This window comes from Pezoporus wallicus, unplaced genomic scaffold (genome assembly GCF_028554395.1).
Source record: "Pezoporus wallicus isolate ANWC-B61680 ecotype Strahan unplaced genomic scaffold, APGP_CSIRO_Pwel_v1 contig_7722, whole genome shotgun sequence".
Lineage (NCBI taxonomy): Eukaryota > Metazoa > Chordata > Aves > Psittaciformes > Psittacidae > Pezoporus > Pezoporus wallicus.
Window position 1 is genome coordinate 1,425,798 of NW_026635420.1, and position 72,089 is coordinate 1,497,886.

At 39.5% G+C, this 72,089-nt stretch overlaps 1 protein-coding gene across 2 annotated transcripts; it reads left to right on the forward strand.

Annotated features, from left to right (window-relative positions):
- The first annotated feature begins 4,548 nt into the window (after positions 1 to 4,548).
- Positions 4,549 to 60,399, forward strand: KITLG (KIT ligand). Of its 2 annotated transcripts, XM_057423836.1 has the most exons (10): positions 4,555 to 4,919; positions 33,120 to 33,233; positions 41,701 to 41,763; positions 46,189 to 46,368; positions 48,251 to 48,413; positions 49,349 to 49,444; positions 56,042 to 56,151; positions 56,639 to 56,715; positions 57,919 to 58,002; positions 59,238 to 60,399. In XM_057423836.1, the coding sequence occupies exons 1-9, from the start codon at positions 4,905 to 4,907 to the stop codon at positions 57,956 to 57,958; spliced, it is 858 nt and encodes a 285-aa protein (XP_057279819.1). In that variant the 5' UTR covers positions 4,555 to 4,904; the 3' UTR covers positions 57,959 to 58,002; positions 59,238 to 60,399. The 2 variants fall into 2 exon arrangements, with proteins under 2 accessions (XP_057279829.1, XP_057279819.1); XM_057423846.1 differs by lacking the exon at positions 49,349 to 49,444 and having other exon boundaries at positions 4,549 to 4,919.
- Positions 60,400 to 72,089: the final 11,690 nt, after the last annotated feature.

Genomic DNA, 72,089 nt, shown 5'->3' on the forward strand with positions numbered 1-72,089 from the left:
TGAAACCACCTGGCTCCGCTCTTAGGCTGCACTGCTTGCTTCTTCTTTTTCCTGCATCTAGATGGCTTCTGTTTTTTTTAAGGAAGCTTCATAATGTGGTAAGGAGCTACTTATGCTGTCATTTCAATAAACAATCACATTTCAATTCAAATTTTCTTTTTTTTTTTTTTAGATACTTCCATTCATCCAGAATATTGCATTTACCCCCAGCTGGTCTGCCAATCTGTCCACAAATGAACTGGCCAGGTAGTGATTTTACCATGTAATAACATCATTATCCCTAAAAATCTCAGTCTATGCTGTTATTATGGAGAATCAAACATTTATACAGAAACTGCTTTTTGTGAATTAAACTTTACAGCCTGTTCATCTGAGTGAAAATAATGCACCTAAATCCTTTTATGCACCTAATGCATAAAATGCATAAATGCACCTAAGTCCTCTTCTTTTATGGTGCTCAATGAAAGTGGCTCCATAGTGGTGTAGGTGTCCCTGTGGTCCTAAGTCCATGACTGAGTCATTCACTTGTTAATCAGTAATATTGAATAATCACAAAAGTTCTCCCCGTCATTTGTATAAAGCACAAAGGGTGTATAAGACTTACAAGGAACCAACAGTCACTTTAGTAACTGTTAAGCATAAGAAGGCTCAATCATAAATTCAAAATATGTACTTTGATCCAATATTAAAGTATTAATACTCCCTTGTGATTATGCTCTGAGATTAGAATATATTAGTTCTCAACCACAAAGTAACACCTAGTATATTTTGTGGTATCAAAGATAGGGATAGTCTCTTAAGGAGATAGTTATCTCAATGTACTTCTTTAATATCAAAGTAATTCATATGATATTCTGCACATCTTGCACATTTGCAAGATTTTTCTTTTCTGTAGAGAACTGATTCCTCTATAATCAAATAATTCTGTAAATAAAACCTAAAGAATCTTGAGGCTATTTTTTGAGTTTCTTGGCTCTAAATACCTCAGTTTTAACTTTCATTTGATTTCTATGTGCCTGAAGTAGGTTAAAAAAGCTTGTACTTCTTACTGTATGTTCTTAAAAAAAGTCAGGGGGAAGAGGAGTTAACTGAGCTAACGCTACAGACTGGCCCTCTGTGCCAGAAAGGCCTACACATGCTCAGAGTCTGTAACAGATTAGACGGGATTAGTCTGTTATCTTTCTAATATGTACACACCGGTGTTTGCCTTCACAGTTTAGATGGCCTCACAAGAAAATTCTTCAGTTTTCCGAGCTGGTGAAGCAAACTCAGTGGCTTGGGCTGGGTCTGATTCTCCATATTCCCAAATTCCGGCTGTACCAGCCAGCTGCCAAGCTATTGGCATGCTGAGTGGGGTCATTCCTCTCACGGCTGTAGCTACAGAAAGCACAGCAGATACTCCATAAAATTCCAGAGCAAAGAGCTATTTCTTATTTGCAGAAGATGGTGAGACTCTTCCATTCACACTAGACTGGAAAAGCGTCATTTATACTTCAGCTGTTACTATTTCCATATACGCAGAACAGTATTCCCGGTGAAGGACAATCCTGCTGAGCATGTGGAACCAAATCCTGTGAAGAGCTAGGATGACCAACACTGCTTTCTATAGCTTCCCCGTGAATAAATTCCTGTCACAGAACCATGACAGGAGCCTGGGTTCACCCTCAAGCATTTAGAAATGCAACTGAGGTAGGCCACAAAAAACTGAATGCAGTTTGCAGTTGAGCTCTGGAAACCCACCATTCAATGTGCTGCTTGGTTTAACCCCAGATAGCAACTAAGCCCCACACAGTCACTCATTCACCTTCCCTCACGAGATGTGGGAGAGATTAGGAAGGGTGAAAATGAGGGTGAAAATGAGAAAACCCATGGGTTGAGATAAAGACAGTTTAATAGGTAAAGCAAAAGCTGCACATGTCAGCAAAGCAAATCAAGGAATTAATTCACCACTTCCCATCGGCAGGAAGGTGTTCAGCCATCCCCAGGAAAGCTGGGCTCTCTCGCACATTACAGTGACTGAGGAAGACAGACAGTGTAACTTTGAATGACCCCTCTTCCTTCTTCCCCCAGCTTTATCTGCTGAGCATGATGTCATAAGGTAAGGAATATTCCTTTGGTCAGTTGGGGTCAGCTGTCCTGGCTGTGTACCCTCTCATCTTCTTGTGTACCCCCAGACTACTCATTGGTGTGAGAAGCAGAAAAGGCCTTGACTCTATGTGAGCATTGCTCAGCAATAGCTAAAACATCTTTGTATTATCAACACTGTTTTCAATGTTGATAATTCAAAGCAGAGCCCAATGCCAGCTACTATGAAGAAAATTAACTTCATCCCAGCCAGAACCAGCACATGCTAATCATCCATGGCTAACCAGTTCTCACCAGTTAATCAAAAGTCAGAACTACGTTGGAAATGGGCAAGACAAAAACATGCTTTCTTTTGGCTTATGGACACAAGTCATTAATAAGTTTAAGCCACTAAAGTCTGAATTTCACAGAAAAAAAACTTCCCAAACCATACTGAGGTCAATGTCAGCAGCAATGCACCTGCAAATTGCCAGTGCAAATGAAGAGATGAAAAGGGGGCTATATAATTCCACTACAGCCAGGCTTGGTTAAACACAAGGGCAGGTTCAAGAACTCAGGTCAGGGATGGAGAGAAAAGGCACATAATGCCAGGGTGGTAAAAAAAGTTAATTAGACCCAAGAATGCTACCCTGTCTGCACAGCTACGAGTAAGGTTACTGGACGCAGCTTTCCTGTCATGACTAACAGTGGACTGTGACGGAGCTCAAAGCGGAGAAAAAACAGAGTGTTTTCCATAAGGTAGGTAACTGCTACAACAGACTGCTCTTTCACACTTTCCAGGGCTTCTCCCCAGGAGACTAAACCTGTCATCTGTTCTAAGGAGGAAAGATGCCATAACATTTTAATTCCCTGGCCCTGCTTGATAAATGCATAGACTGTGGAAGCAGCTTTGGTTGATCACTGCTAGGTGATACATGAACTATCCTTTCAGTGAGTGGGGGCCTCGATTTTTTTTGTTGTTGCAGGCTTCCTCCTTTTCACTGCTTGTCTATTGTTCGAATCATAACCTTTCAGAGGAAGAGATTATTACTGTAAGCATATAAAACAGTCTGACAAACCTCAGAGGGCAATACAAGAGCTCCAAGGTAATGCAGCACAGTAATAACTAAGAAATGCAAAAAACTGTAATGAATTCATCAACAGTGTCATGTTGTAAAATATCAACCCATTTTTCTGGATTGGATGCAGAGGCACACAGAGATTAGACATTTATCTGCTCTACAATGAAACAGAAATACACAGTGGAGTTGGGGATGGGTTCAAAAATCTTTCTGTAGCTGAAGAGCTCACCTTTACTTTGGCAGAAACCTAGTCTTTTGAAAAATTACCACTAACTGAAGGCTAAATCTAGACAAACTTTCATAATGAAATACCTCACTGTGTACTCCAAGTATTTCTAATCTCCCTTAGGAAATAACTACTGACTTGGGCACACTCTTCTTCTTTCAGTCCGTGTTAATGTGTTTCTCAATTTTCACCAAAGATTGATGTCTCAGGAAATGCTAGTTCCAGAAACTACTCTTCTTCACACTTAATGCATGCTCGGGAATGCATGCCTGTGTTCACCTGACAGCTGTCTTATCTGAAGAGGTCTCAAATTCTGTTGCTTCTGCTGGGATGGATTTGCCAGCAGGACTCCACGTAGCAGAAATCAATCGTCATTTTTCCACACCCAGGACTAATATATTATTTACATAGGACGCAAATTGTAGCAGCATGTTTGAAGATCCGCAGGATCACCTCTATGCAAGCATTAGGAGGCACTGCTCAACAACTTTTCTACCGCAGGAGCAGGTAAAGGGAGTTTTCAGGCTGCAGGTGAAATGCTCGTTCCAGCGCCCGACTTGTATTCCGACTTTCCGATTATGGAAAGGCAGCCCTGAAATGGAAATCGCAAATCCGGAATTGCCTCTTGGGTGTGCGCGCCGCTGCCGCAGCTACGTGCTGCGCTGAAAATACCGGCCAGCGCCTGGGAGCCCAGCCAGCGCGCCTAGCCCGCTGCATCCCCTCCGCGGGACGACACGGCCCCCCGGCGGCGGGAGGGGCCCCCACAAGGCCCCCCCCCCCTTCTCAACGGCGTGGGTGGGGGGACCCAACCCAAGGGCTTGGCTCCCCGCCGGCAGCCTGATTGTTCTCGAGTGCCGCGGCCGCTACCGGCGCCCCCCGCGGAGGAGGCTGGAGACCCCCGCCCCGATCCGCCCTACTCGGCTGGGGTCAACTCTCCAGGTCACTGCCGACACCCCGGGCACCGAGCGGGAGAAGCCTTCTGCTCTCACCCCACCTTGCCAGGGCCGGGATAACGAGCCCCCCCACTTCCCGCACCTCCTGCGACCCCCCCTGCCGCTCCCCCTCTAGCCCAGCGGCGGACGCGCTTCCCTCTGTGCAGGGATAAGGGCAGGGCGGGCTTGCTCCTGCCTCTAACTTCCCCTAAGTTAACTCGGGTTTCCCCCTCTCTGCGGGGTCTGTCTGGGCTCTCGCTCCTCCAGGAGGGCGGGAGGGAGGGAAAAGGCGTGTCTTGCCTGCGCTGCCGCTGCCGCCGCCGCTGCTGGAGGCAGATCGGAGATATAAAAGACCTGGCCAGGCGCCGGGGGTGCCTCCAGTCAGTGCGGACTCTCACGCCGCAGAGAGCGGGGCGCAGCGGAGCGCGCAGGGCGGCGGCGGCGGCGGGGGGCAGCAGCGCAGGCGGAGGCAGCGTGGGGCTCGCCGTGGGCAACCCCAATGCGTGGACTATCCGCTGCTGCGTTATGCTGGAGCTACAGTTCCGCTGAAGGGAGTTTGGGCACTGCCGGCTGGGCTGGACTGCAGCGCTGCTGTTCCTTATGAAGAAGGCACAAGTAAGTGAGGCCGGGGGGCGAGGGGCTGCCAGGGGGCAACGGCAGGACCGACCTGCAGAGCACGGCTGGACCGCCAGTCCCCGGCGGATGAAGGTCCGCCGCTCACAGGGGCGCTGCTGGAGCGGAGAGCGGTGCGCGGGTCGGGCAGCCTCCGGGCGAGGAGTGCGCACCCGTGTCCGTGGGGGTGTCCGTGGGGGTGTCCGCGGGGAGCCGGAAGGTGAGGGGCGCCGGGGATGGCGACCGCTGCCCTTGGTGAGTGGTTTGGGAAAGCGGGGTGGGAAGAAAAGATACCGCCCGTCTTGCCGTCGTCGCCCGTGGAAAAGTTGCAGGAAGCGGCCTGATCGGCGGCTGAGCCGTGGGAGATCTGAGAAGGCGCTTGGAAAAATTGCCTTAATAAATCAGTGGTCTGTGTTACACTGACAAGCTGAGCGCGAAAACGGGCAATAATCGGAGGCGGCGGTGGCGCGGCTGCTGCCGTGCGCGGGGCTCCATCCGAACCGCTCCGTCTTGCGGAGCCGAGCCGGTGTGGCGGGCAGCTCCACATACCGCCCCGTGCCCTCCCGCACCCGCTGCCAAGAGCCGCTCTGCACCGTGGCGGACGTCGCTGCCGCTATTTCTCCAAGTTCTGTAGAAATATAGAACAGTGGTTGAACTGTGAATTGTTTTCTTGAAAGGATGGATGGGGACAGACGTGAGTGGAAAAGTCACCTTGTAACAATACACAGCACAGGGAAACTCCAAGAAGTTAAAGGCTTGACTTTGCGGGGTGCCGCCACCCTCCATCCTGGCTGACCTAGGGACTCGGTGCCAGACTGAGCTCTGAGAATTAGCAGTGCAGCGGGTGCTGTGCTGGGGGTTTTGCCTTCACCTCCACTTCTTGGTCAGGAAGGAGATACTACCTGCTTTTATCTATTTCTTGGCAGCTGCTGGGTCCCCTGCAGGCCTGCAGCCTGTAGGCACTTCAGCATACAGTCATTGGAAAAATCACAATATATATATATCAATTTTTTAAATGGAGAAGACCTTACTGAAGTCTTTGGGGCAGTTAAACAGTTTTTCAAGATGTGACAGGAATTATAAATATTTGCTTTCTGAAATATCCAAATTTCAGCTGGCCCAAGCACTGGAGAATGTACCATGGTTAAGAAGTTATAACTTGGAGACTTAATTTTTGTGATGCTGAGGTACAGTTAAATGATCAGCTCCGAATTCTAGCAGCATATATCCATTGCTGTTACTTATTCCCTATAGATGACTCAAGATGCCTTACACTGCAGAGCTGTTGTTTTAGGCCTTATATACAAACTTGGTCAAATATGCTGAGTACATTATGAGATTGGAATGGTCTCTTAAAGTGTAAGAGACATATTTATGTGTGCTTAGGTATATGCGTTCATTTAATACTGGAGCGGACAGTAACAAAGTCACAGGATGTTATTCTAGCCCATGGAAGCATATACATAGGGCTCGCTCCCCAGAGAAGAAAAAACTGTTCAGCAAACAAATGATGATATATGAATGCAAGCAGTCAAGCGTTTTATTTCACATGTTCTGTAAACTTCTAAAGCCAACAGAGTACTTTTGCAAATTCAGAACCAAGCAGGAGCAATCTCTCTTTCCCTGTAAACTGGGAAAGACAGGCAGTCTTGGCATTCAGGACCATATGTCTTGACTCAGGCGCTCACAAGCTGTATGTAGCCTGTGGAACAGCTTCTTGTCATGGTGGTAAAGCATCTGTCAGCCTTCAAGCAGTTACGCTTCCTGCTTCCTGGAGGCAGTGACAAGACTCCTAGCTCTCCAAAGGATCGTTTCCTATATTTTAAGGATTAGCAAACAAATGTGATACCAGACAATTAGTCATTCCAAGGGGTTCAGAGCAGGAGATACTTCAAGAACGCCTTTCCACTAAAGCCACAAAGACCCTTGTGCAAAGAGAGAGCAAGTGAAGTGGATACATGAAGGAGGACACTCAGCACATTAAAAGCACATTTTAACCTATATGCTTTTCCTGTGGCTACTTTTGCTGTTGTTTAGACTGGTAAGTGGCATAGTGAAAAGGACTGGGGAGCCAGGAAAGAAGTTTCCATTTGTTATAATAAAATATTCTGCCATAGTAGAGAAAGTGAGAACCACTTGGTAGAACCTGGATAGTACTTCAAATAAATCAGGGATTTTGATATTTGTGGTAATGTTACATAGGGATAATATATAACTAGTGCAGCTGAAGGAGTAGCTGAGTCATACGTCAGCGCAACGCAAGTGCTGAAAGACAAGTCATGCTGAACGCCAGGCTCCAGGTTGGTCAGTTTATTTAAATCAGCCCTAACCTGAGAAACCACAGGAACTGCAGAAGCATGTTTCCCAGCAGTGTCAGCCCCAGAAGGATGGTTTCTGAAACTAAACAGTTTGATAAATATATAACCCCTTGTTCTGAGCATACCAACACCTCCTGGATTTTTTATATTTTTTTAAGTAATAATGCCTTTAAAAATCTGATTAAGCATTTGGGATCCAGTCATACAAATCCTTCTTCAATGGGACTATTTCCATGAATTAATCTTATTGAAGGATTACTTGTACGAGAGGATTTGCAGGCTTATATACTTAGTAATTAAAACTATTATCAGAAGTGAGTTTATGCTCATTTGCATGCATGCTAGTATTTTACAAGTAAAATATCACTGATGTGATATTTTGAATAAAACAGAATGAGTGGTGCTAGTGTGATACAATCTTGCAATAATATGGTAGATTTATGATTTGCTTTTTCTTTGTACGATTTGAAGGCAGTCTAAATAGGATTAAGTTACTAAGAAATATGCTGCAAGGAGGAGTCACCCATGGCGCTAGCTCAAGGCTGCTAATGGTAAGGTATCACAAATACTTGGTTCAGCAGTGGATTAGATGCACAACCTCTTAGAAACCTCAGTATTAGAAGTGTCTTAGATCTCAGCTTGGCTTTTTACCTCTGAACATGTGCATTATTAATGGTAGTTAAATGACCTTAGGTTGTTCTATCCGTGGTATGTTTGTGTCACTGAAGTGGGAGACTGTAGAAATAACTATGGAATAGTACCTGGAAGAAGAATTAGTACACAAGATGCCTCCTCCAGTTCTCGTATCAGCAGGCTAAATCAGAAGAGCAAAGCAGGTATCTGATACCTTTGTGCGAGCTTGCAGAGTGACTGTTATAGGTGAAATAGTGAGCTCTGATCTCCCATCTTCCTTGCTCATTTTGCGAAAAAATGAACACTAGCTGCTCTAAGACATTTGGCGCTCACGGTAGGTATAGATCTGCTACTTACCAGAGAGAAAAAGAGAACTTGCTGGAGCCAGAAAGATGTGCTGTTCACATTGAGCAGTGGACTAAGGTCTCTTTTCTTCTTTCCCCTGGTTTTGACCCTGCTTAGGGGAGGGGAGGACAGTTTGTGAGTACTGCAGCTGGAAAGAACATCCTGGAGTAAAGTGTCATATGGAGAATAAGCAGAAGGTGACCTGGAAGGATTAAGGGTGGGGGGAGTGTTTTGTAAGGCTTGTTTATGATCTTTTAGTTTTATTTTCTTGGCATGCTTGTATTGTGCTCCTGTAGGTCTTTATTTCTGTGAACTATGCAGCACTTGGCTTTGTAGTTTAAACTGAGGCAGCTAACCCAGTCTGCTTCTGACCCAGTTCTGCCATCACACTGAAATCTAGTTTCTCCCTTTGTACTCTGCATGTCAGTCGTTCAGGTGCAGTTCTGCAAGCTGGCAGTGCCATTCTCCAAGTTTTGTTATGTGACTTAATGGTATGCTGGCTCATGTTATCGCCATATTGTACGAAAGTTAAGAGTTGGCAAGATGCAGCCCTTGGCTTAGGGTGGGCAATGCTCAGTATGCAGTATGTAAACACAACACCCATTTATTTGAAGCAAGGCAGGAAAAATCTCCCTACGCAATTCCATTTGAGCGGTGTGGGAGCTGACAGATGAAAACGAAAGCATTTGTTCGCACTGGTCTTTGGTATGCCAAACCTGAGGTTAGCCAGCCTTTTAACTGGATTTGCAGTGTCCAAATCCACTTGGGTTTGTTTGTTTTGTTGTTCTTTTACCCTGTGCACTTGCAGAAAAGGGAAATGGACAAATGCAAGGTGAGTGGAGAGGGGTAGCGCTCCTCTTTATTCTTGTGGGTTGGCCCATGTTTACATTGCGTACTGAGTCATACGTAAACCTGCAAAAAAGTTGTTCGTAAATATTACTGATGCCGAAATAACTGATGGTGGGAAGCATGTAAAATACCAGTTTCATTGCTGGATGGTTATAGTTATTGGCAAATGTAAATAGTATCAGACATTTATTAGTATGAGAATGAAAATGTGTTACAATTAAACATAGAAAACAAAAATATTTTTTTTATTTGATTAAAGCTGGTACCATGCATATATCTGAAGTCTGTGAAAGTAGATACACTAATGGACACGTTATTTCTACTGTATGTCTAAATAAAAGCCAATTTAGGAGTTCAGATTAATGAACACTTGGGATCATAGTAATGTCAGCAGTAAATTATTGTCTAATTTCCTGTTGTTATCTGATAGCCACCAGGTGAATGGTTGCTGTTTCTTGTTTTAAATGTTTTAAATTATACAAGGTAGATGGATGCGATAACCATTTTAAATCCAATTAGGAATTTCTACTTTATACATATTTTTGTGTTTTCATGGCTGCATGGAGCACACGTAAGTAAGAATGCATGGTGAAAATAGCGTCAGATCTAAGAGGTATCTGCAGGTATTGCCTCAAGGAGGCCCTTGTGGAACTCCCTGCTTTGCAGCCATGCCATGCTTTGGAACACACTGTTCTGCAGAAAGTGGGTAAGTAAGTCAGTCGTGAGCTTCCAGCCGTTCATCAGCCCTTGAAGCGACACTAGAAGTGAGACCAGTTGGTGCAGGCTTGGGGGTGTGAGTGCAGGTTTCCCCCTGGCAAGGCCATTAGCTGACCACTGCTTGACAGTTGTCAATGCTCCTGGAAGGATCTCTCAAGCAAGTCTGCCTTCTAGCCCCAAACCTTCACTGCTGTGAAAGAGCACTTGTAAGCATGCAGGAACTGTAGTATTTGTTTGTTATTCTTTTTCTTCATTTTTGCTGCAAAACGTACTGGATCAGGTTCAGGAATGATCCTCAAGATCATATTAGCCTCAAGAGCTACCTCTTCTCCCATTTGGCACCTGTATAGCTGCCATTCAAATGATATCTCTTAATGTCTCAGTGAAGAGTTACTAGGAGTCAGGCTAGGTATCTCACTTGTGCATCTTCACTGGCTTGTCTCCAGTTTTGGGCAGCAGAGCTGGGAGGTCAGAGGGGTGTGTGCTGGCAGCATTGGACTCGGGGCAGAGGTGGGCTGCACCCTTCCGCTCAGACTGATGTTCAGCAAAGCCTTGTTTAGATTGGGCTGTCGCAAACGGATGAGTGTATGGTCTACAAAGATTACCTCTGGGTTGGTGAACAGCCTTGTTTCAATCCAGAGAAAAAGGCTAACCCAAAAGAATTCACCTTAGCATACTCACTGGAGTGGGACTATCTGTCTAATCTGTCTTGTTGATACTGTTCTGTTGAAGGTTTATTTGTTTAACCTTGAGGGTGGCTGACACATGAACTAGGAAGGGGGGGGGGGGAGGGGGGGAATTGTATTTCAGGCCACAAATCCAAATTCACAGATTGCAAATCATGCCAGCCTCTGAACCTGCATTCAGAAAGATTTAGGTATCTGCAAAACAATCTGAAAACATTGGTCTGCCAGTCCTATCTGTGTGGTTTGGCCAGGCCTACATGACAGAGCCTGGCTTCAATGCAATCATGTTAACAGTCTCAGTGACAATAAACCCTCATCCAGTGTCTTATTCATCTGGCCTTTCATTTGTTCTTCTGTCGTCAGCTCCAGGGACATCAGTTCAGTGACAGTTAAGGCCAAAGATTAGTCCAGTTAGCTCAACCATTTCTTCTTTAGGTGTACCATAAGAAGTTTTTAGAAGCACCCTATATACAGCTTTGGAGATACGTTAAGTATATGCAATCTATTTATAGTATAATAAGGCCTACATTCTACATTTGCTTTGGCTGGCATCTCTCTACTTGATGTAGGCAGGATCACTTGTGCTGATAGCCTTCCAGTATCTTTCCTCCCAAGTACATGACATGATTTTAATTTTTACCTTGCAACTACAGAAGTTGGGAAGGAATCCAAATGTCTCACCCCATTGAACCAGTGCCCACATACATACAGGGGAGCACACACCATGCAAAACCAGCTGTATATATCTGGTATTCTCTAAGTGCATGCAGGCATATGTTTGTGCACAAACTTACATGCAGAGAAGTTTCTAAGCGTGGTGTGCAAACCGTGGCACAACTGACTTACCAGAATGTCCAGTTTCAGCCTAGAATAACACATGCACAGAAATATGTGCCAGGGGTGTGTATTTCCTTTACAGTAGCAACATAAGCTGTGGGTGAATTCACACCGTGCTTTATCGTCAAAGAAGTAAGGCAGAGGATAGCACAATAGAACCTTCTTGGAAATAAAGGCTTACCTGAGTCCTATACAGGATAATCTTAAACCATTCTTGTTGAGTGGATCTATAGGTTTTTCTTTGTGCATTTTTGTTCTTTATGTGTAACTCAGAACTCAGTGACAGGTAGAGTTAATTTCTCCTTAATAGTGCTCAATTATGTTTTTGAAATGAGTTTTATGATGCTATGTGATACGTATATGCATTTTATATAAATTTGGAAGTATGAGGAAAAAAAAATGCAGATTTTTCCTTGCTACCTTGTGGTTGCTTGGTAGCAGTTAAGTATTTAGTAAAGTAAATGTCTTCTATTTATGTTTGTAGTATGATACATCATTGCTAGATGGATTTTTCGGTCTGTCTAGTAACACGTGACCTCTAATTACTTTTAGAAGAAAATTATTCGGGCAATATAAGTCAGACTAAAACTAAATTGTGCATGTCCTGACAATCTGTTTCTGCTTAGAATGGAAAATGAACTTTGTGCAAATCATGCAACTCTCTATAAGAGTTGCTCCTGGACAGAAGAATGAACTTACTTATGTCTAAGCAGATACTGAAAACGTGGAGTAATACACTGATGTGCAAGGTTCATTATGCTAAAGTGTGATTGTTTTGAACAGTGTCTGTTAATGTGGAGATTTTTAAGTGTGTAAGAAAGTTTCTTCCTCCATTTCATGTTGATCAAAAAAAAGTCCTGCTTATGCAGATTTCATAATTGTGTAAAAAATGGGGGTAGGATACCAAGGTGCTGACTTTTGTGGTCTATCTGAAGTAATGGACTGATGTAAAGAGTCAGGCATGATGCATTTAAATTAATAATATGCTGCATATATGCAAAACAATTCACTACATGAAAAGTCAAGTGCTTAGAAATTTGGGGAAGTTGAAATTTAAACATGCTAATGGTTTATTGTAAAGAATTGTAAGTTCCAGCCCTCTAATTTCCAGCCTCCATTTGCTCATTATTAAGCGAACTCAGCAAAATTTGTCTTTTGAATTAAATGGCAAGCAGACAATATTATGCATTATGTCTTTAAACTGATATAGATCTAAATGTCAGCTCTTCCTGAGATTTGTTTTTCTTTTACTGCTATGAAGCATGCAGGAATAGGAACATTAGTCAGCCAAATGAATTTAGGAAGCTTGTATAACTGCTTGGCACCCTCTTTCATTCAGATTAAAAAATATGTTCCTGAATAAACAGAGCTTTTTGGTGGTTATTTTAAAAGGAGGAGAAAAGAAGTATCTTCAGTGTTCATAATTGCTATCCTTTTCAAATTACTGTGATTCTGCAGTGTGTGGACTACGTTTCTATTCTAATAACAAAACCTATCAGTACTGTATTTAACATGAGTTAAAATGGTTCTGATGGGTATTGCTTTATTTTCAGGGAAATAAGAACCTTATTTATAAATTGTGAGTTTAAATGCTGTCACTGAAGCTGCTTTGATCTGTATTATGATCTCTGGCAAATAATGTACCCTAGATTTGCCATGCAGTCTCCAAATCCACATCCTTTAAAAATTCTGGCTATAACCATAGTCTGTTCCAAACTATTTAGATAAATTTATTCAGTAATTGTTCCTTTAATAGCATAATGCTATGTGAAAGCCCTTTTATTGAGGCTACTAAAATCAGTGAAAATCTTGCTATTTTTAAAAATTGAACTACATTCTCAAGATGGGAGGTGTTCATAAACTCGATCAGTTTTCTTCTGCTGCAAATACAGGTGGTCATCATTCAAGTTTCTCTCTCCTCTCCCCTTTCAGACACAAAATGGCCCTCATTTCTGTGTGCATCTTTCCTGGCTGTGTTTAAGTCAGCATCCTCACCTCTGATAATAAAACTTCAGCACTTTTAGCATCCTAAATGCTCAGGGTGTCTCTGTCACCATCCTGTTTCCTTCCACACAGTCTAAGCTTCATCTCTGGTAAATGTTTTCTAGATTATTTGTAGTAGTCTGTCCAGTGGGCGTTTTTATTTCCCATTATCTTCTTGAGACCCACTTCAAATACTAATCCTTTGAATAACCTGGGTTTAGTGTGCTTTATCTCATACGTAGAAACTAACCATCTCATGGTTAGAATGAATCTACTGTTCCTGTGGAATATGTTATTTATATGATGACACTCATTAGTTATTATCACAGTTTCAAAGTGCCCTCTGGAGTATTTGTCTGCTCTTTCTATAGGCAAAATACCCTTTCTTCTGTAGTGTCATTAATTTTCTTAATATATTAGGAAAATCATTGTGCTTCTTTTCCCCCTTTTTTTTATTTTTTAAGGGTCAGATACTTATTGAGACTTAATGAAACCCTTTTAGAATTAACTGTTATTGCCTTTTCCCCTATCTCTCAGCTTTTTTACCTAAGGTAGAAGTACCTGATTAGGTGTTTTCATTTGCCCTTTAAAAAAATCTGGCCTGAAATGTTTTGTAAATCAACTGGAGTGAATTTCCTGTCTTTCTTCTCTTTCTCCTCAGCAAATTTAAAAAAGATTCTTCTCACACACAGGTTTTAGTGATCAAGTAGACATTTGCCACTAATAGTCAGATTGCCTACAATACTTTTGGTTATTTACCACTGTAACAGAATGTTGTTGACACAAATGGTTTGAGACATATGTGAAGTTAATCTGATATTAGCCTACTGGTTTATTCCTATTGAAACAAGTTCCTCTTGCTTTGCATCCAAGAGCATTATTTCAGTTACTGTTGAATTTGTGCCTGTTTAAAGTGCTAATTGTCAAACTATGATGTGCTTTTTGGCTTTATTGTCATAGATTCTTCTTAACATACATATTCCATTACTTATTTCAGAGTAAATGGCACAATTCCTACAAAACTGGGAAGAATTTTTCTCCTGTACAAGTATTACTTAAGTAAACTTGGAAGAAACTGCATCACTTATGAAAATACCAAACTAGTCTTACTGGAATTTTAGAGAGTAGGCATTGAGAAGTATACACTCTGAGGGGATGTGCACTATTCTTCTTAATGATGGGTTATATTTTCTGTGAGATTCATTACAGAAGCCAAACAAATATTATGATAGGCCAGACAACTTAATGTCTTCTTTAAGTGCAATTATAGAAAACTTTTGAGAACTAGGTGTAAAAATAATCAAAGAAATCATACTATATTATGTCAGTATTTCTGTGAGTTTATCAGTACATCTGAAACAAGGATGCTACTGAACACGTACCAGAATAGTTTCACTACAGACAACTGAAGTTCTTTAATTCACATGAGTACTTTTGACCAGATGTAAATTTCTACAGGATGTAAATACAGTTTACAGCCGTAATTTTTATAAGTAACCCTTGTGAAAATTATCAGTTTGAGGAAAAAAGGATTTGGGGACTAAAAGCAAAGTGTAGGAATGAATCTAATTTGTAACATGGCAAAAACCTAAGAGGTAATGTTCTCTAATTGTCAGCAACCTCATATAGTTCAATCTGGTGAGAGAGTTCACAGACTGATGACAACATGTGCAAGCTACATAAATTACTCAGGTTAATTGAAACTAAAGGAGATTCTGAGGAACTTTGTAAAGGTTTAGAGAAGATAGGAGAACAGATGGCATGATGGCAAGCAGAGTTCATTGTGTTGAAGAGCAAGGGGGATGCATTTTGGAAGGAATGTTTTGAACTAATTGTATCTGCATTAATAACAAGTTTTAATTATATAAATATAATTATATAATTATATATAAATTATATACATATAAATTATATAATTATGTAAAACTACTTACAAGCTGGTTTTTAATGTTCTTATAGCAATACTTGGTCAAGAAAAATGGATGAAAAATCTCTGTATTTTACTTGCAGTAAAACAAATCAACATACTCGGATGCAGTAGGAGCAGAAAGACAAATGTAAAAGGGGGATGCTTTTATGATGGTAATAATTAGCCATCTTGAAAAAAAACTTCTGATTACCCTATTGGAAAAAAGAATGTAAGAGAAAAAGTGGTCCTAAAATAGGCAAAAGCATTGTATGGAAACAATGTGCATATGAAGGAGGGCTGAAAGCTGAGGGCAAGAAATTACTAAGTGATAGGCAAGAATTAGTCTAGAGAGCAATTACTGGACATTACTGATATTTCTTGGTACAAAAGTGAAGAAATATTTAACACAGTTGAAGTCAGAAGGTGCTAAAACAGGCAATGCTACCTTCACACACAATTACAAGTCTGGAAAGGTTTTTGACACTAGATATAATATTACTTCAGTTGCAGCTTGATATATGTTAGAGTGAGTCCAAGAGGTCATTTCCATCAAAAACAGTAGTCCTAGTCTTCTCATCCTTGCACATCTCTTCTCCTCCACTCCTTCCTTAGGGATTAGTTTTCTGTCTCTGAGTTGAATTAGCTAAGTCACTGTGAATTTACTGATTTGCTGAGGGGTCGGGTGAATGTCAGAAGGAAGGAAACTACAGAGAAGGAGATGTTGAGAGCCCTCTCTCAGCAGCAGGGAGCTGTTAGATTGCTTCAGACCATCTCATTAACCTTGACTGAAGGAAAAAGGATTATACACTTAAGTAGGTAAAAAGCCATCGTTACTTTAGTGTACACTCTGAGCACGAAAGGTTGTTTATCTTCTACTTCATGCAAGATATCTTCCCCTAGACAATACATTCTGTAAGTGTGAATGAACAGGTTTCTTCACTTTTCTGTGGCCACCAGACTGATCATGTGATGATCTGACACTTCTTATTTTCCAAATCTTCATTGCCTTAATTGCACAAGTCAGATTTGGCCTAATTATAAACTTAGTTTCATATACAACCATCTGCCAAAATTACCATCTGTAACAATTCAGCCTTTACTTTTGAGAAAGGGAAAGCACTTTGAAATATATTGTAGCTGAGCTCAATTACATGTGAGAGTAATGACAGTTGAAACGTTTATGAAAGATCTTTCTTTGAAGATGTATGAATGGTTAGAACTCATAAAATTTTATGCAATGTTGACACATTGCATGGCTCTAGCCATAGAAAGACAGCAGAGTTTCCATGGACCATGCCTAAAAGATATTCTCATACAGGACTTCAGTATCAACAGGAAAAGGCATTTAAAAGTATGTCTTCCCCTTGGAGGGGTGCATTGGAATTCAAAATATACTTGAGTTTCTGATGCAGTAATGCAGTCACTGGCTTTTTATGTTACAGGAAGCATTTTGATCTACCCCAGCCCATTTTTGCCATCTTCAACTTACATTGTCCTGGAACAACCTTATACATTGCTTCAAATTCCCAAAATGACCATTCTGGCAATTTGTGTTCTTTAAAAAAGAAAAAAAAATGCATACATCTCAGGAAAATAATTTCAGGAAGAACTTTTAAAATTAACAATGGCATGATATATTTTAGTAAATCTTGAAAAAAAAATTGATGTTCATTTTCTGTGTTTATCGATGTGAAGCTGGAATGGTAATAATCACTAAGGTATTTTTTGATGACGGAAATGTTTTCATTTTAGAACAAAAACTTGAAAAAATATAGTTGATTTTTCCATGCTAATATACGAATTTGAGACAAGGCATAATGTATTTGGAATTCCACCTTGCAAAGGTAAATGGCTTATTGGCTGCCCAGTGCTTACGTTGTCTTGCAAGCATTCTTAAATGATTTGAAGATTAGTTGCTAATTTGATATGTCGTTTACCTGATTTGTCTGCAGTCCCACAAGCTGTAACTTCAAGGCATTTGAGATTAATCTCATCCATTAGCCTATCACTTTAGGCAAATATTATTTTCACAAAAAAATATAGATCCATTCTTACTGTACTTGTATTCCAATAAGAGTGTGAATGTAAGACTGTAATTCTTTCACAGGTCATTACTTTAAACCTAAATTGTTCACTCTGGTTTTGAGCATGTATAGGAAAGCATATGATTCCAATTATGTAGGAGATAAAATAATGTCTAAGAGCTTAGAGCATTTTTGGAAGTAAAATTATTTACTGCTAGCTTTCATAAATAAATATGAGAAAACTGAGTTTAAATCAGGATCTGGAAAAAGTTGTGGGTTTTTTTCCAGTCAGAAAATGGATTTCAATCTGGTTTTGCTTTACTCTGTGTTATTTGGAAACAGCTGAGATGAACTTGCATGATTTTCACACGTTTGTTTGTGCACCATTAAAATGTACAGTTCAGCTTGTCAGGTACAGTGAGAAGAAATACAAAATCAAGATCTACTGAAATCTTGAAAGTTAATAGGTTTAAATAGGTTTAGAGAGAACATAAACCTAGTAATATTGTTTCTGATGGGCTCATTGAAACTTCATTTGGTTATTGACAAATGTGCAGTCATACCTCGAAGTGTTTAAATGGTAAGGTTTAAACTTACACATTTCCCAGGGAAATATCCCAACAGACCTTTTGGTTATCGAACTGCTGTATCAAGAAATGCTATGTAAACGAACAAAGAACAATAGGAATTTTACTGTGACAAGTAAGTTCAATATGCTGAAAGTCCTCAAGGTTTTTTCTGCATCTTCTGATAAAGGAAGATGAAATCTTAGCACCAAAGCCAGCAGATGCAGATTTCATTTTACACTTTTGTTGGTTTTTTTTAGTATGCTGGCTTTTAAATGGCTTGTCTGTAGGTGCTTTTGATCATTTCCCCTGAAAAACTGTCTTCGAGAAACCTCCTGGAGTTTTTGTGAAAATTGACTACAGATTATTGTTAAAATGTCTGCAGTGGCTGTTATGAGACCAGAAGCTGACTTCATTGCCTAACAACATGTGTTTTGTTGGAAACAGAACATGATGTAGAAAGGGTTATGTATTTGTTTTAAAACTCGAACAACTTCTAACAAACGAGGTGCTGTTACGTTATATTTTCCCCTGAATATTCACTTATGGCACATGCTAGGTCTTCTGTTGACTTTAGTATAGTGTTTTGTATACAAGATGCTTGTGAAACACTGCATTAAATCTGTAAATCCACATTTCTAAATCATGAATACAATACAGGCACATCATTAATAGACATTATGTCCAATGTAGTAAATTTCTCAATGAAATGACAGTGAGAAGGAGCAGAAACTCAAGCTTCATGACCTGGCTCTCTTCCTGCAGCCAAGTTGTGTAATGGCACTCTTGCATCCTACAGTAGAGCAGTGTGTGAAGAATACTTTTGATCTTTATTACGTGCCTCAAGGTAATAATGTAGATTTAGGTTAGTGCCAGAGGCTTGGCTAAATACCTCATTGGTTTGGGTTTTTTTAATCCCTCTCCTGTTTTTGGCTGGGATAGAGTTAATTTTCTTCTTATAGCTGGTTTAGTGTTTTTGATTTAGTATCAGAATAATTTTGATAACTCACTGTTTTTTTAATTGTTGCTAAATAGTATTTATACCAAGTGAAGGATTTTTCAGCTCCTCATGCACTGCCAGTGAGAAGGTTGGAGGGGCGCAAGAATTCAACAGGGGACACAGCCAGGACAGAGGACCCCAGCTGACCAAAGGGATATTCCACACCAAATAATGTCACAGTCAATATATACACTTGGAGGAAGGCTGGCCAGGGGAAGCTGCTGCTTGGGAACTGGCTGAGCATCAGTTAACAAGTGGTGAGCAATTGCATTGTGCATCACTTGTTCTGTATATTCTAATTCTTTTATTATCATTATCTCCCTTTTCTGTTCCATTAAACTGTCTTTATGTAAACCCAGTAGTTCTCTCACTTTTACCTTTCTGATTCTCTCCTCCATGTCACAGGGGGCAGTGAGTGAGCGAGTGAGTGAGCAGCTGTGTGGGGCTTCCTTACCAGCTGGGTACACCACAAAACTTTTCAAGATGCAAAATCACATTCCTCACCAACATTGTACAAGAGAAAAGTACATGTTACATCACAATTTGAAATGTTATCAACTAAGGTTTTGGGGATCAAAGTGAAAACTTCTCATTTCTGGTGCACTGAAATTTCTTGTTCCAAGCCTTTTAAGTTAATGTGGGTGCTGCTGTCTGGAGTATATCCAGAGAAGCCAGTTTTTGTGTGAGTAAATTTGGAATACCTTTTGTGTCAGCTGTTACTTATCAATGGGAGAAACTACTTTGACTAATGAAGAATGATCCCTTTTAAAGGTTGCATGACATAATGTTGATTTTAAGTTTTTTGCTCCTCTTCATTTCAGAAGCAACCACCTGGCTGTATACTGCATCCATTGTAATAGCTCCAACAATGCTCAGTAAGAGGTAGGGTAATCCTCTATTTGCATTTGCTGGAGAGCAGAGCCTGTGTGAAACTAAAGTACTATAGAGAGTAAATAAATAGGATTTGTACTCTGAGAAGAGGTAAGAGAAAGCGAATGCTTTGCTTATTTCCCGTGAGGTTTTGGGTTTTTTTTGTTGTTTTTGTGTCATGAAGCACTGGAAGTCAGATGGACTTTTTAATTAGTGTAGCAAAAGACTCAAATAGTAGTGTTGGTCTCCATAAATACACGAAAAGTACTGCCACAAAGATGGCAGTACAACTACACAAGCAAAGGAGCAGTGTTGCCATGAGAACACATTGATATAAATTGCTGTCATTACACTTAAACTGGACAGTACAAGATGGCTTTTAACCATCAGAACAGGGAAGATCTGGAACAATTTCTGAAGGTTCATCTCCAATACTGTGTTTAATTTTGGGCCCCTCACTACAAGACATGAAATGTGTCCAAAGAAGACAAACGAAGCTGGTGAAGGGTCTGGAGCACAAGTCTTATGAGGAGTGGCTGAGGGAACTGGGGTTATTTAGCCTGGAGAAAAGAGAGGTCAGGGTGTCCTCACTGTTGTCTACCACTACCTGAAAGGAGGCTGTAGTAAGATCAGTGTAGGTCTCTTCTCCCAAGTAGCAAATGGCCTCAAGTTGTGCCAGAGGAGGTTTAGGTTTGATATTAGGATAAAATTCTTCACCAGAAGGGTTGTCAAGCATTGAGAGAGGCTGCCCAGGGAGGTGGTTGAGTAATCATCCCTGGAGGTATTTAAAAGACATGTACACTTACGGACATGGTTTAGGAGTGGATTTGGCAGTACTAGGTTTACGGTTGGAATTCACGATCTTGAAGGCCTTTTCCAGTCTAAACAATTCGATGACACTGTGATGTTATTCCCTTCACTCCCACTTATTCCCTCCACTTCTGCTTTACTCCTCCAGTCTTTGTTTTTATCCAGTTCCATTACAAATCTAAGTTGTTTGTGGCATCAAAGGAGTGGAATATAAAAGAACTCTTATCTGGAGCCTACCTATCCCAGGAGTTAACCACAATGACTTTGAAAACTGATATCTGCTGTGGAATGGGGCAGATAATGTCAGTCAAGAGATTTATGCTCCAGGAAAATCATTTGTTTGGTTTTTTTTATTGCCTGTTGATGAGGACTGGCTAAATCCATCCCTGTATGTTGGAATTCAGGTTACCGATATCATTTGCCTTATTAGTAGATCATGCCAGAGCTTTTCTGGGTGGACTGCAGATTACCACATTTGCTTGATGTTGGTCATGAGATCTTCACAATGGCAGAGGGACTGAGGAAAGCTGATGGAGCTCAATCCCATGATCTTTTTGTCATGGTGCCCACCACATTACTTACGTAACCTCAGTTTCTCACCTTATCCTGAGTGCTCTTGCAGACAGACCATCAATGTATCTGTAAAAAGTCAGGAAGTTAATAGTCTCACTAATCTCACGATACATAGTACATACTGATGTGAATAAATACCATCCTTCAGCACTGTCAAAGCTTATACTGGTGCTGACGTATCCAAGAGATCCAAACGGTGTTCTTTAATTACATGTAAGCTTGTAATTGCAAGGATTACAATTAAGTTAGGTGGATGAAACACGCTTAATATTGACTATACTGGCATCTAGTTTTAGTCTGTGTTCTGCAATTATACTTCTGTAAATGAGGTGTCTCATATCAAGCCAGTCAGTGAAATTAGGTCTGAATTTATGCCCCTATGAAGATACAGGGCCTATCAGGGATGTTATCAAAGACATTCAGACTTCAGAAATGGAACAGGGTCTTTATAAGGACATGTCTTTGGTTTAAGACCAAGTTGACCAGTCTGTGATTCATATTTCAAAAATCATCCTCTGCTTATACAAGAAAGTATAAAAGGATTGGAAAGAAGAAAATGAAAGAAAAAAATGCCTAAAAACTTTTAATTTTGTATCAGAATATTTTTCCTGATGTTCTCTTCCCATAGGTTCAACCATGAACTGAAAAATCTTCAGATTTATAATATAGTTTAATTTCTAGAAAAGTTCATGTGCATGAAAGAGTAAGAGTACACTTAATCTGTTTTATTTCATACTAAAATGAAATACTAGGGAAGACAGAGACGTTTTCATCATGTACTTGAGTTTCATCGTATCCCAGGTATCAAAACAGCTGATATTTTCACTGTTTGTGGTTTATATAATTTTTTTTTTTATTTCAGCATTGTAACAGTTCTCCCAGCCCAAATTCCATGTACGTTTTAGTGGATGGTTAGAAATAAAAATCCATTATGGAATTTCTGTAACAACTCTTATTCCATTTCCTGTACTGGTGTTTGAACGTCTAAGATTAAAAAGGGTGACAATGCATACATTTCCATTATAATTCAAAAGAATATTCAACATAGTAGATTTTTTTTTTAGCACAGACTTGGCAAACAAGCAAGACACCTGAAATAGATCTTTAAAAACAATCTTTAATTAAATATTTTGTGTAAGAAAATGTCTTCCCTGAGGAAATCAGATCATCCACCTCCATACAGTGTGAGAATCTTGTCCTCCCTGCCAAGATAATCTTGTATCTTACTTTGCCTTCCCATTTCAATTACTTAAAATTACTTTGGATTTATGCAAGAAAACTCTTTTGTAATTTCCCAGGAGCAAAGAGAAAAAAAAAACAAAAATGTTTGGAGTTTGAGGGAGGTTTTGTTGAGTCAACTGAAGTTTGGTGTTCTGCTTTTTTCGATTTTGATTGCGTAGGGATTCTGGATCTCAGTGTCTCTGCTAACGAAACAAGTAAATATTGGTCTTCATCACTTTAAAGTGGGATAGAAAAATATCATGGAATGGTTTGGGTTGGAAAGTACCTTAAGATCATCTGGTTCCAACCCCTCTGACATGGGAAGAGTCTCCTCACTCTGGACCAGGTTGCTCAAAGCCCTGTCCAACCTGTCCTTGAACACTGCCAGGATTGGAGCATTCACAAATTTTTAGGGCAACCCATTCCAGTGCTTCACCACCTTTACAGTAAAGAACTTCCTTCTTATATCTAAACTGAACTCCACCTGTTTAAGTTTAAACATATTGGCCCTTGTCCTATTCACTGGAGTCCCTAATAAAGAGACCCTCTCCGGCACCCTTGTAGGCCCCCTTCAGATACTGGAAGGCTGCTGTCAGGTCTCCACATAGCCTTCTCCAGGCTGAACCCCAACTTTCTCAGCCTATCTTCATATGGGAGTGGGAGGTGCTTCAGACCCTGATCATCCTCATGGCCCTCCTCTGGACTTGTTCCAACAGTTCCATGTCCATTTTATGTTGAGGACATCAGAACTGCACACAGTGCTCCAAGTGAGGTCTCATGAGAGCAGAGTAGAGGGGCAGGATCATCTCCTTTGACCTGCTGGTCACGCTCCTTCTGATGCAGCCCAGGATACGGTTGGCTTTCTGAGCTGCGATTGCACACTGAAGCCAGCTCATGTTCATTTTCTCACCAACCAACACCCCCAAGTCCTTCTCCTCAGGGCTGCTCTGAATCTCTTCTCTGCCCAACCTGTAGCTGTGCCTGGGATTGCTCCGGCCCAGGTGTAGGACCTTGCATTTTTCATGGTTAAACTTCATAAAGCTGACATCAGCCCACCTCACAAGCGTGTCAAGGTCCCTCTGGATGGCATTCCTTCCCTCCAGTGTATCAACCGAACCACACAGCTTGGTGTCATGGGCAAACTTGCTGAGGGCGCACTCAATCCCACAGTCCGTGTCACCAACAAAGATGTTGAACAAGACCTGTCCCAACACTGATCCCTGAGGGACTCCACTCGTTACCGGCCTCCAGGTGGACATTGGTCACATCTCTCTCCATGCAGCCATCCAGCCAGTTCTTTACCCACGAGGTGATCAGTTTAGAGACAAGGATGTTAAAAGGGACGGTGTCAAACGTTTTACACAAGTCCAGGTAGAGAATGTCAATTGCTCTGCCCCTACCCATCAGTTCTGTAAATAATGGAATACTCAGTACCATACCAATACCATATGAGTACCATATGAAATTTTAGTACCAATCCTCGATGATCATAATAGACCTTACAAGGAGGGGGAGGGTGGAAATATCTTTTGCCAGTGTATATTTCCTAAAAAGACTGTGCTAAATTCAGGATCTCTGAAGGTCCTCATAGTCTTTAATTATGACTTAACAGGAAGATTTCTTTCAAAATATCTGTTTTTTTTGTTTCTTCCTTGAAATGTTTTGTCCATAAAATTCCTGGTTCTTCACAGAACTAGAATTCTACCTGATGGATGGATGATTATCAGTTAATATTTATTTGGACACCATTAACAGAAGCTCAGTAGGCAACATCCATATATAATTACCTGTCTCTTGGTAACTTCACTTCCCAGTGTTTGGGAGCTAAACAAACTGGCTGTTATCCAAGAAATGGATAAATTGTCCTGGATTCATATTTAGGATGCATGGAAACTGCCTGAATCCCTGATTGTGAAGTGAGACTAAAGAGTGGTCATAATTTATTATGGATCAAGTAACATTTTTAAAGAGCAAAGGCCAACATTACAACATTGTCATAGCAAATATTTTACATTAGTAGTCTTAGAGGAGTGGAAAATAAATACAATGGTTTACAAATTAAAACCACTGTTTTGTGCTTTACTGAATGTAATTACAAAATACCTGGATTGCCTTGATTTGCAAGGCAAACTCTATGTCAGTTTGCACTTCTTCTTGCTTATCATGTTCATCTTGGCTCCACCTGAAACACAGAAGCTAAATACAGCAGGAGTTTGGTTGCACCTTACTAAGTGCTATAGTACCACATTGGCTGGAGCAGCCTGCTGCTTCTGCATCTGTCAAGGAGAGCTGGAGGGAGTAGATGATGGTAGCAATTGGCCTGAGATATCATGAAATGAAATTGTCATACAGTCTAATAAGTGTCCTAGTTTTCCCAAGATCTGGATGGTGTGATTCCTCATTTTCTCAGCACAGTAAGACCGTGTATCTTTAATTTGTCTATCTCAGGAAATAGATATGTGTAACTTAGCAGAACTACTAAGAAGGAGAAAAATGACTGCTCCTGCTGAACCCAGGACAGTATCCACCCCTTATTCCGTACCATTCACGTCATGCTCAGATCCCACATTTTCAATATACCATCACTCTTATCTCAGTGCACTCTTACCCTAGTGCATGGACCAGTCCCTGTAAAGCTGCTGCGTCCATCTGGTCCGTGATGTCAGGCTCCGTCTCTTGTAACAGTCTTCCAGAGCAGGAGAAGCTGTGTGCAGTGTTCACACTCGTGAATAATCTGGGCAGTGGTGTCCATTGCTAAGTCCACCCCTCGATCATGAGTCCATCTCTATGTTGCATCTCTGCCCTGATGGCCTGAAGTGTCATGGGCCCACCAGGCTCAAAATAATTCACTGTCCCCTTCAGCAGTTTCTGCAGCTTGTTGCTGGGGACTCCATACAGCTGCCTTCCATCTCCGACGCTTCCAAAGCACTGGAGGGGCCCAGTGGACTAGATACTTGCCCATACTGTCCCACATGCCCTGCCACTCATGGCTGTCCAGCCTTGGAGAAAATCTCTTGGTCCTCCTATATCTTCGTCTAACCCTAGACAAGACCCAAACCCGACCCCGCTTAACTTTTGAGATCAGACAAAATGGTTGTGGTTAAAACACTGTGTGTCCCCCAACATGTTGATCCCCATCACAATCAGCAGGCAGGTCCCAAGGCCATTCAAAACCTTCAGAACTCTCAGTTGATGCTGCTGTACTTGTCACTGGGGCTGGTGTAGCTGCTGTGCTTGCCGGCTCTCCCACCACCAGCTTCTCTGAGTCCAGCTCTTCCTCCTCTGCCTTGCTGGGAAATGCTGCGTGGTCTCCTGCATCCTCCTGGGGCTCGGCGGGCGGCTTCCGGGGGATGCTCTCGGCCGTCGCGGGGCTCGGCTCCTCCGCGGGGCTCGGCTTCTCCGCCGCCTTCTCCCGCTGCTCTGCAGCCGCGTCCTTCCTCTCCTCGACCGCCCCGACCTCCTCCACCGGCAGCCGTCCCCTCGCGGCCTCCGGCCCGCTCCCGCTTGGTCCCCGGGGCCGCTCTCCCGGGCCGCTTCTGCTGCTGCCGGCTCCCGGGGCCGCTCCCGCTCGGCTCCCCGCGGCCTCACCAAGGCGGAGGCGAGGGCGAGGGCCAGGACGGTGAGGAGCAGGCGAACTGCCAGGTACAAGTCCACGGCCACGTCCATCCCGCCCTGCTGCTGGAGCCCGCCCGTATTACAAGCCATTGCCATAAAGCACAGTGAGACAAGAACCTTAGCCCAAGCCCCACACTTGATAAACACCAACACAGCAAATACCGGCTCTAAGTAAGTTACAACATTCTGAAACTGTGAGATCAAGAGGAACAACTCTGAGAGCCAATAAATCAGCATTGTGACGAGTGACTATTAATCTGGTCAGATCTGTCGTTATCTCAACCCCTCATGCTCCACTGGGCACCAAAAAGAACTGTCAAGGTTTAAACACAGCCAGACAGCTCGTTCACTCACTCCCCCCCTTCTTTCCCTCCCCCTACTCCCAGAGGGATGGAGAGGAGAATCGAAAAGAATGCAACTCCCATGGGTTGAGATAAGAACAGTTTAGTAACTAATGCACAACACAAATCACTGCTGCTACCACCAGTGATAATAATGATAAAGGAAATAACAAGGGAAGAGAACACAACACCTCAGCACAGCTGACCGATAACTCCCCCCGCCCCCCCCCCCCCCCCCCCCAGCCCGACCAAGCACCAACCGATACCTCCTCCAACCCCGCAGTGTACTAGTCCTTCTGGGTAACTCCCAGTTACCTCCTGGGCATGACGTGCTGTGGTATGGAATACCTCTTTGGTCAGTTTGGGTCAGGTGTCCTGTCCTGTCTCTGCTTCCTCTCAGCTTCCCCTCCTCCCTGGCAGAGCATGAGGCTCAGAAAGTCCTTGGTCAGACTAAAACATCGGTGTTATCAGCTCTGTTCTCAGGCCAAAAGTCAAAACACAGCGCTGCACCAGCTACTAAGAAGGAGAAAAATGACTGCTCCTGCTGAACCCAGGACAATCCATTAACCTGAACAGAGTTATTTCTGATTCACTAAGAGTGTGCCTTAGAAGGGAACATGTGTAAGCATCTGGATACTGGGCTTTTTCTTTGCAACATACGACTTGTGGAGTCCAGCAAGTACCACTTTGCTTTAGCATTCTGACATGAAATGAGCAATTACCTGAAAAATCTTGGTCTTGTCAGTCATCATTAGTCATTCCAGAGGTTCCCCATGGGAAAGCAAGTTGTGTGTGTAAAGGTTAGGAGGAAGAAATTCTTATGGTTGGGAACAACATGGAAAGGCAAACACAGAACTGTCACAAAAAGATGAAGCAGCCATGAAAGCAGGTTGCCCATTGAACTCATTTGAATGCAGGGGGGCAATGGCAACTTTCCCTGCTTATGTTTGCAACAGTACCTCATTAACTTCCTTCTCCCTTAGCCCAAGAATTACCCTCATGTTATGTATGTATATCTGTTAGATGCAGAACTGTGTAGAAGAATATACCACATTTTGTAAGTAACTGAGTATATGTCAAATATTTCATGTCTGAAGTACTCCAAAACTTACTCTGAAGAAGAGTGACCAGAATTCCTGTAGTCTGTTTAAATCAGAATGCAAACAAATCACTCTGATACTCCCTGATAAATTTTGTTTACTTTTATCATCATTCTCCCTACTACACATCATTGTTAAAAAAAAAAAAGAATAGTATCAGTCACTAGAAAGGTATGCATTTGCTTTTTGTAATCGTAACAAAGCTTATAGGGTGTGATCCAGAGACTTTTAGGTGTCTCAGCCTGGCAGGGTGACTCACTGAGCTGGAGTTAGGCTCCATTTTATTCAATGGACTGCCAAAAGGTTGTTCAAGAAAACTCACATGTTGACTGGGGAGCTTCACAGAAGTTAGGGTGCCCAGATAGAGGAGTATGTGTGAGACGAGGATACACATAAACGTTTTGATGCCTGTGCAGTGAGCAGGCCTTTTTTTTCTATGTAATGGCTTGCCAGTGTAAAATGTAAAAATGTTCTGAAAAATAAGGGTCAGGAATACCCGTGTACCCCTGTTTTGCTCTTTCTGTCCAGGAAGGCATCATTGGTGGAAAGTACCTCTGGTGGTACAGAAGTAGGTGGTACAAGGTAGATAACAGAGGAACAGATCCCTATGAGTTGGAATTAGAGTTGGAATTGGTCAGACGAAATTTAACCCACTTGTTAGTGAGCACCCTAGCTGATAGGCTATTATCTTCAGTGGGATTAGTGCCAGTCTTTTGAAGGACATTGATGAATGTACACTGGACTTACTACTTTAACTACAAGCTATTCAGGGTTCACACAGTGGTTCCTCCAACTGTACTAAAGTTATCTCCCAGGGACCTGAGAGCACCTAGGGACCTTTCCAATTCCATATAAACTTGCAAAAATACTTTACTGGCTTCCAGAACTAGGTGTTCATGGATGGGTGACTTTTTCCACACTTAACTCATGTTGGACTTGATCAATATTTAGCATTTCGGCAGTATTTAGGCTTTTAGAGTACAAAACTTAGCGGTGTCATTTGTATGGGTGAAGATGTTGCTGAATACCATGAAAATAGGAATTAGATTACATTCTGTATAAATGCTTTTCTTTCATTTTAAATTTTTTCCACACTGACAGTAAATTACTTAAGTGGTAAAAGACAATTCTTACATTATTTTAATAACTAAATAAATTGACAGACATATGAAGGAATTATTGTGCTTCTATTCTTCTTTATGGTTAAAAAAGTAAAGGCAATAAATATCTTTTATTGCTATTCTCGTTTTCTTTGAACCTTCTTTCAAAAGGCTTTTTAAGGCGTAAGTATGAATGTTAAGTTAGCTATCCGTGACTGACCAACCAGTGTTGTTTATGGCAGAATTTCACAAGCTGCACCTCTGTAAAGCAGCATGCAGGCACTGCCTGAGGAGCCCTCACTGAGAGATGTTCCTACTCCAGCATTAGCAGAAGTGAAAACTAAACTTTGGAAGCCTGGCCTAGGGTGAATATTGTTCCACATTGTCAGCTACTGCAGCTGTGGCTTGGCTGTGGTTAACTGAATGGTTTGCTCAAGAAACTGGGGTGAAAAATTCTTTGGCTAACATGATTTGAATGCAAGAAATTTTATAATGAAGAAGCCATTCATCTGTGTAGTTGCTACCTCTCCCTGCACTTAATGTTTTTTTTTTGTGTGTTTTATTATTTGCCCCCCTCCTTTTTTTTTTCTTTTGTATTATTTCTTCCTACTTATGATTAGAATTTTTATCAGTAACTAGATATATGGAAATGCCCAGAGTTTCCAGTGTTTGGTTTATTTAGCAATGCGGTATTCCCCTTGCTGCTTTCTTTTAAGGAATTAGCTGAGCATTAACCAGCATCATTGAATATCTTTGATAATATACTGTGAAAAAAGAAGCTAAAGCACTCATTCATAAGCCTTTGCCAACACTTGAGATCGTAAGTGAAGAACATAAATGAAAAACACACTAGATCAGTAGCTAAGCCTCTAAAATGCTGTTAACTGAAATTATAGATTGTGACTTATACGCAATAGTAAAAATCATTTACAGAATGATCAAAAATTGTATACTTGAAATCTTTAATTTGGAATATCTTTTCCAGTCTATTCATTATTTTTTCCCTTTCACAAAAGCAACTTTCAAATTCAGTACTTAAGAGATTTCAGAAGGCAAAAACAACTGAGTAATTTTTGAGCTCAAGGTGGGAAGAGGCCCCTTGGTGTACAGGTCTGCCTCCTGTCTGCTATATATCTTCAGTTTAATGCTGGTAGATGATGTGTGATTAAATCCTGTGGCCAGCTTTGAAAATCCCATTTTAGCTTAAAAGTAATTATATATGGAAATAAGTGAGGAGTGCTGTGTGGGTAGCATTTATGCTTAGTAAAGTATAAAACTGGGATCTGTATTTACAAAGCTGTTGTTTAAGGTTTGCTTTTGTTCTGTCCATGATTTAATTCAGTCCATTCAAGTTCTGCTCAAACAGCAGGTTTGGTCATTAGTAAATAACACAAAAATTGCTTAGCTCTTTGATCTATACAGTCCTGACATAAAATGTGCCTGTAGGCATGTGTAATATAAATATTTTGTAAGTGCAAATAATTAAAAGATTTTAGATAATAGGCGTGTTGAAACTAGCAGTATTTTGCAGATTTTCAGTTCCTGTTGGATGACATACAGAACAAATAAGCAAAAAGAACCTCAAATAATCTCAAAATTTACAAAGCATTTGTTTTTAATAGCAGTTATAAAAATTACTGTGCTTTTAAATCACTATCTACATAGGGGAAAAAAAGTGTATTCTTACTGATTTGGATAATTACAAAATGTGTAGTGATTTCAAGCTTCATGATTTTAAGTTTCATGGGTTTTCTTTAGATCCAGAACTGTGAAGACTGACAAGATGTGTCTTAGTTCTGGTTTTATTTGGAGTGTAGTGCTGGTTTTATTCATATTATTCAGTTGATCTGGCAAAAAAAAAAAACACATTTTTCCAGCTCTGTTAGTTTTTTGATTATTAGGCTTTTAGGTTGAATATCATTCTATGACAGTGACACAAGTCAGTGAACAAATCCATATTCCGTTATTATTCAATATTGAGGAACCCAACAAAGAAATTGGGGATTTCTGTCATGGGCTCCATCTCCAAAGAACATATCAGGGAAACATCCTGTTAGTGAGTGTAACTGCTAGTGTACTGTGTAACATTGAAGGTAGAACTACTCTTTTTTCAGTTCTTGAAAGCATTATAGTTAGTCTATTTTGGAGCTGGTTGTCATTAACTTCTTGCCTTTTTTTAAATAACAATTTCATTTAAAAAATTGCAATGAGGAAGTAGTCTGTTAACTTGAGGTCCCCTTTGGTTTTGGAACTTATGTGAGGCAAGGGAGATGTGTCTCTGACCACCTAAAGCTAGTTCTTTGAGCTCAACTTTGAGCACTTATATACTGCAAGGAGCTCTCAAAAATCTTTTCAGAGACTAGTAGCATCTTTATTGTGTCTCCCCAGAGCTTGAATTGTTCATATAACTGCAGAGCTTTGTAAAGCATAAGACACAGAGGTTTTGTAAGGAAAACTAAGTACCTAACTTCAAGTTAAGTACTTATTCTCAATTCTTCACAATGATTATTTGTACAGATATTAAAAGTATTTCTAAATGCTACTTATGTTGAAGCAAGAGGCATTTTAAGAAGATATCCTGTGTATTAAATGTCTACCTTGCTTGGAATGTTTTCAGTTTCTTTGCATGAAAGAAATCTATCCATCTGCATGATCCTGTGGTGTCTGAGGGTACAGTTCAAGGAAAGCTGAGCTCAGGCTCCTCTGAAATAAGCAGTCCTGTCTTGTCCCATCTGTAATGTTTCTGCTGTCTCAGTTACCTAGATCAGAAAATTAGCCTGATCAAAAAGCCTGAAAAAATGGCACAGGGAAAAAAAAAAAGGAAGTTGCCCGCCTGCAACAGCTGGTTAAACGATCTCACCAGTGCCGTTGCAAGAGGTAGCAGGGGAGGCTGAATTGTTTCTTCCAGCAAAAGCCCACACTGGTTCTACCTAAATCATAGAATCATAGACTGGCTTGTGTTGGGAAGGAGCTTAAAGATCAACACACCCTACCACAGGCAGGGACAACTTCCACTAGACCAAGCTGCCTGAAGCCCCATCCAACCTGGCCTTGAACACTGCCAGGGATGGGGCAGCCACAGCTTCTCTGGGAAACCTGTGCAGTGCCTCATGAGCCCAATAGTGAAGAATTTCTTCATAATATCCAACATAAATCCACCCTCTCTCAGTTCAAAGCCATTAGCCCTTGTCCTGTAACTACATGTCCTTGTAAAAAGTCCCTCTCTGTGGGCGACATGAGTCAGAAAGCCATATTCTAAGAAAGCAAATGACCAGTTTTACTTGAGATATAAAATGAATGGGTTTTAAGAGCTACAAGAGGTTTACTTGTCATGTAACAGCTCTAGGTAAAGTGCCTGGCACTGTTCCATCATGTTTATGCAACTCGTGAGCAATCTTTATCATCATACTTCCTTAGCCCCTCTAGGTTAGTGTAATGGTAATCTTTTAAATCTGTGATTTTCTCTCTCTGCTTTCCTAGAGAGCTTTATGTTTGATGCACTTTGGTGCTAAGTTGAAAGGCTGGGTAGCGTTTGAAGGTAAGGCTGGAGAAAGGAGCTCTCTACCTGTAGATGGGGCTGAGATGCATCTGGATTTGTGCAAAAACAAATTCTGGTCTCAGTCCTGCCCTCATGGAAGCTCAGGAGCCTGCACAGGCAAATTCCATACTTGCAGTTAAGTGTACACCATCATCAGCTCTTCCTGACAGCTTCATTCAGCTGGCACAAAAAGCTTCACAACCCGAGGCAACTTTTGATTATCCATAACTTAAATGCTTTAACATTCTGGAAATTAAGATCTGCAGCTTAAACTTGGCATGGGGCTCTGTGGGAAACCAGTGAAGCACAAGGAACAACAGAAGGCGAGGAAGTTCAGGCAGCGTAGCCAAGTAGACACCCAGGTGCATCATGGCTAGTTATCTGGTGCTCTTCTGGCAGAGTCTTACAAGCCTGTGTGAGTACAGTGCATTGCAGTTCCAAATAGGTTTTAGGAGGGGAATATAATGCCAAAGCTAAGCTGCCACTCCTAAGAGGCCAAGGCACGTCACTTAGAGAAAATATATCGTATTGCTGCTTGAGATGTCAGTATTTGGGCAGAGTCCAGTTGTGGTTTTGCTTGCAGTTTAAGTACCAAAATGTAATGGCTGCGATTATGAACTGTGTCTTTTTATCTTGCTATGGTCAGGTATCATTTTGTTCCTTATCAACCATTATCACATTAGAAGCACAAGTTTATCAAATACCTTATCAGGTGGATGGCAAGTGTTTAATTAGCTTTATGGTGATGATGAAGAGTATTGGAAAGTTGGTCTCTTCCTCTTCTTTGGTATCTGTAGATGTCACAGAAACTCACCTAAGTAGGATCCTGCACGAGTAATCTCATACCTCAATACCAGGTTTTCCATTATTACTCTAAGGGTACCCATTTCAGGTTTTCCATTATTACTCTAAAGGTATTTGCTTCCAGAAAAGATCAGATAAGTGCATTTCTGTGGATTCCTGCCAAGAAGATTATATAATAGTGGTACAAGTACATTCTCATGAAAGATGAAGAGTATTGTTGCACCTAGAGTTCCTATATGAAAAGCATTACTGCTATCTGTTGTTACTTCACATTGGAGATTGCTTACTTGGGGTTTCTTGTTTCTCTTTGTGTTTGTTTGTTGGTTTGATTTTGTTATTTGTTTGGTTTTTTTTTACTAAATAGACTTGGATTATCACTTGCTTTTGTCTTCAACTGCTCCTACTTAATCCTCTTGTCAAAGCCCAGAGTTCCTGCGGGAATCCAGTGACAGATGATGTGAATGACATTACAAAATTGGTAAGTAGCTTTTATTTAAAATTATTCTTTATGTTAAATAATAATTAGTGACTAATGTTACTTGTATTTTTAAGCAAAGTTAGAAAATCTGTATTAGAACCAGGGCAATATTAAAAAAAAAAATCGATGTCTATCCCATGATCAAAATCAAAACCTTTATTGCAGAGACTGGCGAATAGTGTCAGAGTTCATTAAAGAGATGATCTTCTTGACCAAGGTAGAGTCTATATACGTATGTGTTTTCCTCCCTCCAAACTTCCATACAAATTGTCAAAAGTCTTGATTTCATCAAACGTTGTCTGGGATTAGATTGATTCCCATGCAGATGAAAGATTATTGTCTTTGTGTTACTGATTTGCACGGAGCAGACTGGCGGCAAACGCATCTGAAATGAACCAGAAGTTTTTACCTTTGGTATATAGGAAATTTGTGCCTTATATCAAAATAGAAAGATACTAGACATCATAGTAGCAATCAAGGGAATAACAATTGAACAGCACTTATAGTCTTTAGGTGTGAGTGGGCTACACTCATTATGTGTTTCTTTCTCTACTTGCTGTACCTAGAAGTTTAAGTCTGAAGGACTCATATAGGCTTCATATAGGAAGAACTGAATTCATTTAAGTACATTTTAATTTTTACTTAATTGAAAACTGCTTTAACCTGAAAAACTGTATCTCCTTGTGTGAAGTCGTTATTTACCTCCACTGAAGTCAGTGATTATGCTAACTTGCAGCAGCAAAGGATCTAACACAAAAGTTTTTAAGAAATAATATATACTGAACACTTAAAAAGTATACCTTCATCTAAAAGTATATACAGGTATATTCAATATGTGCAAGTATATCTGCATCTACTTCAGCTGAGAAGTGTGGTTTCTTTATGGAAAAACAGTTGCAATACCAGAATTCATACTACCAAATACATAATTTGAAGTTTCTTGCATTTGCTGCCAGTGCAGTGTTCTCAACTTGTTTTCTTTGGGCATGGTTATACACATTGCTGTATAGTATAAATCTCCGGGGGTTCTCTATATTCCTACTCAAATACTTAGTGCTTTACATTAGTCCCCGGAGGCAGAATTCTGAACTATTGGCATGTTTATTCAAGATAATATTTAATTTCTTGAAAGAGTATTAAGCTTTGATTTAAACCTGTTGAAAGCATGACAGAACAAAAGAACTCTTGTGAGGGCTGATGGAATTGTTTAATATAACACTAGCAATAAGTTTTTGTCAGTTATGTGTCCTTAGAACAAATGCTTTACCTTTCCCTTTAGTACAGTTTAAACTTCAAGAATGTGTAAATACAGATGACAAAAATTTGCAGTTTGAGTAATCACACTTTGCTTTTGAGATAAATTAGGAAAGAAACCTTTCAATATTATGTTCCTTCATCTTCCTCCAGACTGGTCCAGCAACTGCAGTTCTTGCACATAGTCCTTGCAGCACTATGTTTCCATACCCACACTCTCCTCCACATCCCCTCTTAGTTCCCTCCCATGCTCCCTAGCATGATGCCTACCTACCGAAGCAATTTTTTGAGCGCTTGCTGGATTTATATCCCCTTTTGCTTGGGCTGCTGACTTGGCCGGAAGGACTTTGTGTGGCAACTGCTTGGTGTATGTGCTGCTTTTCCTCATAAAAAAAAACCTCTGCCAAGTGTCCAGGTTGTACTGTGTTTCTGCTGCCAAACCTGAGCAGAGTGGTGTAGGGCTGAGCTCCTCCAGCCACTGCTCAGTATGGATGCTGTACAGTCTTTCTCCTGATTTGCACTCATACCTTTCAGATCTCTCTACCAAATGCAAAATTTGGATAAAGTCAACTAGCAAGTTCAAAAATATTTTGAGTTGGAGAAATAGCAGAGAGGTGCAGATAATATAAAGCCCATATACCTGGATTCTCTCTGCTTTGAGCTGTGCATCTGAGAATGTTTTTAGGAAAGTCTGTATCCCTGTCTTGCCTGTGTGTTATTATTTGCAGAAATAATTTCTATAAAACCACTTGAGAATTAAAAAGAATACCATGGAAATAAGTTTAGTGCCTTCCATTTACTGTGAGAACCCTCGGGTTATATTAAACTGACTGTATTGCAAATTGGTCTTTCTCTTTTGAAATGCTGTACCATTACAAAAACTAATAATAAAAAAGGTTCAAAGTACTTTTAAAACAAAGTATCATCAGCTGACTGAATACAAGGGTGAAATTCACAGAGAATATTGACTGATCACATTGCTAAAAAGTATATTTTTTAATGCTATAGGGAGCAGTAGTACATATAGGGACTCCAGTATGATACTACTTGAAAATATAGCTCAACTCTCTTAAATTACTATAGAAGTTTTTCTGCTACTTTTGCTTTTTGGAAACAAAATATGCTAATTGAATTAAGGAATGACATTCTGATGACATGCAATGTCAGAATTAAATACAACACACATAAGTGGTTGGGTTCTTTATTGATCCTACTGGCCTTCAAAAATTTTATTTCTCTGCTGATCCAAACAGTTTGTGCCAGTAGGACATAATGTCTTTAATAAATGTCCTCCCCTTTCACACTGAGAACAAATTGTAATGTTGAGGGTTTTGCAGAAGTCAGTGTTACTCATACAGTTATTGCCTATAGTTTTTGTGATGTTACCCACAAGCTCTGTTGTGCTACCTGAGAGTAGTATGACAGTTATTTCTAAAGGCTTTATTCTTGGCCACACTGTCATGTTCTTTTAAACCCTTTTGTTCACAGTCATGAGTATAGTCCCTTATCTGTGTGCAATAACTAGCTGTTCAGCTGTACTACACAACCCATCATTTAACTTAGGATATTGGCACCTCTTCCTCCTGTCTCATCACAAATGCTCAGACATCAGTTTAGATTCAGTATGGCCTGAATCCTCCACTGAGGCAAATTATGATCTCTTTATCTCCCCAAAATGTTAGTCTTCCCTGGGCCTTTTCTCCCTGTAAAGTTATGTCACTATCTGTCTTCAGCCATTAAGGTCTATAACAAAGGTGTCCATTTTGGCTCTTGATGCTTAACAGACCCTTGTAAGCTCACTCTTAAAACCTCCATTGTTTTTCCTGTCATGACAGGAAAAATCACTTTTATATCTGTCTATATAAATTCACTTTTCTTCCAAATTCTTGGTAGTTAAAATCCAGTCCACTGAAAAAATTTTTTTCTGGCTTCAACTTCTAGAATTTTGTCCTTCTGTCTGTTAATTTGTTGCTCTGACCCTGTATCTTCTACTTACTTCCTTCAAGCTCTTCCTCCTTTGTTTCATTATCAATGACAAGCTTCTTGGTTTTGTCTTCAAAGGCACTATTATCACTGTCTGTGATGTCTTAACACATAGTGAGTTTGCCCTCTTGTCCTAACTTCTCCTCATTGTTTCCATAGTATCTGTTAATGCTGTTTGTGGCTGCAGGAAGGATGCTCCTTGATGAACTCCAGGCAGATTTTAATGCTCTTACTATCTCATGCTAAAATTCTTTGCAGCATGAATCCATGTCCCTACTCTTTCTTTTTCCTACTCGTTCTTCCCTACCTCTGCTGAAGTTCACCTACCGCTTGCAAAACAGTGCTAGAATTACCTACCAAACTCTTTTGCATGTAGCTTGATTCAACCTAGCCTTCACTTATTTGTTCCTGGGCTTCTTCTTCCAAGTACTGTGAACTCCCTATATCACTGGTAAAAAAACCCTGAGCATTGCTGTGGCTGTGTTCTGCTGGACTGTATTGTATTCGAGGAAGATGAGAAAAAAATGCGTCAGTCAACACTTTCTGTGAAGACAGATCATAGATGTCAACTTAAGCCTAAACTATCAGTGAATAAATAAGGCATGCTGTGCAGTGCTTGAAAATGTGGGTCATTTGCCTAATCAACTTTGTGTTGAATAGTAAATTGAGGACAGATGTACAAGCGTAACTTGTTTTCAGTGGTGTTAATCTGGATTTTCACTAGCATCATCCTAGTCTCATACCAGAAGCCAGAATTGGAAAGAAAGAGCAGATTCAATAACAATAAGGTTTGTGAGCCCTCAGACCTAAGTACACTGGACTGTTCATACAGAAAAATAACTTTTTTGTATTATCTGTAAGATTAAAATTTATTCAAGTCTTTATAATTTAATTTTGTCATGTGAAGAATGTGTCCTAAATAAAATGATTTGAAGAAGCAAAGAACAATTGAACAATCTTTTTTTTTTTTTTGGGGGGGGGGTGTTTTTTAATAGTGAGAACTTTAAAAGAGCAAAATTCCATGCCAATAGAGAATGAAAGTATTTAGAGATTATTCACCCTGCATTACTAATCACTTGAACTCCTGCTTCTTTTTTTAATGAAGATATCTGGAGGGAAGCACATTACTTGATGAAAAAATGTTCTGTATTATGAAACTGTAATTGCAGCACCTGTCAATAAAACCTGTCCCCATTGTTCTTTTCAGCACAGTAAATCAGCAGAAAGCTGCATTACTGTAATTATGACTGATTTTGCATAAGAATTAGGAATCTATTGTATATACATTTGTTAAATATGATCAAACCCACATATAAGTAGAATTTTCACTGAACATAGAAGTAGAATATTCACTGAGCTGTTCAGTATGTATCTACATATTTCAGTTTCATCCATTAACAAAATCTAAGATACCTCTTCTCCCATGATCTACTTCTCTAAAGCCATTTTTTTTCTTCTGGATGTTGGATGCCCAAACAATTGTCAGTATTTACCAACCAGGTTGCTTGCTCAAGACATGCAGTTTCAAACACTTTGCCTTCACTTTGCATCTTTGCTGTAAATGTGTAGTTTACACTCTCTGCAACATTTTATTTTTATTTTTTAATGGATCTAACTCTCAAAACTGAAGGGTTTATAAAAAACAGTCCAGTGTTGTTATCCTGCAAATGATCTGCCACTATGGCTGTAAGAAGTGTGAACGGAAATTGTTAACATGTTGTCTTAAGCCAAACGATGAGGATTTTATTAACTGCTTCATTAGCAAATGAGATGAGAGTGGATTGTGAGATGATGGACAGAAAGTGGAAGCTCCTGAGGAAAAGCCAAGGATGCAAAGAAGGGAGATGCAGAGGTATTAAAGAGTAAGAAAATAAGAATCACAAAGAGAGAAGTGGGAGGTGGAAATGGTAGCCAAAATGAAAGTGTGGGTTTTCCCATCATATGCCTAAGAGTAAATAAGATATCACTGATTTTTACTTTTAGCAACTTACTTTATCCTTGATCTGTTTAAAAAAAATAATATCTGTGCTTGTTTCCTTAAAATTTTTATAATAGTCACAATAAAGAGAATTCCCAAGAGTGGTTGCTCTCGTTTCAAAGTGCTTGACTGCAGAGATAGGTCATCTCTTTTATGTTTTGCTCTTCCAATGAAAGACTACCCTACAGAATCCAAATAGCTTTTACAACATCCCTCTTCTTTCCTTATGTGACCATGAACATACTTCGAAAGTATATTTGGGTTATGCAATGTTAACAGTGCTGTATTAAATATTCAGACCTCTGTATATATGTTGTATTTCCCAGTCTAAGATTTTGTTACAACTGGAAATACAGCACTTAATGTTAGTTTTATATGGATTTAAAAACATTCCCTGTTCTTCACCTCTTCTCAGAGCCTGGTATGCTTTCTACAACCACACCTCCCCCCCCCCCATTAAATCAGAGAAACTTTTTGTGGCATTTTAATTGCAATGCAGGGTTCTTTTAGCTCTATACATTACTTTCCAAGATTATCAGTTGACATTCTCTATAATCATCAGAACTGTTACTTTTGTCTAAACCAAGGCAAGACCTGCAAGTAGGTGTTTCGTTGCCCCCAGATTTGTCACTGTACTTAAGATGTTGATTACAGGAATCAAAAAGGCCATTCCAGGACTCAGGGAGTTTCACAGGATGGTCCCTTTCCATTCCACTTCACTCAGGCAACTCAGAGCCCTCTTCTCATCTGCTTCTTGCTGGGAGCTGCAGCAGTCAGGCCCCCACGCTGAGTGTGAGGATGCAGTCTTTTCATTCCTTTCAGGATCTTTTCAGCAGTTGAAAATCAAGTGGTTAGTTTTGGATCATAGTCTTAGGAGGTTGGAGCTAGATGATCTTAAAGTCCTTTCCAACCCTAACTATTCTGTGATTCTATGAAATTTCAAGATTAATTTCAGGAAAGCAAGAGAATATAAAATGCAGAGATTTAGTACAAACATATCCTTAAGCCTTACTCTACCCTGTTTTCTTTGTGTGAGTTGGGAAGTCCAACTGGGAGACAAATATAACTCCCTCTCTTTGACTGAGCTCCATCGTTTACCATCAGCAAAGCATCTGGCATGTGGAGCTTAATCAATAAAACTTTAACAAGTTGTTTCATCTTGAGGCAGGACATATATTTTTTGTTTGACACCCTCCCCCCCAGTGGTCTTCATTTTTAGTAGTAAATTCAAAAATATCTTTTCTGATTCACAGTCTGTCAAGGAGAAAAATGACTGGGGCTGAGATGTATTCTCTGGCTTTGTCTGAGAAGCTGTAAGTGCTCTTGGACAGTTACGTTTTTTTAACTGTGCGTGAAAAGTGCTTGACAGGCTCTGATGCTGGTAAAGTAGATTGTATACATAATGCATATCAGTTCTTGTAGTGTTCATTGATTTGGAACAAATTTAATCTTCCAGTGGCCTTTCTTAAAGAACAGTACTTTTTGCTGACATTGCTAAATATTGAATTCCTATAGAGTATGGGAATCTTTGCACATAAAGTACCATCTTCACTATCTTTGCTGCTTGAAGTGCTGCTAATCCTACCTCTCCGGGCACGCAAAGGTAGCTGGAAAAGAATGATTACTTATTAATGTGTCGTGATGTCAAGATGCTCTTTAGAAGAAGGAAAAATACATAAAAACCTGTGGATGAGAATTTAGAATGGATCAGGTGCTCTAAAGAAAGAACAAATGCAATACTGCAACATTTTCCAGTATTTATAGCATCTTGAATCAACTCCCCCGAATTCCAGGTAAATGGAAATTGATACAAAGAATTTTAATGGCACCTGTGCTACTGCTGCTTTGGGAATACGTAGGTCTAAAAATAAAAAATAAATTTGATCCATGAAAAGGAATTTACCAGGGTCAGTTGTATAAAATTGCTTTTTAAAGCTGGAGGAGAAAGCTAGATGTCATTGAACTGAAAGATTGTGGCTCAGCCCGTGGTGTAAACAAAAAAATGTTTGGAATTCACTAGTGACTGTACATAAGTATTGTCCTTGATCATTTCCAGAACCATAGCATTTTGAAATTGCTGTATTAATTTTTAATTGAAACTAATTTTCAATTGACAAATAAAACATTCTGTTGTGACAAACAAAATGCTACCTAAAAAAATGCACAGGAAAAAAGAAATTCATGTGCTGGTTGCTATAGCAGCAGAATCAAAAGCAGCCATGACAGGATGATCTTTAACCTGAAGAAGTAGAAATGCTTTGCTGAACAAAGTATAGATTCTGGTTCACCAAAGGAATTATTTATGTGCTTATTGTCTTTTGACTAAATGGATTACAAACCAGGATGAAAATATCAATTGTAGTTTTCACTGATACAGAAGAAAATAGATTTGCTGTATCACTGGGCATCATAGTATTGGTAAACCTTCTGAAAAAAGTACTTCAAGAGATTGCAGATTGTGGCAGCATCTCTCTCTTCATCTCCCTGCTCAGCACATTCACCAGGCTAATAAACACATCTCATGGTAGTGTTGGATTCCATTTGTAGCATTTTGTGCTGTATAATTCAGTGAGAGCCCTTCCACTCCTTATCCTTGCTTCAGCACACCCCATACTCACCCACATCTGCAAAGCTGCACTCATCTTACGTGTGTAGAAGCCCTCCTTTGCCCCAGCACATTGCTATGATATAATTGTATTGCTCATCATTAGTAAGAAGCACAGCTTCAAAGTTAAAGTTGTGCTCAAGTGTTTTCTGACCTGGTACATAACCGAGCACAAAGCAGGTAAGTATTTCTTTAGATGCAAGTGCTTGCTGAAGTTGGAAATTATTTGAAGGAAAAAGGCTTAGAGACTATCCGGCCCTTTACAGTTTGGAGTGGTTGAAGTTATGTAGAAATTGTCATGTAAACATTCAAGACACGCCATTAAAAGATGAAAATGCAGTGGAGTTTCTGCAGTAGTGAATAACCTCAGATCACTTCTCCTCACCACCTTACTGACTTTTATTTTGCTGGGAATTCTTAGCATTGAACATGATCAGATAGCTTTTGGGAATGTTACAGAGGTGTGGAAAGATGCTTCACTTGTGAGCAAATAAGTCAGTAGCATTTTGAAAGGAAATTGAGTATGTAAGCTTTTGCACCTGGTAGGTTCTGGAAATGTGTGTCGCATATTTCATTGAATACTGTGATGAAATTAAGACTTACTTCGTGTAGTCAGTAATAACTTTTTTATTAACTGTTTATTGTAGGTTGGAAATCTCCCAAATGATTATATGATAACCCTTAAATATGTCCCGAAGATGGATAGTCTGGTATGTACAACCACTCTAAGTTAATGCCAATAAAATAGCCCACTGGAACCAGTGATAGCTGTAATATTTTGTACGTAGTCCTATGGCTTAGTAGGTTACAGTTAAATAATGGTTATTTCACTTTACATACACTTCACAAATACTCATTTAAAAGAAATGTAGAGAGATTCCTGCAGTCGCTTAAAACCTTTTTAATTACAGGTATCTTAGAAAAATATTTCTTCATGCTGAATTTTTTAACACTTTTTTTTTCCTGGAAAATTTCAAGTTATGATGTCACTTCATCGTGTCAACTGAAAATTGTTTTCCTAAAGAAGTAGTTTCTTTCTAAGTGTGCTTTTGAACACGCTGCAGTGGAACATTCAGCCACTGGAAGTGCCATTAAAGAATAACAAATACTGAGTAGCCAATAAAGAGAACCCGAAATTCAGCAAATGGTAGTCTCGATAACTAAAGACTGGTAGAAACTAAGGACATTTCATTCAAACATGCTTTGTGTTATTCTTTCTATATAATCCCATATACATAGTGATACTTTCAAATAAGCATTATATACTCTCTTTAAAAAATTGTAATGTTTTGTATTAAAAACATTTTCGTATCATCTTGTTGCCTATTCTGCTAAAACTTTTCATGCTATATTGTACTATAGTACTAAGGAAGGAAAAAAAAAAGTAGGAAAAGGACTAGTTTGTCAAACTGAACAATATTGTGCCTGTCTTCTTGAGAATGAATCATTGTACACATGCATCAGTGATTGGAAATTATCTGGTAGATGTAAGAAGCTGGGTTTGTGTATGCACAAAGTTTTCGTTATGAAAATCCAATTTGTGTGTGATATGCATAAAACCGCATTCTATCCTCCAACATTGTAGCAAATCTAGCAAAAGTCCTTATTGATACTGGAGAACAATACTAGAAGAAGCATTCTCTCAGTCCTGAATAAAGATGGCTGGAGGAAAAGAAGGCTGTGAGATTGTCAGGGCCCTGAGCTATGATGTTACAAAGTATTATGACAGATCTGGCAGTGTTTTTGAGTTTTATTGGAAGCTTGAGGCTTTTACTAAAACTAGAGTACTTTAGAAAACCCAGTTTAAACTTGATTACTTAGACATAAAAACTGCAGAACAAATGCCATGGAAGTCAGATACTAGAGCCTATGTAATATAATTAAAGCTAATGGAAAAAAATTCAGTTCCTGAAAATAGCCAATATCCGGAGAATAGGGAAGTAAGACTGGCTGCCACCATCCACTGGCTGTGGTGCTTTTTAAAATTCAGTGGTTTTGGTGCCTGATGCGATGAGATTTATGGCTGTGGAGGACACCTGTATCCTGAGTGCTGGTCCCTATCCTCCAGGATGAGCTTGGCAGCTAATGGGTGAGAGCTGGGCTGGATTGGGGCTGTTCCCTCTGGTGCACTTCTAGGGAGGCTGGTGCTGAAGATGAATACGGCCAAGGAGCCTGCTTCAGCGATGATTCCTAGTCATTCTCACTGCTTAACTCTTACTTTGCTCCATGGCTCAGTTTTGGCTGCCAGCACACAGTTTCTCTTCTATAGTTTATATGCCATGTCATCTCGCTGCATCATATCCAGAAATTTAGATCCAGTTTATGTTTACAATGAGCAGCCAAGAAATAAATAGGAAGAAGTTCAGAGCTGGGATTTCCATATTGCCTTTGTTCAAATGCCACTTTCAGTGATGGTGATGGAAGGTGTAGCTCTTGGCCACATGCCTTCACATGAGGCAGTATTCAGTGGTATTCACATCCCACTTTGCCAAATTCCTCTCTGGGGATTTCAGGTGGTTTTACACATAACAGAGCAAAGGCTGGCTCTGGGTTCTGCAAGATGGGAAACACGGCTCTGCATAAGGTGAATGCCCTTTGTTCATCTCTGAAAAGATTGAAACAGCGTTCTGCAGTTTTTTTCAATAGATCTTCAGTGCGTGAATAAAGTGGAAAAGGTACCCAAGGTAGCAAGTCTCAAACGTAGATGACTAAAGGTAGGAAGGCAGGGTGAATGGAAAGCGGATGGGAAGCCAGTGTAGTGCATGTAACAGGAACAGACTGACCCAATCCATTAAACAGAAGGGTTGTTATATTATGCACTAGATCAAGGCAGCTGAGTGGCTTTAAAAGTATTTTAGCACAGAGTTAACTGTGTAGTCCAACCTGAAGGGTAAAAAGGAAAAGATGACAGCATCAGGGGCTGAACGCAAAAGAGGAGATAAACTTTAAAGTTTTAGATAGGTGTAGAAAGAAAAAGCTAAATGAGGTCTACCTGCAAGCCCTAAAATGTGAATCTTAGTCAAGGTTTACACAAGAAAGCAGATTTTAAACCTCCATTTCTCCTTGCAAGCAACATCACATTTCTCAGTTTCAGCAGTTTCATTCCTGTGTTTGGTATGTATGGAGCTAGCAAGTGATTGCGCAGCTTGATACTACTGAAAAGAAAATTTCAAGCTCTTGTTAAATGCAGCTTTGTAGGTCAGAATGGTTCAGTCAGAGGAGACTCCTACACACATGCTAAACCATGGGAGTAACAAAATAGACTCCCTGCTGAAATCACCAAATGCTCACTAAAGAAGCAGTAAGCTTTTGCTAGTCCCTGCCAGAGGAGAATGCACACCCACAAAACCTCAGAGGAAATGGGTTTCCTATTTTGCAGCTCAGTGAAGCACAGGAGCTCTGTGTCCGTGTTCCTACACCAAAGCAGAAGAAACTGTGTTGTCTGTCTCATGAGGGCAGTGGGACATGGCACAATGTGTGCTGCTGGAATGGAGTGTTTTTCAAGAAGCTTTCTCTGATTTATTTGCTTCTGCCTCTCCTCTCCAGTTGTTGTGCTTGAAGGGAAAAAGGGGGGCAGGATCAAGCCAAACACCATCCATTTCACAATTACAGAAGGTGATGATAACTGACTTACAACTTGTCTGTGTGTGAAAGAGTTGTACACAAAAGTGAAAAGTCAGGTGAAAATGAGCAATGCATTTACGTATGGTTCTTTAGGCCTGGGAGCCTAATTGTCTGGTTAGTCTTCAAAAGCATGAAGTGTGTTTTTCCTCATCGAAAACATTATACATCCAGGCAGAGCACCACCTCTGTCACCAAAAGAGTAATTTGTTGTGGTGATATTGGTACTAGTAGGGACAAAAAAATAATTGAAGAAATTATCTGTATGAAGGTTTATTGCATAAAATTAGTAAAATGAGATTAAATCTAGAAGCAGATAGATCGGCCAAACATTTATTGTGTTTTTGGGAAGATGAAGTGGGTGGATTCAGTGGATGCTGCCCATCCACTGGCAGCAACTGGTAACTGGTTTAAGTGATACTGAGAGAGTACTTAGGAGGTGTTTGGCCAAGATCTTTGTGTCTAGCAGGGTTTAGTGATCCCGAGATTTTTTTAGCCATTGAAAAAAATAGCTTCACATGTGGAATAAGTTCCCATAACATTTAACATTAAAAATTCAGCTTTTATTAGGGACTGACTTCCAGGTACGTGTTGCAGTATGACTAATGCATTACCTGTACTTTTGCTGATTGTATTACATTAGGGGGTTTTCTGGGCTGGGTGGCTTTTTTTCTTTACGTGACTACTGTGTGTAAATCTGAGTAAAAGAAGTTAACGCCCTTTAAGGAAGCAAGATGAATGACCAAGTTTCAATTACATGAACAGCTGCACAAACTTTGTCTGCAAACTAATTGCATAGGTGTCAGTGAGAGGATTTGAACTCTCTTCCAGTGGCACAGATGTGGCAGGTACCACCATGACCTGTGCAGAACCCTCTTGTTGGCAAAAACTCAGGAAAAGAAAGACTTTCAGATCTGGAATCTGTTCTGAGGAATGGCATCAGGTGGAAAAGCTGAAGAGAAGAAGTTAACCAAGCTAACTCTTTCAAAGGTGGATAACAGCATACATGGATTTCATGCAAAACGTTTACAGAAACCTTCCTCAGAAGAGATTTAAATCAAAGATCTTTGAGGTTAACTGAGTCATGTATGGTAACAATAATAAAATGAAAACTGAGATTGGTTTAAAGAAAGTCTGGATAAAATTGTTAAAGCAGTAGTTATTTTTTAAAAATAAATAGGTTAATGAAAGCATGGACTAGAGTTAGTAGTAGCATGTCCCAAGGCTCAAATTCTCAACAGACTGATGCTTAGTATTCATTAAGAATTTAATGAAGGGATGGCTTTTAAAAGACAAGCATAAATATGCCAGTATCAGTGAGAATAGAAAATTTACCAAAAGGACTGAAGAGAAAGTTGGCCACACTAAAGAAGACAAATTTTAATTCAGACTTTCAAGATAATTTGAATTGGAAAGAACATTCTAATCTACTTTTGCACATTGAGCTGCTTAACCAGTTTTTGTAAAAGTCTGATATTTAATCTGCCTCTTTGTTTCTTTTTATCCCCTGACAGCCTAGTCACTGTTGGTTGCATTTGATGGTGCCTGAATTTTCAAGGAGTCTACATAGTCTTCTCCAGAAATTTTCAGATATTTCAGATATGTCTGATGTTTTAAGCAACTATTTAATCATCAATAATCTCACAAGGATAATTAATGATCTTATGGCATGCCTGGCTTTTGATAAAAATAAGGTAATCATATATAGAGTTTCTGCTTTTTTGCTGGATTTTTTTTACTTGAACATTCTGTTGCATAGTACTCAGTAATTGCTTAAAAATGTCCAAAGCTTCATCAGATTTGTTCTTATTTATGTTCCTGTACCTCTGAAATCCTACTTTGTTTAGAAATGCATTGAGTACACTGTGCTTAGAGTTGGCTAGTCATTATCTCCTGTGTCAAAGGAAAATGTCTTACAAGAAATTACAGTATATACAATGACTTGTATACAGTCAAAAATGTAACCTTCATCTTTAAGATAATTCATTCTGTCCTGTTTGAAACTGGCAGAAATCTTCCTTGTGCATCCAGCTTAAATTACTCATTTTGCTAGTGATCCTAATGTAAATTTAAAGATGACGTAGTCAAAACTATTAATATACTTTTAGTATGTATCCCACTGTGTGAAGCTCCAAAAGCTTCATCATGGTGTAATGATGATTTTTATACAAATACACAGCAAAGAGTAGGGAATATCAGTGCATTTCCATGTGTTTCTGGTTTCCAACAGCAGCTGGAAGGATTCCAGGAGTCTCATTCAAGACACATATGATTCTCTTGTGTGAAAATTATGGGGTGAAAAAAGTAACTTTCTAATCCCTTATCCAGCTCTAACCAGTTCTGTTGTTAAACACGTTGTCCCACTGAACAAAATAGGCAAAATCTGCCATGTTCTTTAGGGCAAGGATTTCATCTTCCATGTACGTTGACTTCTATTAAGTAAGTCCTTAGCTGTTGTCATTGAAACTTTTTAACATCCAGAATGAATTAAATGGACCAAACCACTCAATCTCATTTAGAGTAGCATAACCTTGTAACCTTGTTGCATTGGTAGTACATTGCTGAGGGTATTTACACATTCCCTACCTTTCCATTTCAAACTGAATTCTGTCCAGTCTTCAATGTATATCTTTTTTTTTCTTTTCTATTTTTGTCCTGATGACTCACAGCACTCAGCTGGGAAGTGGTTGGGGAAGAGTAATTTTGTTTTGTAGAATGAAGAATTCAATATCCTGTAATTCAGGGAAACAACCAGCTATTGATTTCCTCAGAGAAGAATGATCTTAGGTCTAGTACTTTCAGCGTTAAAATAATTTTGGAGCCAAAAGTGGGAAGTTTTCCTTAGTACATATTTACACCATTCTTAGGACTGTCATCCTTCTTGGGGGTACAGAGTAACACCAGGCCAAATTTGACCTGCTGGCATAGGAAACAGTGGTTATGAAAGCCAGAATCAGGTGAAAAGAGAAAAATAAGATAACTATCAATGATCTTAATGTGGACCTCAATCTTGTTGTTTAGTCTGGCATAACACACTTGTCTTTTAGACCTCAGAGACTAAGTGGGCTTCCTTGTTTATAGTCCTGCTCTTATTTTTAGATACATTATCAGGAATCTCAGACTGCTTCTATGCAGTAGTGTGTCCCAACTATTGTATTCTTTTCCTTGTACTTTTATGACAATAGCTATAATTGTGTTGTGTTCCTGTGTTCAGATTAAAAGGATCACGGGGAACATTGCAAAATAACATTAAATGGGGATAATTTTTTTAATGATGGAAATAAAAAAAAAAAAGTCTCTTCATTTTCAGTGTAGGATGGGAAGCTGCCTTTCATTCCTTGGCGATTTTCCAGCACTATATTAATAATTTATTTCTATTTGCAAAGCTAATTTGAAATCTTCAGATCAGAGGGCTTGTATGATTTATGAAGATTGTAGACAGAAAATTTGGTCTTCTGCAGGTTAAAATTTTAAACTATCTTGTGTTACCTTTGGATATTTTTATCATCTGTTGAGGTTTTGAAGTGAGTGTCTCTCTTGACCTTCTTTCAAGCTAAACTCTGTATTTTACTCTAGGATTTTGTAAAAGAAAATGGTCACCTTTATGAAGAAGGTCACTTCATTCCTGAGGATTTTTTTAGGCACTTTAATAATACCATTGAGGTCTACAAGGAGTTTGCAGATATATTGGATAAGAATGACTGCATTCTACCTTCAACAGTAGGAACACCAGAGAATGGTAAGATGGCCCTTATTTTGGGGAACAGAATCTAAGTAGATATAAATGGGTGATTTTTCATTTGATTTCAGAGATGCTAATGATCTGATGCTGTACCTCCATGTCTCCTTTTTACTGCCAGTTAAAATTGCTACCAGCTACCAGATTGTATTTCATTTCCAAGTTGAGTTCTATCTGGCAGTAAAACTAGTGCCATCATACCTATTGACATCATTCCTTAATAAAATTCAAATAACCTCACAATAATCTGCTCTGTTTCTTTTCATCCCAAATATATCCTGGATCACCTTTTTACGTTGTTCTTCTTATCTTCTATTAATGCTCTTAAATTTTATAAGGCAGTAGCAGAGCCTAACATTGCACTACTGAAAAAATAGGAAGCTAGGACAAGTTGTAAATTCCAGCAGCCTCAAGTTACCTCCATATTTGAAAAGGCCCATGTTTACTTCATTTAAAAATTTTAACAAGCTCAAGTCAAGATCCTGCAGTTCATTCTTACCCTTGCATTAAATGGAGGTATTTCACTCTTTCTAGCGACAGCTACTAGCTTTGTAATTAGTGCAACGCATCTAGTTGCACAGTTATACCAGTAGTATAACTAGAAGTATATAGTGTACTAGTAGTATAACTAGAAGTAGAGTAGTTCCATAATCTAAGAACTTGTTCAAGGCAATTGCTTTTCCACAGTACCTGTTCAGTGTGTTCCACAGTGTGTTCCACTGCTTTTCCACAGTACCTGTTCAGCAGCTCAGTGTGTCTAGACACATCTGCTCCTTAATAAGACTGCCTTTTCTGGCTTAATCAACTTTGTAAACAGCCCTGTACCCAGGTTTTTAAAACAGCCCCACATCAGAGTAGCCCTACAGCCCATCATCTTATATAGGGGGAACTGTATTTTGCGTTACGCAATGCTGACACACTCATTTTCTATTTAGATTCCAGAGTCGCTGTCACAAAAACATTTTTGTTTCCTCCTGTTGCTGCCAGCTCCCTTAGGAATGACAGCATTGGCAGTAACACTAGCAGTAACAGTAAGTACAAGTGATTGAATTAATATGTGTCTCCATCTTGTTCTGGTAGCTGGTTGTTATGAGAGTTCAGAGGAAAAGAATGTCGTTAATTGTGCAAATTAATGGGAAGTTACTTGTGCCTGATGGTGTACCATGTGTTCTCAGCTGTCATACCGAAATGCAATGAACTTATCTAATCAAAATTTACAGATGCTATCAAGTTGCAATAATGTGACAGCTCTCTAAAATTTGGAGAGGGCAAGTCTCTTCGTTTTGACTGTCATGAGGTCTCACTAGTCATATGGCCTCAGCAAACTTGGCTCTCCCAGATGCCTCATTTTAACTCATAAAAGGAAGTTGCTCCAAACAAACAGAATAGGTGAAGTAAATTGGGCCCAGGGTACCCACATGGACAAAGAGCTTGCCGGTACATTGCATTTTGAGAGTACTGTCAATCCTAAACTTGACACCAAACCCAAAGACAGTCCCTTGTTTGCTTGCTCTAGTCACAACAGGGCCAGCTCCACAGTCAGCATGCTTTTGGCTGAGGTCAAGGACAAAGTCACTACACTTTTGGCAGGCTCTAATCTTCTCTGTCACAGCCATCTCTGTGTTTCTTGTCTGATTGGTCAGTGTACTACATGACAGATTACTGACTGGTAAGAGAGCACAGAACTGCTGCTATAAGAGCCTCTACGTTACATTATTCCTCATGAAGTCAGAAGGGGTATAGGAATCTGAGGCGAAGACAAGCAGCTAAGTTTCAGGGGCTTTTACTGACATCATAAATACTCTTTTACTGACAAACGAAATACTCTTGTGAGCAAAAGAAGGGGATTTTCCATGGAGGTTCCTGCTTAACCAAGTTGTTGTTTTCCTTGTTCCCGTTTCCTGGACACATCAGGATGACAAATATATCTCTTTTATAATTTCACCCTTTCAATTCACAAGCATCCATGCTAACTGAAAGTGTGATGAAGTCTGTGGCTAGTACTCCTTGTGTTTAAGAAAACATGGACAAGGAAGCAGCCTAACATTGAGTTTCTTCTCATGCTTCTTGGGAATGTGTAATCTAGTTATTCTCTGGGTTTTTAGCACCATGCATGCTACCTCTTAGTTGACAAACAGTTGCTGTCAGATTTGTAGCCCTTCCTGATTGCTTTCTAATTAAGAGAAGGTCTTGAGTCATCATTTCCCAGAACCCTCTGAGTACGTGGCTGGAACAAAAACTGCTTTCAACTCCTGGCTGCCAGCCGGCCTCTCTGGAAAAGGGAAGTCTCACTGCCATAAATTCCTCACCAAGAGGTCAAGGAGCTGACTACAAATAACCTGATGATACTGGGGCCAATTATGAGGTACCAGGAGGGGGCTACAGAGTGCATATCTGTCTCTCAGGTCTGAACGTGATAATTTTTGCTGTCACTGCTAGAGGCAGAATCGTTAGCTGCAGCCTGAAGCAATGGGAATGGATCAAGGAGCCAAAAAAAACAGATAGATTACAGAAGCAGTTCAGATGAAAGGAGTTTTACCTGGTAAAGTAAAAAGAGAGATGCCAGGGAGCACAGCTGAGTGTGGCACCTGTGTCTGTACTGTGTAAGGGAGTACAGAAGCGAGTCTATCAGTCCTATTTTATAACTGGAACTGATAATGAAGTAGGAAAAAAAGACTAATTAAAATAATGCAGTAAGCCAAGGCAATTGCTTGGCTGGCCATATGCTGTACAGGTGTGCTTTAACTGATTATCATTCTCTTAAGCAATTTATTGGAAAATTGGATATCAGTTAACAGCCTTATGTAGCAATGACATGAGGACTGCATGTCTGAGGCTGGGAACAGTTTGAACTCCTAATCAGATTAAATTACGTTTGTTTGGAGATTGAATGCTGACTGGGTACTCTTTAGGTATCTGTTTGGAGGTTTTTACAGGGAGTGACCTGTGGCATCTTTATTGGCATCTCTGTTTTACACCCTGAAAATGGCCTTCAATACTGGTTTTACTTTTGTCTTGGCTTTATTGCTAAGTTTTCTCTTTTACTTAATCCCTACCTTCTTGAAAGCAACAATAATGAATAAATCTCATTGCTTGCCATGTGAAAACTCCCCAGCACAGGGGACCTCTCTGCTGGCTTCAGTACTGTTCTCAGAACAGCACCACTGTTCAGCACAGTTGCAAAAATGAAAGCATTTGGAGAAGAGAGGAAACATGAAAAAAGCATTTTCTGGCACAAACTACTGCAGTATGTTTTATTAAATGAACCTCTTTAATTTTAAACAGATTTAAATTGAGCAATTTAAAATTAATGGTTTCTAGACCATTTAGGAGCATTCGCTGTTTGCAAAAGAACCCTTCCAGATTAATAATGAATTTTTAATCTATTAATTATGTCTGTGAAGTCAGATGACTTGAACTGCTCCTAATTCTAAACTCAACTTAGACAAACCTGAAGTGCATCATCTAATAAAAATCATTTGTGAAATAATTATAATAGAAATTGTATATAATATAAATTAGCTAAATTACATTTTTTCATGTTGTTGCTACATTTGTGGAAAGAGTCATATTTCTTGACTCCATTGTTATTACACAACAAAATTAAACTACTATAGTACAGTAGAATCTTGACCAAATCTACAACAAAATTCTTAACCCAATTAAGTGTAAAATGGAACAATTATCCTGTTTAGGGTTCGTTTGTTCACTTGTTTGAATGGCAGTAGTCCTGTTTTCGTCCTAGTAATATTGAATGTAGATCTGGGGCATGTTCCCACTCCATCTTTTCCCCCCACAAAATTATCAAAACACCACCACCAGCGCTGCCAATTTATTAAGGCTGGTTTATTTTCTTCCCTTTATATTACATGGTTGTAGTCCAATTTAAATTGCAAGTAACTGCTTAAGTACCAGTCTTACTGATATTTCTTTGAATCATTATACTATGATTCGTCTAGAGAATTCAGATGAGATTGTTCCTATGTAAAGGACAAGTGTCAGAATAAGAAGTCTTGAGTTCTAATCTCCAGCTAAACAATAAATAATAGTCTCTTTTTTCCCCATCAGTTGAATCTCATGTTGCTGTAATTAAAGCTTGAATTTACAAGCTGTTACTAACAGTTCTCAATTTAGTACCATGGGATTATTTATATTTTCATAACAAGTTCTTTGTTTTACTTTCTTCCGTTTTTTGCATATGATTTCATCACAATAATTTAGCTTTATTATTCAGTACTTAACAGTTTAAACTAAAACTTTCTAGGAGGAAGGTCTCCTTTTTTAATTAAGTAAAGAATAATGTAGTTTAATTCAGTAATTGCACAACAATTCACCCATAACAATGCATATGGTGTTGCCTTTGTTCCAACTTTAGAGTGAATGGAAGACTGTAATGAACAGGAGAAAGCTGCTCTGCATTTTTATAGATAAGATCTTGTGGTAGTTGTGTTGAAGCTAAGCAGAGGTAAACTGAAAAATCCTTTGAGACATATACACAGCAAAAGATCGAGCCAGTGCTTTGAAATATAATTGGCTGCTAGACCTACACACAGGGCTGAAGGTGGAGAGCAGCTCAATAGCTTCATCATGTAGCTGAGTGGCTTTTAATGTAAATATATTTTGTTCACAGCTTAACATCCCAATGCCCATAAAGACTATACATAAATCAACATCAGATGTGCTTGCTTCCTTAGGGAGTCTTTCACATGGTGGAGAGCAAAATCTCTGAGGGTTGCTGGCCTGCTTCCACTCCTGTTTTGCACCTTGCTAGATAAGAGTCTGTTTTAAGTGAATAATATACTAACTGCAAAGCCAGTAGTTCCTCTGGAGTTGCCCAGGGAGTTTACAAAGCTACTGATACACCTGGTTCCTCCTATTCCTTCTCTTACTTTGCCTTTACAACTGTTGGGAATAGGAATCTTTCTGTGTAAAGCTCTAAAGTTTCTAATAGAGGAAAACACCCTGTGGAAGGAATAAAAATCTATTGGCAGCCTGCTTGCTTTCCTTATCTCCTTTCATTAGGACACAGGTCACCAGGAGGTTCCCCAGGCTTAAAATTCTCCAACCTGCTCTGTCATAGATGTTATAAATAAAATGCACATGAAGGAACCCACCATGACTCATTTCATTCTTTCCAGATCTTTCAAGAGACTTTTTCGGGACTTGAAAGTGAAATCAAATAATCTGTTGTTGTTTGCTTTTCAAGGTAGTTATGGGTTACTTAACATTCAGATTAATTCATACACTATCAAGTTATGGAAAAAAAATCTATTGTCATTTTTAAAAGATAGGCTGGGGATGGTGTAACAGTTTGACTGTATGTAGGCTCTTTACCTGGGTTGCAGGTCCCCACATGGAAAGCTAAATATTAATTCCTGTCAGTTTTCCATAGCTGCTGAGGAGAACATCTGCATTGGAGTTATTTTCTCAGAAATCAGATTTTTTTTGACGTATCTAAAAGATACTTCATTGTAAAGGGACCATTTCTGTTGTCTAAGACTCTCTGAAGTTTGTAAAAAATAATAGTAAAAATGAGGGTGCTAGACTATCACCCACCATACAGAACATTTCTTTAGACATTTATGTAAAAATCGTCACACTTGCCATGATATGCTGCTCAGCATTGCAGAGAAGGCAGAGAATTTTTTAGGTTATACACTCCCCTGTAACATGTTATCAAATAAATTATGCTCTGTATGACCTGAAGAATTTTTCCTTTGATTTTTATTTCACTTTTCCATTTTTTTCTGAAGTTTTCAGGGCAAAATCCAGAAAACATGACCATAATTCAATTGCCTAACTGAGCAGCCTGTCACTCGGATGGATGACTAATGGTATTAGGCAAATCAGTTTTATTTAGCTACTCATTTTCCTTGAGTGGATTGCAAGAAAAATGTAGGAGTTTTCGCCTAAGAGTACAGTTCAGATAAAGTAATGTCAGGAGTTTCTTATTTTTGAGCTGTTTGGACTCGGTGTACCCCATTTGAGGTTGTCCAGATTTTTTTGAAGGTCAGTTGTGCAAGCAAACCTCCTCCATGCATAATCTGGGACAATCAGTTGGAGAGAACATATACCCCTCCAATTAATTTCTGCTCTTGATTGTAATGTCTGAGCAGACAGAGGCAGACTAATTGATAGCCTCTCTTCTTCAGCTGATGTTTACCTCTGTAGAACTTAGATATCTTTCCCTTCTCTGTAGACAGATTTCTTTCATGGCAAGGGCATCTGTTCTGCTTGACCCATGTTTCCTTTTGGTGCACCAAGTCTATCAGATGTGAGTAAAATTCAAGCTGTCAGAACCTAGAGGTTGTATGCTTTGTATGGTATACAGAGGTACATGTAGTATATAAGTACATAAGATACAGACTTTTTGTTGCCTTACTTTTTAGCTCTGTCTGTGACTGTGGCACTATAAACACAGCTGAATTTCAGAGATAAAAACATTTAAAGAACATTTGTGTAAAAACTTCAAAATGTCAACCAGAAAATCTCAGAAAGTTGAAGATGAGCTACTAGTTAATTATGAGAATGCTCCTTTCTACACTAGAGTGTTTTTTCTTAGAGGCTGTTTAATAATGTACTAAAATGCACATTGCTTGACCCAGTATCTCATATAGTAGGTGCTTAGACATTTGCTGTTTGCATGAGTCACACAAATTTCTAGTGCTTTCAGTCCATTTTCATCTGTATCTAATCGCCTACATTTTTTCCAGTGCTTACAGTTTGGTTCTTTTCCTGTAATCTGACAATACATCCACCATTCGAGCTGCAGACACCAGATCTTGAAATGAACCAAAACTGGGTGGATAGTGTTTAAACAGCAGGCTCCTGTGGCTCACTTTGCATTTCGGAAGGTGGATCCCAGGGTGACTCTGTAGGACTTTTTGAACCCTGTTCTTGATTAAACAACTGGATGGCCACATTCTAGTCTCAGCGTGTGACAGGAATTACTTGTGGACATAAAAGACTAGGATTGGAGCTCTTCTGTATAAAATGTAAAAAGCTATCAAGAAATGTTTACAACAAAATAACACAGCTAGATTTCAAGATACAAGCTCTTGATCTTACTGAAGTCATCAAAACCTTTCCAGACAGACATTAGAAGTGAAATCAGGCTTATTTTGTTAAACTAACCTCTCTCTAGAGCCCTCGTGTTGGTAATCTATTAGCAGCAAGGCAGAATGTCTATCTGCACTCAGTGCCTTATGGAACTTAAGCAAATGCACAAAGATATGTGCTCTTCCAAAGAATTAGTTTGTGTTACTGAGTAAAACCTTTAAAAAATTGATAAACCCAAAACTTCGAAGTGCAGGAAAGAGAGAAAAGAAAAACAAGCAAACCAAAAAAAAAAAAAAAAAAAAAAAACAAACCAAAAACAGACAAAAAGCCCAGGAAGAGAATTAGTGCTGGAACTGTTCGACACAGCTGTTTCAAAATGGGAGAAGTGTCTTTGTGGTCAAAAATTCCCTCTGAGACTTTGTATGAAGTGCACCTTGTGTACATAGCACCTTGAAGTATCTGTTCTACTATTTAAGATCTTATGTAGGTGGTGAATAAAAGTGCTCTTGCTAATAGTGTTGCCCTGAAGATTTTCTGCTATAAATATGTCTTTCCTAATGTAATTACAGAGAAGGCACTTGGCTTCATTAGCAGCTCCAGTCTGCAAGGGATCAGCATAGCACTGACATCATTGCTGTCTCTTCTTATGGGGTTTATTTTGGGAGTCATATACTGGAAGGTAAGAAATATTTCATTTAATTGCTTACATAGTGATACTACATTTCATAGCTATAGTCAGGCAGGAAGAACTTCTGCGTTTGAAAGCCAGAGACATCTCTTGATTTTCACTGAACTGTGTGATGTGCAAATGGAAATCTGTTGTCAGATTCTTGAATACCACCACCAAAGTGCAAATCCTGTCTAATCAGCATGATAGCTGTCCAACTGGAAACTAAAACCACAGGATTTCCCTAATTTCCCAGTTCTCCTATTGCATCTTGAGAAGAGGATTCTTTTGCTTTTTCCCCTTGTGCCTCTGCTTACAATACAAAGGCTTTGATGGTAAAATTATACCAGCAGCAGATGTGTATTAGAGGACAAGATTTGGCGTACATTTTGCAAGATGATTGATATTGAGAATTTGAAGCAAACTGAAACACAATATTTTCTTAGGGAGTTATAAGGAAAGCTTTAGAACATTTATATTTCATGCATCTTCTTCCTAGAAAACACATCCCAAATCCAGACCAGAAAGTGGTGAAACTACGCAGTGTCATGATTGTCAAGAGGAAAATGAGATAAGGTATGTTGTTTCACTTTATATTCGTATATACAAATGTAAGTTTATCGCAAAGATAAACTTTCTGAAGGTTTCTCTCCAGCTCTAAGACAAACACAAAAAACATCATATGCAAGGTCTTGCTGTAGAAGCAAAATATGTGCTGAGGATGTGTCCTTTAAAGGAGGTTTTAGTTTAAACATAAAAATTGATATGGAGGAGATTTCTGCATACAAAATGTTACTAAAGAGACATTACCTTTACTTTATCTGTCCTTACTCCCACTGTGAGAAAGGAAGGCTGAGACCTATATAGGAAGCAACAAAAGAAATTGTGTTATTTGGTGTGTGGTGTAAAGGTTCACGTTATGTAACAAATTAGAAAACATCGTCTTCCTGGCTGTGCTCCTATAACCTTCTAAACATTTTTCACAGGAACATTTTTTGCATTATCTCACTTTTTTTTTTCCTTTCCCAAGGGTATATGTATATAAGCATCTATGTTTTCCAGGGTTTTTTTTTAATGTTAATGAGAACTCATTCAAAGCCTGATAACTTTCCAAGATCATACTGAAATGATTTATGGCTCTATTCGTACTTAAAAACTGCATTACCTGATTTTTAATGAGAAAAAATAATCCTGTGTAACTCAGTCAATCAAATATAACTTAGGAATAACGCTTGAAGACGTTCAAAGTTGCTTGGACATGACTTGGGCAAAGAAGTCAGGGAAATTCGAAAAGGACTTAGGGATATTTTAAGTTAGAGTAGTTCACACTAAAGCATTTTGAGAGCATTACTTAACCTTGTATTTCAGGGTGTTTGGTAAAATTTTAACTATGAGGGATTAAGGGACAGATGTGATGCAGATGGCAGAAGGACACATCCTGTAGGCTCCTCAGGCTGTGTGAAATGCCTGGTGCTGTCCACTGTTGAAGGCAGAAATAGACAAGGTTCTGATCTAGCAGTTTGGTCACAGGAGTGGAAATCTTCTGTGTTTAAACTTTCTAGCATAATACATTCTTAATACAAATTTGCTTCGTGTGCAGTACTTAGAATGGAAGACTTTGTATTCATCAAGTATATTAGTTACTACTAATAACTCATCCTGTACTTCATCCTCATGCTAAACTTTGGTTTCATTTTTATTGTAACTTGTTGATAAACCCTTCCATTCTATTTTCTTGAAACACTAGCACTGTAGTAATGAAGTATCTTTTTCTTTCAGTGTGTTGCAGCAAAAAGAAAAGGAACATCTACAAGTGTAGCTGTTGGTTTTTCTCCCTCAACACTGTTACTGTTTTGTGTACTGGTAAGTTGTTATGATTGAGAGTCTTACCATAGGCTTAATAACTTTTAACTGCTGAAATATAAAGTAATTCAAAGTCCATTTTGGAAAAAAAAAAAAAAACAAACAAAAAACCAACAACTTGTTATCAGTAGGCTTTCTTTATGCTTAAGGTCCTTAACAGCAAATACAATTAATCTTATATCATTAATTTAGGCGTTTGACTTTTAACCTGAAAATGTTACAAAATGAAATATGCCAGAATTCTCAAATGAAGATCAGCTTCTGCTTCTCCTTCTTGGTGCGAAAGCTGATACAGATAAATCTTCCGCTGTTGTCCTACAGCTGCTTCAAAATAGCGTAATCTAAAAACCAAAATCATTAAACTAGCAGATAAGTGCAGGAGAACAGACCAAGTAAAGTTGAGCATCTGTTAATTGTTGTTTATTCAGCACAGTGTGCAGACTCTGTAGCCTTATCAGATACGTCATTCTTGCTTTAGTGTGTAAGAGTTAGCAGCAAAGGCAAGTGAGCTTTCTCAGTCCCAGCTGGTCCTGTGCAGAATGGTGCATGTCTCTGGCAAGAGGCTTCTTACCACAGGAGTTGTGCTGTACTTAATCCATCCATCTCTGGCAAGGGCCTGGAAGATTCAGGCAGTGCTGGATGCTTCATTTAACATTATGAGCAGAAAGAGCAGTGTAAGAGTATAACAAGCAATCCAAGTTTTGCAGGTCATCCTGTAGCGGTCACTCTCAAATGTATTTCAGTGTTTGTTGTGATCAAGTTAGTTACAACTTCAGAAATTTTCAATCTCCTTAACTGTTTTGTTCTAACATCTGCTCTCTGAGAAGGGCAGTCATCACTGAACTGCACAAGTTGTCTGATTTTTCCAAAGATGTAAACTCAGTTTGGTATTGGCTTCTCCAGATGACTTCAAAGGGAAGTCTGCTGCCAGAGATTGCCAGATAACCAAAATGCACAAACACAGTTCTGTAAAACAATGAGAGTTGTTTCATCACCATAGATGACATCAAGGAGCTTTTGCAGGCAAGTGTGTTGTTGGACCAAGAAAGTACATCTTATAACGATAATTATTTCTTCAAAATAAAGGGATATCTATGGAAGAGTTGTTGAATTTGTCTGTTTCCAAAATTACAAGAAAAAATGTCTATGCTGTATGTCTGTGAAAAGCTCTGCTGTTTAGCAATGCAGACAGAGAAACTAAGCAGCAAAATTATAATTTTTGTTTTTCTCTTCAGGCAGGTAACAGTTCCATGTTTGCTTCATAAATGAAGCATCTTTAAGCACATTCGTATTCCTTCTGGAGTGACAGACTGAGTCTGCATCTGTTGTTGCTGCCCATGACTCCATAGACATGCTATAGAAATCAGGGCAATTTGTGTTTGTTACTGTGAAACCAACACTGAATTGACGACAAGAAGAGTGTGCAATTAGCAGGACTGTGTCTATGTGAACATCTACCTTGTTTGGCATTTGGGGATTTGTAATTGCATTGAAACTTGCAGCTGACTCTGGCAAACAAAGTACATATCCTGAACAAAAAGCATCTTTCAAATGCCTCCAACTGTGTGTAATCATTGAAAGTCATAAATACTTTTGCATCCTTAATTTAATTTCTGTGTCCTCTACCTTACCTTCGTGTCTTCAGATGGAGTTTTCTGAACCAAGAGAAAACAGAAATGGATACAGATAACATACTCTTCAATGTTGTATATAAAACTTGAAAGCAAAGTCATGCAATGGACCTGTGTTCTAGCCTTTTACTTATAAGGAGTGTTTTTTGCCTGGCAAAAGTAATGTATACAGCAACATGTGGTCTCTGTTGGGTGCCAGGTGGCTAGTTGCTCACCCCAGAAAGCCTCAAGAACTCATCAGCCTTGGTGGTCTCTGTTTAGGAGAAGCAAGTACTGGATGAGGATGAAGTAAGCAGGAGGTGAATGTACCTAATGGAGCTTCAAAGCATTACCCACATTGCTGGGTATGTGAACACTGGTGAAATTTCCAGCCATGCCAGTGGAAGGGAAAGAGTCTGAATTGCGTTCAAACATCAGAATAAAGAAAAACCTATGAAATGCATTTTAAATGCTGAAGATGCATGCCATTTGTACCTTGTCTTTAAATGTATAGCATAGAAAATCTGAAAGATTCTGAGTGTATTTAGCTTTTACTTACATCAGCTGTAATTAATGTTTGCATTGTGGTTTAAGTGTTTAGTAAGCTTTAATATCCTGTCATTCTCCACTCTTAAAGTTAACTCTCCCAAAACAGAAGAGAAAGTCTTTATTTCCCACTTGTCTTCTGCATCTTTTGCTGTTATAGCATCCATGGAATCTACACAAGACTCATGTACAGACATGCATTTTCAAGTAAATCCAAAAAATGCCATGCTAAATGTTACAAGTGTAGTTGTGCATCTTTTCATCTTGATTCTTTACAGATAATGGGTATGAATTATTTATATGTTAGGGGGTTGTACTTCAGAAGGTAAAGATGGCTGACTTGAAATGATAAACTGCTGACTGTTGTCAAACTGACAAGGTCAGCAAGAGGTTTAGTTTAAGTAACTTGAAAACTTAAAAAAACCACTATCATTTTAATATTTCACTTAAAGTTGGAGTTCTCTTTAAGCATAAAGTTACTTACTTTTGTTAAGATTCTTTGTGAAAATTTTAATCATCTGCTGAATTTTCTGAGAACCATGCATAAAAAGGATATGACATGCATATAATATATTTGTGTGTGTGCGTGCATGTGTGTGTGTATTATTGGTAAAACTGATTCATCTTTCATACTTCCCCAAAAAGAAAAAAACTCAAAATCTCACTATGTTTGATGACAGAGCTTATGTATATGTATGTATGTATGTATGTAGCCACTCTGCGTGGAATTTTGACCCTACTGAGATCAATGTCAAAACTTCTCATGAATACACTGACAAGGATTTGATCATGTGAAACTATTTTTTATTTATACGGAGGCCTGTTTGCACTTCCTGTGTGTCAGAAAAGGGTCCTCATGTCCTGCTCAGCTGGTACAAATTAACATAGTTCTATTAATATTAACAGAGCTTTAGAGGTTGCATCATGGAAGGAACTTGGACTCAATCAAAAGAAGCTTAGCATGAGAATTAGGCCTTCATTTTTATTCAGAAGTTGCTGGAGCACTCACCACTTAATAAGAAAATAATCAGGGTTTATCGTCACTTCTAAAAAGCAAGTGCATTTGAAATTTTAGTTCTGCAAAAATCAAACAGAATTCTCCATCTACAGCTGAGTCTCATTTGACATTGTGTAGTTCTTTACTCACAAGACCCTCAGACTTCATGTTTTAAACTTATTTAAGAGTTACCGTGAAAGAAATGCCAGCATGACCTAATTTATGGGAAAATTGCACCTTATTGGTAATGTAGAAAATAACTGCATATTGTTTTGACATAGCGCAAAAGAATCCACAATGGATGGAGGCATTTATCTTTGTGTTGCTATACAATATGTTCTCAAAGCAAGCTTATGCATTTGAAGCTTTACAGTATTTTTCTTAGATTCAGTTAAACAAAAACATTGTATTTATTTCTATTCTTTGTTCATAAGGATGTTAGTTTTCCTAAGCACATTTTTTTCCCAAAAACTCAAATACATAATAAAGTTACACATTGATATTCTCAAAATTATACTTTGATATTCAAAACACATGATGTTTTTAGCTCCTGTTCGATACCATAGAAATTACTGATTGTAAATTGAAACATACATACATTAAAACCAGATAGACTGATGCAAAATGTTCACCTTGCAAGCATAACATCTTAAGATAGTAGCTAAGTGACTTTCAGATAATGTCAGATACTTTAATCTCTTCTGTGGAGCAAGGCAAATTTAAGGCTACATGAGAACATGTATAAACTTTACAACTTCATATTGTATACAGGCACCAAAGTAGTATGACACATGGAGTAGAAGAACTGTTACTGGAGCCTATTGGTTTTCCTGTTCTCTGCACATCTTTTTGAGAGATCTGAACAAAACTGGGTATTCCTAATCATCTTGCAAAGCAGAAGGACACTTCTAGACATTTGTGCATACAGTGGATGGCAATGCATTTGGAAACATGATAGCTGAATTTGTCTACCCACTGAGGAGGCCCTAACTTTGGACATAGTGATGTTTTGAAAGACTACTGACCTGTGAGACATCTTTGAAATCAATGGAATTACAATATGTTGCTGTTCAGTGAGAGCAGGTATGGCAGGAATAGTCCTTTATTTTCTTCATTATGCAGTAGTAAGCTATTTAACTTCTGAAGAGTAATCAGTTTTTCAGTCTTCTTTTTTAGGTAAACAGAGTCCATGCATTAACACAGAAAATTAACTCCCTTTCTCTTAAAATTGGGGAAAAGCAAGTGGTGTATTCTTTATACAAAAGTCAACCTAATTTGGATTAAAGGTATCTGTGGGTTTGTGAGAAACTAATATTTTTAGGTTTCCTTGGAGTAGTTGAATTTTGCATGCAATTAATAGTGACCTTGTGAGAGTAAAAAGCTAGTGATATGCTGAGTAACTCAGTGTGCTACTTTAGATGTGTGTTTACTTGAATAAATTAATGGTACTTATTTCATCACAAGGTCATCTTATAATTAAGCTTATAAAATGTACTATACAATGAAGTATGTGCACAACCTGCACATTTTTTAGATTCTGATCTTCACCAGCCTTTTCTCTGTTGCTCTCTCGTTGTAATACGCTGAAACTGTCCAGTACACCTAATATAAATTGAAAAGCCAACTGTATATATAAAATACAGATACTCTGAGTTAAATTTACATTTAAGAATTATCCAGCATTCTTCAATTCAGAAATCTGATTCAACTGTCAGATACAGTAATGGTGGCATGTTGCTGTTATCAAATTGATGGAACGCGGAAACTTCAGACTCTTTAGTGATAGCGATGCAGATATTTGCTGATTGTATTGTGGGCAAAATCATTTATTTCAGTGTAAATGTCAGTACAGTCTTACACAGTTACATTCTGACTGAAGGTAATCGACAAAGTTTATAAAATGTGATGTGTATGTATATATGTGTCCTCTTAAAGATAGATGTTTTCCCAGATCCTTTTTTATACCAGTTCAAATTTGGAATTTACATTATATACATATACTTTATTGTTCTAAATAAAGATATTATGCACTGCCAAATAATTAGTATATTGCATTGTGTCAATCCCATTTAAGAGCACTTTTTTAAGTCCTGTCATCTCCTTGAATTTTCTGCAAGAACATAAGCTACTAGATGCAGACTCCATCATAATGATTTCATTTCTTAATCATGCATTTTGAAGTCTTATGCCACCTCATTATATGCCACCTTATATGTCCTCATTATCAGCCTTCATTGCTGATCCATAGTTTATTTGTGATTATGAAAATTATTCCAACCTCAGAATTAAAAGTTTCTTGTAGCTTCTTAATGAGCTTAAATTTGTTTGTGCCCTGCTTTAGGCAGTTTTTCACATTCCATTCATGCTATTAGCCACATACTGGGATTTTAATTTACCAATAAAAAGTTTGAACATTGTTGATGCACTTCTTTCACAGTAAGTGGCATTTGCCAACTCACAAATTTATTACAGATAACAGGGGTTTTCAGCAGAGGTTAGAGCTTATCCCATGAAGATAGCATTTGGCCTTTCAGGGTTCAGCAGCTTATTGTGGCTTTTCACTAAGAAGGCCAGGACATGGGATCAAGTTGGGAGGAAAAACAGCTGCTCAGGGAGCTCCGGCGCCTCTGCACTCCTGGAAAAGAATGAAAGGATGCCAGCCTAGGACAAAGAGATAAGCCTGCTAAGGCTTTCAACCTACCTTAGAGAGTGATAAGAAGAAAGAGAGGCAAAGATCCAGTAGGCAGATATAGGAGGGGTTACAAATAGGGGTGAGGTACAGACAGGACGGATGAGAAAGAGCAGAGAGCAGTGTTACTGGGCTGGCTGGGAGTCTGTGGAACAGGATTTAGTTATGGCAAATCATAGAGCATGGATGAGAACTGTAGCTGTTGGTCTAATCGCATCAAGAAACACAGAGCTGATGGGCTTGAAGAGGGTCACAGAGCATTGGAGCTCTGCACTGATGGTGTAGGAAAAGTCATGCCCTTGGGAGCAGCAATGATAGCTCGAGTGGGTTGGAGGTATGATGGACACTGTTCAGCTAGGGCTAGGCAAGCCCCATATAGCTGCAGAGGATGGAAATGAGCATTCTTCGTGTGGAAAGTAGTCTTAACGTGACAAAAAGGAGGTTGACTAGATCCAAAAGTTCAGGAAGGCAGAATTAACAGCAGGGTACCTGGAAACAAGATGTGAGATCTCACTGAAGTCAGTTTAGTAGATCCTGTTGCAAGGGGTAATGGTTTTAAACTAAAAGAGGGTAGGTTCAGACTAGATACAAGGAAGAAATGTTTTCCAGTGAGGGCAGTAAAACACTGGAACGGGTTGCCCAGAAGCATGGTAGATGCCCACATGGAAACATTCAAAGTCAGGCTGGACAAGGCTCTGAACAACTGGTTCTAGTTGAAGATGTCCCTGCTCATTGCAGCGGAGGGTTGCACTAGAGGACTTTTAAAGGTCCCTTCCAACCCAAACTATTCTATGATTCTATGAATTGTACATAGATGGAGTGAAGGGTAAGAGTGAAAGGCTGGGAAAACAGATGTTAACTCTTCAGCCAGAGAGACACCCCCACAATATTTTTGGTCCTCTGACTTAGAATTTTTGGTGCCTTACATAATGCAGACTAACTGCTGCCGACCACTGCCATTCAATCTGAACACTGGAAACTTAAATGTGCCAGGGACTGAGAGAAATATTTACCTTCAGTTTTCCAGTTTTAGTGTGTCCAAACTAATGAATATAAGTATCTCATTCACTGGATGAAAATTAAGGCAATCTTTGTCCAAGGCATGGAGGGTAATAGCACTTTCCTATTTCTGTCATGCAGAAAAACAATGATTATTGTAATACAATACTGGGTTTTTTTTAACAGCTTAACGCTTCTGTGAAATGACACTATTTGTTATTAGCTGTATATATTTCCACTCCACACACACTCCACATTACTCTCCAGTGTATTTTTTATTCCATGTTAACAAATATGCATTACTAAATACACTCTTGCCTGAAGCTTCTAATTGGTAATACATAAGATGCTTCTGGTTTTGGCAAGATGGGTTGTTTCAGGATTTCACACTACATTAACGAATTATAAAACCACTTCCTTTACCACTGCTCATGTAGCCATTGATAAATTTTCTCCTGAAGTTCAAATATTTCTAAATTGGATTAAGTTTCCCAATAACTACACTGAAGCATGTGCTAACGCAATCAAGTTTTGTGTTGTTATACTTAAAAGGAATTATTATGTGCTGGTGCATATTAGAAAATAAGGCTAAATTACAGCAGACTGCTGAAATTGCAAAAAAAGTGAGGGAATAGAAGTTTACCCCTCTTTCTCCTCCACCATATTCCAAGGAAAGTTATTTCAACACATAACAGAAATAAAACCCAAATGCAATTATAGTTTTTCTGACTTGTGGCCCTTTCTGCAAGATCCCAAGATAAGGAAGCAGGAGCTAAAAATACAGATTACACTTTTTCCAGGCAGACGTGGGCCTTGGGCTTCTGTCCAGTCACAAAATACAGGGACAATTTTCATTCTTTTTTGGCAAAGGAGATAATTTCTTGCGCTCATGGAAAAATATTCTACTGAGATCACAAAAGCCTCTTTGTTTGTCACCAGTTCTGCTGTGCAGGATAATAGCATGATAGTAAAATTGGCCCAATTAGAGTAAAGAAGCTGCAGAGCAGCATGTATAGCTTTTGTCAGTTTAAGTGACTACCCCAAGTGACAAAATGTCATCTTAGAAATTTCACCTTGTCATCTCCTACATTGTGAATGATGATTATTAGGACCCCACAGGTTATTTAATCTGTCATGTTCTTAAAGTTAAATATTTTAGACCTTCCTTTTTCTCAGCAATGCTGTCATCATTAATAAAACACAGAACAGCCTTCACCCTTAGGAATGACAAAATGGGTGTCTCAAAACCAATTAATACCATCAGTGAAGGCAGAGACACAGCATCTAAATCTTTTGAATCACATTCCAAGAATAAAGCGATGAGTTCTTTGGGGCAATTACTCATTTGCCCAAAGTTGAGAAGAAAGTATCCTGTCGACATGGTGGTATCACTCAGCAGTTTGTTGTTCAGTCTTGTTTCATACTGTTCCAGAGGAATCTAGTTGCCTCAGTCAGTAAGCACTGTGTGTTCTTGACTTGGTTTTAAATGCTTTAACCTTTGGATCAAAGAGTTGTGCATATGTATGATGCTGTTATGTGTTATAATTCAGTACTTGCTACTTTTCAAATAGAATCACTGATACACAGAGAATTTTTAAGCAGGAATACTAATGTACCTGTATGTGCATGTGTGTGGGATGGAGGGTGCTGGTAGGGGTGAGAAGGTGGAGGTGTTTGCATTTAGCAAACTTTATAGTTAACACTGTGAACTTCAATCATACACCCTGAAGGAATTCCTTCATGTTACAGGTTCTCTTCAAACATCCAACCCTTGGCAAGAGCGAGCCTCAGGATTGCCAAGTCCTATGCACTGATCAAAAGGCTCACTGGGCACCCCACCCTGCACCCTGCCATCAGCAGCTCAACACCGTCACCCTTCCTGCTCTGTGGCTGCATATGCCAGAATCACATACACCTACTGAGTCCCTGGAGGCAGCTATAATGAATCCATCTATATTTCCATATAGGCCACCGAGGTTACTTCACTGAGAATCAAAATCTGACTACAAGTTGCATGATTCAAACAGATATTTATTTCAACCTGGAACATAAGTGGAAACTCCCCAAAACCCCACGTTTCCTCTCTTGCATACATACATTTTTGTGTCCTGTTGCTATCTAGTCTCTCCTTCAGCCTCCACTCCAACTCCCCATGCTCTCCTGTTGAGTCATGCTCTGCAACTAAACCCTCATATACCCCAGTTGCACTTAGCACCCTACAATTAGCAGTTTTTATGTAGGCAGTAAACATTTTGAGTTAGTATTTAGGAAGAAAACACTTCAAATTGTTTAGCAAAAGGCAGGACTTCTGAAATTGTCCCAGATGGCTTAATCTCAAAAATTGCCGTATTTGTAACTCGGATGAAGGGTGAGGTCACCAGGACCACCAGATGCAGACATGGTACAGCTTTTACTGGCGTACTGTCAGTCTGACTGCAAAGTGTACTGCGCAGCTGTATGCATGCAGGTTGCAAGCACAGAAAGTCCCTGAGAGTTTTTCCTTAGAGGTAAAAAAAAGGTTATGCTGCATAAATATATGTTTAACCTTGTTTACCCCTAAAAGTATCTGCCCATCAGATTTGAGATAGCAACAGCTGGTCAAGTTAATCAGATGCTTGTTTGTTCACTTGGTTCTCATAGAGTTCCTGCTGATAAAACTGACTGATGTCTAACCTTTCCTCCTGGTGAACATGCCGTTGGTCTTGCTCACACTGATTATAGCCTGAGCTTATTTTTCTGGGTTTCATCTTGCAACCCCACCACCTCCTGTGACCCTTGTCTCTCCAACCTCAAGTCAACTCAAGTCCCACGCTCTTCTCACCCATAACTCCACGTCTGTTACCAAATCTTGCTGTGTTGCCCAGGTCTCCTGACCTGAGAGGCATGAAGCGCACCCAGCCAAGCGCCACCTGCACATCCAGTAGGCGGGCTTGCATGCTCTGGGCGCTCAGACACCAAGGGAGAAGCACACAGCCTCTAGGGGGCGAACCGTGCCCACTGCCTCTTCACCCTGCACCAGCAGCACTGCTTCACAGCCCGTGGGAAGCCATGCCGCGCCTGTCTCCACTTCCCCCTGCCCTGGTTCTGGCAGCACTGCGTTATGTTTTGCGCAGCAGCCCAGAGTCAAAGGGAGAGAGGAGCATGGCCTCACCCCCAGCCTAGGGAGCAGGCGGTTGGTTGAGAAGCCCTTTATTTAATTTTTCCTCCTTCCCAGGCAGACACTTTAATGATAAATCTATTGAGTAACAGGAGGAATACCCATTGTTCTCTTTGTGTGCTGTGATGGGGGGGGGTTCGTGCCTTATCCCTGGTATTAATATAAAGAAGAAGCAACAAAAATAAAAGCAATTTTTCTTAAAGAAAAAAAAAAATAAAGAGCAGTGTAACAATGCAGGAAGTCAATATGACTTAAAACAGCCTGAGACTGTTCTCAAATTTCCTGATGGTTTTGTAAATACCATGTCGAAGTGTCATGATGGCAGCTTAAAAATAAATTGCAAAATTTGACTTTTCTACATTTTTAAGATTAGAAAATTGTAATAACTCTGAGAAGCTTTAGAGCAGTAAAAAAGTTAAATAGCCTTCACAAAAATGGTAATGTTTGAAATTATACTAAATTTGCCTACCTCTCTAGTGCTGCAGTGACAGCAAGCAATCCCAAAAAATAGGAAAATCAAAAAAACAAGTCATGTTGTACAGCAGCTCTAAATTCAAGAGATCAGGTTTTAGAAGCTTGTAGGTAATTAATTTTTTAAGAAAAATTTATTTCCAGGCCCTGGAATTCTATAAGTCCTTTTGAAGGCCAGAATAAGCATTAAAAAAAAAAAACAAAAAAGGGAGGTGAGAACAGCAAACTATTAACTCCCATTAACCAGTTAAACATCTGAAACTCTTGCATATAAACCATAGAATTTCACACAGGGATTCCTGAATTTAATCTGCCAATTTATAATTTACCTTGTACATTGCAAATATCCATTTAATATTAACAGAAAGAGATATGAAAACAAATTTTCTATGCAGAAAACTATTAACTATCATTATGTAAAAACTTAATTTCATTTCCACTTCAAACTTTTCTCTGTGGTTCTGTGAAGTGATAACAGTGTTTTAATAAGGGCAAAGTTCAACTGCAGGAGACAGAGGAAGCCATCCTAGGACTCTGGCAATTAAATAAAGCATTTGAAATATCAGAATATGCCATCTACTTAATAAGATGTTACTTTTCTTGAAATGTAAAAAACTGTTCAAGCAGGAAACAACAAACAAGGATCATGGAATCATAGAATGGCTTGAGTTGGAAGGGACCTTAAACCTCATCCAGTTCCAACCCTCCCTGCCATGGTCAGGGACATCTTCCACTAGACCAGGTTGCTCCAAGCCCCGTGCAGCCTGGCCTTGAACACTGCCAGGGATGGGGCAGTCACAGCTACTCTGGGCAATCTATGCCAGTGCCTCACCACCCGCATAATGAAGAATTTCTTCTTAATATCTAATCTAAACCTCCCCTCTTTCATCTTAAAGCCATTCCCCCTTTTCCTGTCACTACATGCCCTTATAAAAACTCCCTCTCCAACTTTGCTGTAGGCACCCTTTTACATACTAGAAGGCAGCTATAAGGTCTCCCCAGAACATTATCTCCTCCAGGCTGAGCAAGCCCAACTCTCAGCCTGTCTTCATAGGAGAGGTGCTACAGCCCTCTGATCATCTTTGGACACACTCCAACAGCTCCACGCCCTTCTTGTATTGGGGGCCCATAAATGCACACAGTACTTCAAGTGGGGTCTCACAAGAGCAGAGTAGAGGGGCAGGATCACCTCCTTCAGCCTGATGGTCACGCTTCTTTTGGTGCAGCCCAGGTTGTGGTTGGCTTTCTGGGCTGCAAGTACACACTGCTGGCTCATGTTGAGCTTCTTGTCAATCAGCACCCCCAAGTTCTTCTCAGGGCTGCTCTCAATCCAATTGCCACCCAATATGTAGCTGTGTTTGGGATTACCCTGACTCAAGCACAGGACCTTGCACTTGTCTTTGTTGAATTTCATGAGTTTCACATCAGGCCACCTCACAAGACTGTCAAGGTCCCTCTGGATGGCATTTCTTCCCTCCAGCGTGTCAACCACAGCCACACAGCTTGGTGTTCTTGGCAGACTTGCTGAGAGTGGACTGTCCCACTGTCCATGTTGCTAACACAGATGTTAAACAGTCTGGTCCCAGTACCAGCCCTGAGGAATGCCACTCATTATTGGTCTCCACTTCAACATCAAGTCACTGACCACATCTCTTTGAGTGCAACCATGCAGCCAATTCCATATCCAGTGGATTCCATCCATCAAATCCATGTCTCTCCAGTTTAGAGACAAGGATGCTGTGTGGGACAATATCAAATGCTTTGCACAAGTCCAGGTAGACAGCATCAGTTGCTCTTCACTTATCCACCAACATTGTAACCCCATTATAGAAGGCTACCAGATTTGTCAGGCACGATTTGCCCTTTGTGAAGCCATGCTGGCTGTCACCAATCACTTCATTATTTTCTATGTACAGTAGCACAGTTTTCAGTAGAATTTCCTCCATGATCTTGCTGGGCACCGAGGTGAGACTGGTTGGCCTGTAGTTTCCTGGGTCTTTCTTTTTTCCCTTTTTAGAAATGGGGGTTATTTTTCCCCTTTTCCAGTCAGTGGGAACTTCACTAGACTGCCAGAACTTCTCAAATATGATGCATAGTAGTTTAGGTACTTCATCTTCCAGTTCCCTGAGGACCTTCAGATGCATCTCATCAGGTCCCATGGACTTGTGCACCTTCACGTTCCTTAGATGGACTCAGACCTGATCTTCTCCTCCAGTGGGAAGTTAATTCTCTCTGTCCCTGCCTTTGCCTTCTGGGACTTGGGTGCTGTGGCTGGAGCACTTGCTAGTGAAGACATTGAGCTCTTCATATTCCAGGTAACCAGGTCTCCTGTCTCCTTCCAAATAGGGCCCACATTTTCTTCTATTTATCTTCCTTTTAGCACAAGAAAAAAACCCAAAAAACAAAAAACAACAACACAGAAGTTTTTTTCTTTTCCTTTGGAAACTGTAAGATATTCTTTCCATTCACAAACATATTTATTAAATACTTTTTTTGCTCTGTCTGTATGATATGTAACTTGCTTTCAAAGCACTTAATGCATTTCTAAACTGAATTTCATTTGTGACTAATTCTTCATGAATTGTTTCCAGTCTCATTACAAGTTTCTTTCTGTTTCAACACGTTTTGGATCTTAGCACTTCTGGAAATCAACCAAAGCTACAGCTCTAGTAAGAAATTATTGCAGAGAAGTCTCTAGAGGTTGTGTGTGTTACAATTTCCCACAATTTTTCACAGCTCCTCTGCCTGAGGTTACTGCTTTCAGAGCAAAGCTGGCAGAACAGCTCAGGTAAGCATTTCTTACCCATTTTCATACTAAATCAACCAGGCCAACTTGAAACACTTGAGAAAAACACTGTTATTTAACAAATGAAGCTGAGATAGGCAATATATCACTGCAAGGGTTGAGGTCCTCTCATATGTTTTGCCAGCTCTGGAGGGATAGACAATGTCCAGCAAAGGACTGCTAATAGACACCTGAAATTTTGAAAACCCACATTATAGCCAGTGGCAACCATCTGACTACAGTCTGCTACTAAAAATAGACAAGCTAACATGCCAGCAGAGTGAATTAGCAAATCACCCATCCAGAGAACAAGTGTGTTGCCTGAGAATAGCAACACAAAAGCTGATCCTTGATCATACCGTATGATCTTCAGAAACACCAAAACTCAAGCTCCATTTTTGAAGTTACTCCCTAGGAACCAGACTTACGATAATCAGGAAGATGAAACCCTCCCTTCTTGCCTAATTTCTAGTTATATGATGTGTACTTAGTTCATTCCAGGCAGTGTTTCTCAGTGGCAGCCAGGATCTCAGAGCACCAGTGAGGCAAAAATAGCCGAATCTACAGGCTATTGCAGATGGAAACAGTTAAAAAAGGGAAAGGAATTTTTAAGTACTTTTTATAAAATGATACTTCTCTGGGTTCAAAAAAATGCTTTTGAGTCATTGGGTTTGTTTGCTGCAAGTACTAATGTGCAGAATTTATTTCCCACTATAAACTTGAGGACAACGTTTCAAGTTTTTGCCCTAGAAAAATAACACCAGTTACATTTTATCTGTCTATCTGGAATATTTACTTTACCATGTGCAAAATTGATTGGTGTCTATAAAAAT

What these genes read in the sequence shown, in the direction of transcription:
- KITLG (XM_057423836.1), top strand. An exon ending in AGTAGGAACACCAGAGAATG is followed by an intron (nt 48,414 to 49,348) that starts GTAAGATGGCCC and finishes TTTTCTATTTAG; the next exon opens with ATTCCAGAGTCGCTGTCACA. An exon ending in TGGGAGTCATATACTGGAAG is followed by an intron (nt 56,152 to 56,638) that starts GTAAGAAATATT and finishes TCTTCTTCCTAG; the next exon opens with AAAACACATCCCAAATCCAG.